Source organism: Ylistrum balloti, unplaced genomic scaffold, assembly GCF_031769215.1.
Source record: "Ylistrum balloti isolate Yb309-2 unplaced genomic scaffold, AGI_CSIRO_Ybal_v1 Utg371828, whole genome shotgun sequence".
In the NCBI taxonomy this organism is placed as follows: Eukaryota; Metazoa; Mollusca; class Bivalvia; order Pectinida; family Pectinidae; genus Ylistrum; species Ylistrum balloti.
The window spans coordinates 20,001-84,920 of record NW_026782908.1 but is presented as its reverse complement, the minus strand read 5'-3'; the positions used below and the strand labels follow the sequence as shown (position 1 = coordinate 84,920).

The window sequence follows — 64,920 nt, the reverse complement described above, 5'->3', positions numbered from 1 at the left end:
GTGTAATACTATACCTTTGTGAGGTAACGTAGATTACGTTTTTTTTGGCGACATTATCAAAACGTGCATATCTTCGTCATATTAACAGATATCTTCTTGAAATTTCTTCCGTCGGCATTTGAAGTACTGGTTTATATTATACACGTGTAATAGACACTCCGACAATATGGAAACTTATTTTATTAATGTGCTAATATGCCGTTGTAGTCAAGCGACAAGCATAATTTGTCAAATAAACAATTTTTGGGTGCCTGCTGTCAGCACAATTTTCTGAAAACCAATTATTATACCCAATGATTTGATCAATTATGGTTTATATTTAAGAAGAAAAAGTACGGAATGTATACATTTGTTCAGATGCTGTAGGTACAACACAAAGACACACAAATATGTCATATGGACACTTTAATGGAGAATAGGTGTTATATCTGCATCTTAAGTAAAATGTTTTAAAAACTGTTTTTTTATTTCTTACACTCACTCCCTATGCTTAAATGCACTGTGTTAAGACAGACTAGTGGTTGGTAATGCCTAACCAATAGCTGATATATAATAATTAGTACATAAGAAGGTATAAACCAATTTCTTACTTTTGAAAGCCCAGTGAAAAGATTGAAATGAAACATTTACATCTCAGACAAGGATTGAATAGATTGAATAAGAAACAATAGGAAAACACAAACATATCAAAATAATCGTTAGCCAAACTCAAATTCAATATACTAAACCGAAATATAAATAAAAAAAGATATAGACACCAAAATTTTCTGAAGAGAATAAGACCATGTGTTCCGGAACAAAAAGCGTCTTCTGCTTCATCGACGACTACACCCGACAAGCTAGTGTTTAGTCAATCCAAGCAAGTAATGTCACGTTCAAACAAATGAGAACGAGGTATAATTACAACGGAACAAACAGGCAAACTAACGTGCATTAAACACGTCCAGCTTCATATAGCTCAAGAAATAGAATATTTCTTAATGACATTACTATGACGACTGTAAAACCTCACTAAAATCTTCACCAGTCTGCATTCCTTGAAACGAAGTGTTGTCAGTTGCCGACATCTTGCACTAAAATCGAGTAATCGGGAACAAACCCTTTGATATCGAATCAAGTGCGACATGTAAACACCAAAAGTAGAGAAGACTATCGAGTCCCTGTATTTCGAATCAGGTGGGAATATACAGAGGACATAGTCAGTAAATCTCCTGTTATTCAAAGACAAGATGTTATCAATATATCTGAAAGTACAATATAAGATATCTGACATTATCTATATGATGTATTTGTTTTGTGAGAGTATCTTATAAAAGATGTATGGCTGTAAGGGATGACTGCTAACTAGTAACTTTGACCAGAGATTCGCGGTTAAGATCATTATTAATGAGAAAGCTCATAAACATAAAGACAATGTCTACGGTATCTTACTTCTTATGCGTAAATATAGGATTGCCATCGCTTCGTGAATAAATGTCATCTTTAGGTTGGCGCATCTGTGAATTACGGAAGTGTATTCCGGCCACGTTGTGTTTTATTTTAACTCTATATTTCGAGATAGTAACTCGAAATTTCGAATTAGTAATATGAGATTTTGAGTTAGTAATCCGAAATTTTGAGATATTAACCCGAAATTTCGAGATAGCAACTCGAAATTTCGAGTTAGTAATCCGAAATTTTGAGTTAGTAAGTTGCTATCTCGAAATTTCAAGATAAAATAAAACACAACGTGACCAGAATACGCTTCCGTAGTGTATCACGTAGTATTAGTGTATTTTGCTCACACACACACACACACCCTCACACACACACACACACACATACACACTCACACACACACACACACACACACACACACACATATATATATCAATTATGAGTTAACAACTAACAATGCACAAAAATGCATTATATTCTAAATGCATATGATCCTTTAATTATTTATAGCAAAATAAAAGGTCTAACATCAAATCGATAAGTTCTTATTTGGTAGACAGATGACATGTCACGTGATACTGAGTGCTCCAACAACACTTCAGTAATTGTTGCGGAGGCTGTGACGTAAGTGCGTGTATACTGTATATGTCTAAATATCAGAGGATTAATACGACATTCACCTACTACTTATTTTATATTCTAGTTGCCTATAATTGTGTTTGGCTGTGATTTGCTAACATCATTGTTTATCGGACGGACTAAGTCCTGGCCGGTGTCACAATCATGGACCTTATAACCATCAATGTTCGGGGCACCATTTTTATGACCTACACATCTAATATAAGGAATATTCTCCTTACTTCTCCACTTCTTAATCTCAATGAACACTCAAAGTATTATAACAAAGAACGTAAGGAGTACTTTTTCGACAGGAACGCGTCTGTTTTTGAATCGGTTCTGGATTACTTTGTTACTGACAAACTTCATGTTCCAGCGAACATTTGCTCTGAACGTGTTCAAGAGGAGTTAGAGTTCTGGGGAATTCCTCCCAGACACGTAGAAAAATGTTGCTGGAAGACGTTTTTCCAGTCAACAGAGGATATGAACACACTACAACAGTTACTTAAATACATCCCCTGTGTCCAGAGGCGTGACCGATGCTGCAGCTGGACAACCGTGCCAATGCTGTCACAAATATCTGATGTTAAAGCCCGGATGTGGTCGTTTCTTCACGACTACACTTCATCAACATCAGCAAAGGTATCTTGTTCCGGTTCGAGTTTACACTGGCGTGGGAGGCTTGTATTATTGTTAAATAATAGTTGAGTTGTGTTTACTCGCTATCTTATAGAAATATTTATTATTTTACTGTATAATTAAGGTACAGTTGAACCTCATTATCTCGAACTCTTATAACTCAAAAACACGGTATAACTAGAAGTATTTTGTCGATTCTGGCCACACTAAGCATTAGAATTTTGCTTAAATCGAATTCTCGAATAACTGGGATCAGTTTTCCAATGGTCCCGCCGACTTTATTTGGAAAAAAATCTGACATGTAAATTAATTGTCACATAATTGGAATTTTATATATGATGATAGTTGTTAAATGTAATCAATGATAAAGTTTAAGATTCTCCTGTATCACAACTGTATTTTATTTGTGAATACTACAATAGATTGTATCGTATTGTAGCTTTGATGCACCAGCTGGTATATTAGTATTGCTCTCTGTACAGGTAAACTCGACACCATTGGAGCGTTGTTTACGCGGTAAAACATATCTGTTACATAATTGATGTTCATATTGCATATACTGAGTTTTATATGATGAAAACAGTTTATTCTATTGGATATGCTCTATTGTAAGCACGGAATTTGCTATCATTTGATTAAATCATGAATTAATAAGTCTTGTTTAACTTTATCAGTCTGGCAATGTAGATCGAATTCATCAATATTCAATTTACTGGGAAAAACCTGCCTGGGAAAATATGAGTTTCTGAGTTTCATATCCGCGAAAATATTATGACGTAAAAATTCTAGTAAGGATATAAAAAACCACAGTAGTTGATTTTGTTGAATCTCTTGTGGTGAAAATCCTTCATTTTTAAAGAAAAAATATTCTAAATAAATATATTGCAATAATCCATATTTGAATAATATTTTAAACATATTCGAATATCAAGAAAATGTGATATTTAACTTAAAATAGAGGTAACTATAAAATAACCTCAAAAGTCACCCGCTTTAATTAAGTATTTAGTATGATGTATGAAGAGGATAACAGGCGATCCAGGTGTGCAAATCACAAAATGACAACATAACATTTATCTTATGGCACTGTGACAGAAATATCGTCAGGATAATTGAAATCACTCTAATCATAATTTTAATCCTTTTAATTTCAAGTACTTGAACAAAACCGTAATGTATCATTGTAATGTAAGTTCATCTTGAAATATCTTTGAGTAACGATAACAAAGGTCGATGATTTAAGTTGTCAAATTTCTTTGCCCTTTAGGTTTACCACTCGCTGTTGTGCCTGACAATCGTGCTGTCCACCATTCTGTTGCTGGTTCAGACGGTCGGTGATTTGCGTGTCGAACATTCGGCTGTTTCCGCATTTAATAACGGTAGTTCCGAGGCGCTCCGTAAGTACTGGAACACTACTCCACATGTAGCTGTTGTCTTCCTGGAAGTGATCACAAATGCATTCCTGAGCATTGATTGGATTCTCAAATTCATCGCGTGCCCCAACCGGAAGTTCTTTATGAAACACTTTCTAAATGTTACAGATTTAATTGCATGGTTGGGTGCTTGGGCTACCCTGTCTTTTGACATCAGACCGGATGCTTTCTTCTTTTCTTCTAATCACGTAACGGCAGTCGTACTGCCAGTGTGTGTACTCAAGGCCATTCGAGGGTTTCGTGTATTTCGATTGATATCGGACAATTGTGGCGTAAAGATTCTGATGCTGTCTGTTCGTTCAAGCGGACGCGAGCTTTGCATCCTCCTCATGACCTTCTCTTGCGCTGCCGTTGTGTTCGCTATTCTGCTATACAGCGTGCAATTACAGAGCAATTCTCCGATGTCACCTCGCAATGCATTAGTCGCCATCTGGTGGGCGGTCATCACCATGACGACGGTCGGATACGGAGACTACTACCCAACAGAACCACTGGGACGTATCGTAGGAGTGATGTGTTCGATCACGGGAATCGTTCTCATTGCACTTCCTGTTGCCGTGACGTCATCGACATTTAATGACCACTATAACTTTAGTAAATACAGAGCGTGTTATCAGGAATTATTGGACAAGGACAAAAAGACTGTTCACAAGAAACATAAAAACGATAACGAAGTTACTCTATTTTAGACCATATACAAATGTATCAAAAATAATTGAGTCATGTGTAATGTCATTGGTTAATCCTGAATCACTCACAATTTTTTGGTTAAGATAATTAAGCATATGATAGAAAAAAACTTGTTTATACTGATGAAAAATAAGAAAAAAATATGTGTTTTTAAGTAAATATATCAAGATCGTTAAAACTTTAACATGATACGTTTCGATGATCAGAGCATTCATTAGAGTTTCAAGCCTAGGCAATGCATACACTGAGAACAGTCACACGCTCTTGCTTTTATAGGTAATGTTCTATGTACTGTATCAGAAAATCACAGTGTTTCATGCTAGAGTCTGGAATATCTCAAAATAGGATGAAACAGTTTGGGTACAATTAGTACAATTAATTCTTGTAGAGGCGCTTTCAGCTGGCGAACAAAGTACGGAATCACTCATATACTGGACGACCACGTGTGACGTCACGACAGCAAGATACTTATAAACGGACATCGCATTTGCGTAATCAATTTCAGTCCTCTTCACTGACAGCTAGAATCATTCCAAAATCTAGATGAATCAGTTCTAGTACCGTACGACGACCTCATACTGCGCGTGCTGTTGGGCATATCATCCGCAGCAATGCAGCATCATGCTACCTTGGCTTGGCATCTCAAGCCAAGCATGTTTGGAATAGAGCGACGTCTGTGATTTGTTATACATAACGACTAGTTCATACCTTAAACAATTTGTTTACATTTTGAGCTATTTGGTTAAGTAAAATGATTGAACTATAACATGCCACAACTGTCCTTTCTTGATGTGTGAGATCAAAAGATTAACTCGTATAACTTGTTTTACTTGAGGCGGATGATTTATTTCAAATTAACAGGATAGTTTGACTTGCTTTGATTACTTATTTGATGTTGCTTGGAGAGCTTGGATAATTCATTAGATATGACATGGCTAGCTTGGATAACATGTTTGCTGTTACCTGGCTAGCTTGGATAACATGTTTGCTGTTACCTGGCTAGCTTGGATAACTTGTTTGATATGACATGGCTAGCTTGGATAACATGTTTGCTGTTACCTGGCTAGCTTGGATAACTTGTTTGATATGACATGTCTAGCTTGGATAATTCATTAGATATGACATGGCTAGCTTGGATAACATGTTTGCTGTTACCTGGCTAGCTTGGATAACTTGTTTGATATGACATGCCTAACTTTGATAACTTGTTTGATGTTACCTGGAGAGCTTTGATAACTTGTTTGATGTTACCTGGAGAGCTTTGATAACTTGTTTGATGTTACTTGGAGAGCTTTGATAACTTGTTTGATGTTACCTGGCTAGTTTGGATACTGTATATATTCTATATCATTATTTATTATTCGCAAACAGGTTACTAGTAGTCTTAACAATCTTTGGATAGTCGTGAGTCCTGAAAAAACTAACCTGAATGTAATGATCACTCTCTATAATATATCCTCAAATAACCCTTTCGCTGTATTAACTTAATCATATTAATTACATTAATCTCATTACTTATTATAGAGATCAGCTTATTTTCAAGGTGTTTAGAACTTCAGACTAAATGTGGCACATTATTTCTCTATGCTGTATGCATTAACACTCTTTTTCTGTACAGATGTGTTCTAATTTTAAAAAGAATAAGGATTCCATTTCACAAATGATACAAAATATTAAGACAATTTCTATAATTATCAGATGTAATTTTATCTTGAATGAATTTTAATTGTGACTTGTTAATAAAGATGAAACTGCAGTATGATGAAGTTTCGTTCATTATTTGAATCTCTCTGTTGTATCTTATTCTAAATCTTCAGTAAATGGCATTGAGGAGTTATCCATGGCTTATTTTCGAGACCGACTTAATTTTAAGGATTTTAGAGTAATGTATTTGATAGAAACAATCAGTGTAAATCAAAACTATTGTTAGGTTATTAATATATATAAATGTATACTACTGTGTACTATAGAATTGATAAAAACACTACATAGTTAATGTATACACAGTTACAACCTGCAGACCTAGCTTAATACGTACAATACGACATATCAACAAAATAATTGACTGATTCTCATATTTACTCCAATGAGAGATACAACAGTTACTCGATCCTACACTCTGTTAATGAATAATGCTTTGATATTTACACAAAAACTGTCAACGCCTGTCAAACGACGAAACAAAGTAACATGCCATCAAATATTTATAAACTGGTCGTTTGAAGAACATCTTGCTTGTTCTCATAGATTGTAGGCAGTTACAATGATACTAAAGTGACATCAGGCACTTAAAGGCCCATGGTCAGTAAATGATACAACACAACGCGAAACTTTAAGAAAACATTTACATTGTGGGGGAAAATCTTCCAAGAAGGAACGTGTGTACACGCATGAAATCATGGCAGTTCTTTTCTATGGATTCAATTTTGTTTTATATCAGAAATGGGACAGCATCAAGTGTTCTCTTTCACCAAACCTTTCATGAACAGCAACAAAGATAAAGTGTAAATGCATTGATAAAAAATTGAACAACAATATATGGATCATAGCTTTTTAAGCCATTCATAGGTGGATATGAATGTTATTATTTCTAGTAAATAGGATTGCCGATTATATGAGATGTTAGTTTTTGGGCCTTTGAACATAATCATAATACAAACTCAAATTTAATAAAACTAGAATATGAACAAAGGAAATATTTACTCAGTGAGTTATGAAAAATGAATAAGACCAGGCGTTCCGGAAATCTACGCTTCATCTGATTCGCCGACAAAAGGCATGTAGATCTTGCTTAAACCAAGGGGCACAGTAAGTTCCCATAGGTATGCCAATAGTCTTTTGAAAGATGTTACCATCAAACTCGTTGAAGATGTTCTAGACCAGAAACTCGATTATTTTTATGATTTCGACCTCCATATAGTTCTTCTTTAAGATGTAATTTTCACGAAATTTGTTCAGTTTAGTTCACATCCATATATTTGCTCCGTCTTTCATCTTTTTTGGAACAAAGGCGTTCCTTTACTTTAGAAATGTTTATGATTGTGTTCAGAGTAAAATAAAGATAATTTCTTTCAAAGAAAAAAACTTTTTTATATGAGGATGTTGAGCATTGGCCAAAAACTCTGCGAGCTTCTTTAAAATCCAAACGCCATTAATTCCACTTCTTTAGTATCACAATTAGACTAATCCATATTTGATTGTATAGAATGGACAGAGTTTGTGCAAAGTTTTGTTCGAACAGCTAGATGAGCCAGCAATAAACCTCTGTGAAAGTAGGGAATCCCATTTAAACTGGAGAGGTCTGCATCCTTATCATGAATACTCTCAATGATTGTAATACTGAATTGTAGTTATTCAGTATTTCATCAAAGGTTGCATAATGTATACATGGAGTTTCCTTCGTTATCAAGCAAACCTAGTTCTTTTTGTACGCAGCAATTGTAAAAATGTTTGAAGACAAGGATCTTGTAACTGGACGCTCTTTCTGCACGCACAATAACATAATTGTCATGTCAGTCTTGAAGTGTGGATTTAATATCAGAATTAAGGCACAATGACTTTTTCATTTTATATTTCAACTCTTTTGAGAATGAAGGACCGAACAGATTAAACCAATCAGAAAGAGAATCCATCGCAGCAGTGTCTCGTTCCTACCAATTCGTGGGCATAGTTTTCATCTTTCTATTCACATTCCATTTCATGTGCGGAGTTTTCACGATATTTACGACTGGTGGAAAGCTTTCGAAGCTTAACATTTTGGATAATGTTGAAATTGAAATCACCAGTTACTAGGTGCTCCTTTGGATAATAATTAAAATGTATAAAAAGCTGTCGAAAAAATCTCGGATGCAATTGGAGTATATGTAGAAAATTTGCATTGGAAGTGAATCAACCGAATTTATCATCTGGATGGTATAAAATAGTTTATTCTCATTTAATGTACCATATTTGATAGAAAAATGCATTCATGTCACAAGTACCTGTTGGCACATTACATGTTGCGCACAATGACTCATAACCGCCCACACCATTTTGTTCTTCATTCTAATCTATGGTCCATTACTCTATTGGTTACGATATCCTGTTAAATGATATATTTGTGACAGTGATATGTAACCTGCTTAATAATTTAGACCCGTTCGTGACATCAGTATTGAAGCGTCAACCACGCATGTCCTCGTGAACAGCGAACCTTGGCACATGATTTAGCCGTATCGGTGTCATTGTGTGACGATAATACAGTGGTATTGGACACTATAACGTATACATGTATACACTAGACGTATTCTGGAATATTGCCAAGAGTAGCTTGGTCTTTGCTTTGTTGTTTGTAAATCTAAATTTGTTTTAAAAGGTACTATTTACTTGTGTTTGGTGGAGTGCATTCCATCTTGATTTTGACTTTACTGTCAGCCATTTTTTATTTTCCTCATTCACCTCGACTAGGCTTAACACTTTAGGCTCTTATCATTACTGACGAATCCTTAAAGGACGAAACAGCTGCATGATGCAGCTTAACTCATTGTTCATTCCTTCGTATGAAAAGGTGTTATGAATGCTGGAATGCTACTAGCCTCATTATATGGTTGTCAAAATAACATTCGAGTTAAAACAAGTGAAAGGTTGGATATATAATTGAATATTCTCACTAGAAATTGTTAATTACTAAATGGCATCTTCTATCGGGTCCGGTCGAAGTAGTACCGTGCGACACCAACATACTTGCGGAATCCCACCAAAATTCGCTTTTAATATGTACACCGAACACCGTATCTCTCACAAAGTTTACCGAGACTTCAGACCTGGCGATGTAAGAGTCTACAGATGGTATATGTTACAAAATTACATACAATATGTAGGGAAAATGAAAATTAATTAGTCCTTCTTGTGTTGAAAATTCTTTCCTTTCTTTCTAAATCAATGCTTTTTTTCCTTAATTTTTGAATACCCGAATTTCAATATATCCTTTTTCAATTGCTATTCGATTTTCTGAATATTTTTCTAGCAATTTCCTTTGGTATATTAAGTCCATCCTTTGTCAATTTTTTAAAACCTCTTTTCTAATTTCCTCAAAATGGCATTTCTGACCCTGAATCTTCTTGGCAATAATATACTGGAGCCCTGAATTATGTTGTAGCCATATGTATTCCTCCTTTAAATTTTCATTTGCTTTCTAAAGATTGATAGACACTCCTTTAAAATTCAGATTTAGTTTGACAACCTTTAAACTTCCTTCTGAGAGAGAAATTTCATTTCAAATGTTTTTTTTTCGATAATTGACTTTGACGTTTTGCTTTATAATTCTTCAGATTACAAGATAGATCAAGGTTGGTTGGTTGACAGGACTTACATCCGCAGTTTTAGTTTAGCGAGAGTTCTATAACAAACTACGAGGATCTTAAGTATTGTAACCGTTAAAGATTACAAGCTTAAAGGGACGCACAGATCAAGCAGGTTGTCTATTGAGGATTTACAGATTCAGAAGCACTTCGTAGTTTAATGTTTTTAGTCACTTGCCTTTATATTTCATCATTTGTCGGTGTAATCTGGACCTGTTCTCGAATTGAAGACACCTGCTAATAGTAAGTCTTTTTTCAAAGCAGGGATCGCAAATTAGGTTCCAAGTTGTAAATTCGTTATCACATTGATTCGAAGACAAAGAGGGAATGTACTGTATATATTAGAAGTGATTGGTATATTAAACAAAGTTGATATATTTCGTGGCCAGCTTTCATTTAAAAAAGGATAGTAATATGTTTTTAGATCTATTGACTGATATAACAAATGCTTATGGACATTTTTAGCAAACGTTTTTAGTCTATCTGTCACAAATGATGTTACAAATATATCAGTCCTCAATGCAATCTGTAATTCTGGGATCGTTCACCCTTTATGCGGAGCGTGAGATTAATTACAGTTTACGGCAATGGTTAACGTTGTTTTTTGTATATTATGTTACCCAATCTGATGTTTGGATTTTCGGTCTATAGAAAACTAACCCTTCTATCCCAATAGAATTGTGTTACATATGAAATGGAATCATTGCTTTAAAACATGAAATGAAGTACATCTTGTACAAATATATACCGAAACCATTTATATACATACAGCTGTTAATTGCTTAAAACATTTTTTACATGTACTTAAATACAATTAAAAAAAAAATCCGATTGAAATATGATATGAGTGACAGACATGAGTCAACGTTTCGTATAAAACTGTCTGCGAGAGGAAAGTAACGTGATATCAGGGGCAATGCAATGAAAAGATCTCCTGAAATTAATATGACACCAGGAACGTTGCAATGAAAGATCTCCTGCAAATGAAGTGTCATTAGCAACGTTATAATGCGAAGGTCTCTTGAAAGTAACGTGATGTCAGCAACGATATGATGCGAACATTTCCTGAAAGTAACGTGACATTAGAAACAATACAATGCGAAGGTCTCCTGAAAGTAACGTGGCATCAGGAACGATGCATTGCGAAGGTTTCCTTGGTTTACGAGGGCCAGTTGATAGGTTGTGAGCCTTGTATTGAAGACGTATAGCAGGTATGTCCTTTTTCACCTCTACTATCCCCTGACAATTAATGCCGTGTACCCGAAAACTGGTGTCATCTGGTCAGTTTATGTCGAAGAGGTAACACTCTAAAGTAAGCAAGGGAAGTGATTTTTGCAAAACGGATAAAATTATTGAAAGAGTGGTTATATATTGCATAAGAAAGGCCTAGAACCTAGGGATAACTATACTGATATGGTAGAAAAAATACATAGCCAGTACAGTTGAGATTTCAAAGGAAAGAGTACAATTTATTTTTACGGAAGATCTTGCAATGATCTCAGCCCGTATTGTACAAAAACTTCTGGCAGTTGATCAGAAGCACACCTGGCGGACTTTGTCGTGTGTTAATCTAAACCTTTTAGTAGCAGAATGGCTATCTTTCTGTAGAGGTTGGTGTCCATGGATGAAAAATGTGTCCATCATTTCACTCCCAAAACAGCGCTCTAAACAATGTAAGCGGTTCCATCAGTTGGAAAGATTATTACTTCGGTTGTTTGGGATGCTGATGGTATTCTGATGGTAGATTATTTGCAAAGTGGACAAACAATCAATGACACATATTATGCATCACTTCTTCGACAGATGAAATATTAAACTTAATGTGTGTTGTTCCGCCAGGACAATGCCCCGGTTCTGCCATTGTCATGACTGCCATTAACGGCTTTGAATTGATTGAGCATCAGCCTTATTGGCCTGATATCGCTCCATCAGACTAATCTATTTCCAGAAGTGAAAAAGGTCATTTTTGGTACCCACTTTAGGTCAGATGATGACGTCATACATGCAATGGAGGACTTCCTAAACGGTCAAGGAAAGGACTTCTTTGAACGTGGCATTGGGGCCCTTAAACATCGCTGGCAAAAATGAATAAATATCAGAGGGGTTATGTTGAAAACTATTGCAATATGCCCGCCAAAAGTCAAATCCTTAAATATGGGCTCACTAAACTTATCAATCAGCTCTCGTACTTAATTATTTTCTCAGGCATTAGGCTCTGAAATCGTCATATGTCTTTCCTTCACAAACCTTTTTCGGTATGACGATATGCATTTTAATGTATATGATAAACATGCATTTTAAACCTCAGTTTGTTTTTTTATTTTGTGCATTACGTTATGCTCTTTCTTTTGCCCACGAACGTTAATTCATCCTGGATTCCCAAACTCCAGTAACATCTTTGCATTTGCCAAGGGCAATTTATCAGTTGTTTTAACGATTTCAACAATACCGTATATAGTTAGTGACTCCAGTTTTACGAGTCTTTGGAGACAACTTAGTCACCAAATAATTACTATAATTGATCAGTACAATATCACACTTGTGTGTTTTGTGTGTGGATCTATAATAACGGAAGTTGAACTAATAAAAAGTAATCCCCAAAGGATTATTACTGATAGATTAGGACAGGTCAATAGTATAACATGCTATGGTACGGTGTGGTATGATATACTCAAGTGCAGAAACATGTATACTTCGAAGTTAAAGATCACACATTTCCAGCATAGATATATATGGTCCCATTTGATTAATCATTGCCAAAGCAAATAACGGTCAATGCAGTGACAATACTTACATAACAAAAGACGAGGATTCAAGAAGCAACACGAAAATTCGAACATAATCCAAACTCAATTTCTATAAAAAATAACCCCAGAAAACAAGAAAATACCAACATAATCCAAGTTCAATTCTGGTGCGTTTCTTCCCCCCCCCTTTTTTTTTTACAGGGTGCCTTCACTGTGACAATGACAGTGCTTCAACATAATTACAATTACAGTCTATCTATATTTAGTACCTCTCGCTCAGTTTGCAGATCACAACATTTACCCTAATAAACTCCTTAAACTTCTAACTGTCAGACCATATCCGTTTTCAGCCCGCCGATATGCGATACATTTATACTCGCATCAATTTGATAAGGTCTTTTGGATGATAAATAATAACAACATATTCTTTCACATTGTATTATGAGAATTTTTAACACTAAAATGAATTCTAGATATTCTTATACATGATTAGTCTTTGGGATTTAAAATTGCTTATAATTACTGTGTGACGATTTGAAAAGATCGATTTATGCAAACACCAGAACAGGCAGTAGATGAAAGATATACGTCTCTCCCCTACAGGGAAAAGTTATCCGCGAATATATCTACGAAATGGAGAACCATATAGAATGAATATGTATTAAATGGCTCCCTGTTTTAGTGGCACAATAGACAAACAGGGTTTTGTGTCTACTGATGGATAAAACAACATCATACAGTCATTCTTTTATTTCTCTTTTGTTATTGTAGTGACCAATAGTGTTCAACTTCAGGAGTGTTGTTGGGTACATCAAAATCGGCAGAAAAGATTACCTTTAATTCATTAAATTGGTAAACATTTAAATAAAAACACCATAATGAGAAATAAGACATGGAAAACTTCGGGAGTCGTAGCAATCTGGAACAGAATGTCGTGATAAATACATACGTATGTAGGTATCAGTTCGTGATGAAAAATACCCATACCCCACTCCTTTACATACGCGTACAAATGGTCCAATTCCACAGGTCGAACAAAATACAGTATCTGGTTTGGTGTGATCAAATGATTATGCCATTTTATCCGCGCAGCTGTCATTCGCTGTGCAACAATGATGTGACATACCACTCCCATTAATTATTAATGAATTTCAACGGTAAAATTAATAAAATACGAAAATAAATATTGCAAACTAAAACGAAATCATTTTCAATACACCTGAGGGACATTTCACTGCCATTCCCACAGAAAAGTCAATTCAATGTGATCATGTGAGTAACCCTACAAATGACTGACCTATTAATATAGGTTTAATTGCTTTTCAGACACTGACAGTTTCCTTGTAAATATCAAGTTCTGCCACATATGATTATATAATTTAAAACCATGACCGGGTATATATCCAACAAGGTTTGCACAGATAATATAAACTAGTCCCTACGACTACTTATCAGCGATTTTATACTTTGACTTGGTCACGATCGATTGTCAGAAAACCTCCCTTGATGACAACACGAAAACGATGCTTATAAATAATATATCAATGTGAAGATAAAACATTTCTCTACTGTTGTACAAGCTTGTCATATCAATTGACGGTTGTTAAAAAATTATATTAACTCATTTCCCCCGACAACCACACATGCAAGCACATTTCAGATATGACCTTAATTACAAAACCCTGCGAGACTTGTCTTTATAAACATACTAAATATTAAGCTCTTATTAGGTTGACGGCCATTTAAACGAGTTTATGTATTTAGTTAACAAAACTCAATCGACACTGTGAAATTAGTAGACAATCGGTATTTTACAGGCATCACACTTGTAAACCATATTGTTCGGATGCAAAACCATGCACAAGTCGGTTATATTTAATGTTTTTGCATAAGAAGATTTTTTGACCGCGAGCAAGGCAAAACCTAAAATCGCAGATAGATAATTACATTTCTGACGATGTAAACAAATTTGTCGGGAAGTTGTAAAACAATACAACAATACAAGATACAATAATCGCATATCATCATCATCATCATCATCATCATCATCATCATCATCATCATCATCATAATTCATCCACACATTACTACACATTCATCATCATCATCATCATCATCATCATCATCATCATCATCATCATCATAATTCATACACACATTACTACACATTCATCATCATCATCATCATCATCATCATCATCATCATCATCATCATCATCATCATCATAATTCATAATTCATCCACACATTACTACACATTCATCATCATCATCATCATCATCATCATCATACCACCCAGCCATAAACCCACACAAGCACAAGAACTATTAAAATCTAGTAAGTATTATCGACGCTATGGTCCAATATTGGTATTGGACTCTAACAAACAACCGATACATGATATATGTCATAACAACGGTACGGAAAGTACGGTTGTCAATATTTCGAGGCATTCTGCCACTTCATCAAGACACAAACATTACAAAAATTTCATCACATGCATAGACCATTAAACAAATACAGTGTAGTATTTTGTACACTGTGTCTACTGAGCGTATATGTGATCGCATCGTTTACATATGAAACCCATCACCCCCTTTTACACCTGTGTCAGTCTGCTCACGAATATTGTAATACGTTTACATTGTGCATTTTTACTATGCTAAATACCTATAAATTTCCTTTGAAGGAAACAAAACATAGAACAAAAATATGGATGACATGTGACATATATTCTAAAGATGGTTTCTTTCCAACATGGCTGACCAATAAGCTAGTACCGTTAAAGATTCAATATCATGTTTAGTCTAATTTCCCTTTTCGATAAAAAATGATATATAACCCCCACCACCGACACCACCACGATCTATGGAACTTTGGACTCGAGAGTTGAGAGCTTACCACTGTGCTACCGTTACATTAAACATGTTGAAGTGAAATCTTATTACATACGTAGTTCTCTGCAAATATCGAACACACATTCTGTTATTTTGATTACACAAGTTTGATGTTTTATTGAGGAAACAAAGAATTCATTCGTCAGTGTTTTTTCTGTCAATGTACCTTAAATGTCATAGGACAGATAACCTGTATTACATTGTAATATAAGATGACGCCTTCTGTATGTGTTTTTACATTGTCTATGAATTATGTATAATCGTTACAAGAGCTCCTCCTGGGAATTAACAATGGTGATGGTAATTTTTATGATACGTAGTTCCTGGTGAAGCGTACACCGGAAATATCAAGTACGAGTTGTCTATTTCAATGACTCATTGAAATATGTTGCCATAATTGGAATAGTGAGTTAACACAGCCCCCTCTAAAGGCACGCCCACCGTCATGCATGCATGAGGCTGTTTCCCATATAATTCAATGAGATCAACTTATCTATAGGTATTCATGTTTAAAATAATCAACTACGTAGCAATATTGCCTCGGAAAGACTGATATATGGTAAGATTTTTCGGGGGCTCTATGATTAGGTCTAGAGCTGTTCTTAGATTTTTCTGAAAAACCTTCAGGTTACTTTTTTAAGATGGAAAATGAAAACGGTAAGAAGAAATTCATTGAGGAAACTGATTTACCAGATTCTTCCTCTATTACTGATTCCAGTGACATTTAAAGCTTTTTATTTTTATATCAAACTATTTACTGAAGAAGCTATCGATTTTGAGTTGTATGGTTCCGTCTGTGAAAACTTCCCAAACTTTGCGAATTTGATGGGATAATGTGTGAAGGCCCAATGGAGAAGAGGCAGTGATGGTCTCACTAAAGAATTTTATTTATTAGATGACCATCACTGCATACAACGATTTTATTTCAGAAGGAAGGGTTATATGCCACTCAGAAAATGCTGTATATTTCTTTATTGTGTAAATATCCAAGTAATTCTACCAATAAGAAAAAAAAACTGGAGGCCTCTATCGCCCCTTAATATTGATTACAAAATTTTATCTAAGGTTATTACCAGTCGATTAAGTAAAGTTATTGACAGACTTGTTGGCATTGACCAAACTTGTGCTATAAAGGAAAGGTCAATTTTTGGGAATTGTCACTGGTTGCGTAACAATGTTGTTTGTGTTAATCAAAATAAGTAAAGGTGCCTTTATATCTCTGGACCAAGGGAAGGCTTTTGATAGAGTGAACAATACTTTCTTATTTAAGGTACTTCATGCTTATAATTCCGGTCCTTATTTCATTGAGTGGGTGAGTGGTTTATACAAAAGTGTCTGTTCGTCAGTTATTGTAAATGGGTTCCTTTCTACTTTTTACTTCCACTCGTGGTGTAAGGCAAGGTTGTAGTTTATCTCCCCTTTTGAATCTTTTGGTCTTGACACCTTTTGCTAAAAAAAGTTCATTATGATCCCGAAATAACTACGGGAAGGGTAAAAACAGGTGTTCTGGAAGAGTAAGCGTCATTTGCTTCATCGAGGACATCCACCCTATAAATCGTGGTCAATCCAAGTAATTAATGTCACATTCTAGAATGAGATCAAGGTATACGATAACGGAACCAACAAGAAAACTAATAAGAATTAAACACATCAAGCTTCATATCGCACACAGAAGTAGAATAATTCTCAATGAGATCGCTATGACGACCGTAAAACTTTCCCGTAATATGAGTACTTCTTGATAATTGGAACAGGTCATTGGCTATCTAATCAACTGCGACATGTAAACACCATAGGTTGGGAATGCAGGGTTGTTACTGACCAGAAATGGAAAGCTCTCATTAGGGAAATTGAAATCATCACGCTTATCATACAGTTCGGTGAAAAGTTCTCAATGTTGGTCTCGTTGTAGGAATAGATCGAGGTGAGTGGCTGATGTCTGTCGTGTCTTTGATTTTCAATTCTAGTATGCATGATGGGCGATGTCAATGAAGTTCTTGTTATTTAAAGACAAGACGTCATCAATATATCTGAGAATTGTAGCGGTCATTTTATGGGTTTTGCGCTGTGTTACAACCCTATACTAGACACAAAATGTAAAGGATACAAAACATATGCTTGGCATTCTTACCACTGCTTATCACCAATGTATGTACAATAACTTTTATGGAAACTTTTTGCCCGTGTAACCTACAGTAAATGTGCCGCAGGAAATCTCGTAACACAGGGGTTAAAATCAAACTGTTAATTGTGGTTTTATTGAAAGTTTGGATTTAACGTCAGATCAATTGAAAAAAAAAATGTGTTTCTTCTTAATTCCCCGTCATTTTGCATCCAGTTTTTAACATTTCTTGGCACGAGACGTCATATGACAGCTGCAGAGACTGGCCGAGCAGTCAGGGTGCTGCAAGCACGACAATTAGAATGAACTATGTGACTGCACACTTCAATGTGTCACAGAGTGTCATTCCTCGATTATGGAATGGACTCCAGATTGCCTGAAACTTCACCGAGAGACATCGGGTAGACCCGGTGTATGACAGCCCATCAGGAACGGTGTTTCAGTACTTTTACTGGGCGAAATCACAAGTTCCACTATGTTGAATAACGACTTCCATTGAGTAACTGGAAGGAGAATTTCTATACAGTGAGGAATTAATTTCACAGCTCCGGGTTACGCCCTCACAGACTGGTTATACCCCTCGACTAGCACATCGTCACCGTATAGCTCTACAGTATTGGGGTAGCTGACCATGTGAACTGGCGACTGCGTCAGTGATGACCTATTTTTTTCATGGGCGAGGTCAGGTTTTGTGTGGACTTTCCTGCTGGCAGGAGGCATCTTTGGTGTGGGATGGGTGAAAGGTATGCTGCGTCACTGAGCATGACCGGTAATGGTTTGGGCAGGGATCAGTTTTGATTGTCTTGGTGATTGAAAGTGACAGCCTCACGGATTTACGACACTGAGATGAATTCATCCATCCAATTCTGAGGCCTTGTGCGAGTGTTGTAGGCCCCGAGTTTGTACTGATGGATGACAATGCTCGACCGCACAGTGTTCCTTACGTTCTTGGTTATAATACTTCAACTGCTCATTGAGATAAGAAGTGGAGAAGTAGATGCATATGTCATAAAAATGGTGCCCCGAACATTGATGGTTATAAGGTTCATGTTTCTAAAATTGGCAAGGACCTATTCCGTCAGATACACAATGATCGACATGGGAATTAACAACTACAATTATAGGTCTGCACACCATGAAATATTTAGCAGATTAATATCGTAAAGCGCCATGATCTTTGTAGTAACCCTTCGACAAATAGACCTACATTGTGCAGTTTTAGTCAATATCCTTGCAGCATTCTAATAATGACGGTAGTGTTGTTATAGCAATCAGAACCGCATACCGTGCAATAGGACTCCGAAAAAAAAGACGTAATGTTTTCATTTCTAAACATTTTATTCGACTCCAGATAATTGAAATACCGTAAATTTAGATACTAATTTCCTGAATTTTAAAATGTTCAAGTGTTGACGATGAAAGTCATATTCAGTTTGACTTATTAATAGCATAAAGAAAAGGTAGAACTAAGATGGCGGCCTTCCTTATTAACGCATCCCGGCATCTACGTTAATTCACCAGTAATGGAATGGGAGTCTTCTCAGCCTTTGGTATTTATGTCTACATTGTTTCCCAGTTCCAATGTCACATTTACCATGCAAGATGTCATCGGATGGCTGGTATATGTAGATATTTTCATAGAATTTGAGTTTGAATTAAGATTGTTTGGACATGTTTTTATTTCCGTAAATATGATGAAAGGGATTTGGTTACTTTTAATTGTATAATTTTAAAGCAACCTAAAGCGATGGTTCACAAAACCGGATTTACACCGGAAGTATATCAAGTGTTAAATAATATATAATTAAATAGAACATTGAAATAAAAAGTTGTTTCATTTATTTGAGCGTTTCCTGCACTAAGGGAGGTAACTCTAGCGGGACTCGATGACTTGATCAGTCATCTACGCACGCTTTACGCATTTGACTTTTACATACTATGGTTCATTAGCAAAATTCTGTTAAAGTAGTTGTAATGGGAATTTGTTTCACATTATTCCATCACACAACACAGCGAGAATATAGATTACTCTATCATGCAGATATTTATCTTTTCAATGAATATCAAATTACGCAAAAGATCTAGAAAGAAATGCTGTTATAACCTCATGGAAAAAAATATCTATATTTTCATCACAGAAATCCTCTTTCATTTCCTCCCAAATACGAGCAACGCTAAAGCGCTGATACAATAATGTTAACTGTGTCCATTAGAAAGTAGATAACCATGAAGAAGTAGACACAGAAATCTAATAAACACCATGTAGTTTGAGTGAAATTGCCGCCCCCTATCCTCCCCATATTTTTTTCAGTGGTGATATACAATTAAGCCTTGATAGGAATATGCGCACTACGAGCATTAATTTAGTTTGCAAGTAGATAATTCGTTCATACCAGCATGAAACCAAAACATTACAATTATGGTTTCAAATAGAATTAAAAAAAATAAATAAAAAACAACACAGAAATATAAATTTGATAATGTAATGACGGATTATTGTATAACAAATCACCACACAGAATAGCTGGCATGACATGACGTGATGTCAGTGACAGCTAATTCGCGCCATTTCAGTAATTGAAAATCATCATGAGTTGGTCAGTTACAAATGTGTAAAAAGTATAAAATGACATATTTTCACCCAGATAAATCCATTTTTCATTCGTTGTTTATTGTTTGTGTGCATTGTAAGATACTTGGATATTTTATGATGTTGTAGTCCATTTGAGGCAACTCTTAATGTAATAACGGCGCTAATGTAATAATTGTTACATTAAGCGCCTTTATTACATTAAGAGTTGCATCACCGTTTGTATGTACACAAATATTCCATTAATACAAAAAAAGTTCAAACAGGTCCGCCGACAGGTGGCGTGTTGCCATTGTCTCCTCCACTCATTATCATTCTGGCGGAGCGACATATTTTTCCACCGAAAAAAAACCCCAACAAAAACGGACGAATTAGAGAGCTTCAGTTTGCGTGCAAACAAAGGGAAAATAATTATTTTAAAATAACATTTATTTTTGGAATCCCAGACATAAAAGATGTTTCAATCGATTGTTGTAACTAAGATTATCACAGAGAAGAACATGTTTTACTACCATAAAGATGATTCCCTTCAATGTGCAGTAAAAGAGTATGGGCTCAGTGTCTCGTACTTCAAGATAGTTAAACTGTCAGTCAATATGACTAACTCGATGACGGGAAACTTCCGGTACCACTAGGTAATGCTTCTTCACGTTTTCTTTTTATTCAAAGCATTAACATGGTGTTCACGTGAATGTTCAACAAACGATGATTTTTTAAGGATTATGATTTTGCTTTATTATTAGATCAGGAAGACCGCTAGACATTACAAAGAGGATATTTCTTATTCCTAATGATAGCCTTCGGTATTGGTAAGCTTGACGAGAGCTGTGAATACTTTTTTTCGTATGTATAAAGTAACGCATGCGTTTTAAGTGGTGACGATTTTTTAGTGATGTTTTGCCATTAAAGTTCAATCGTTGTGGTGCTTGTCCGCTAGGATGTTGTTTTGATTTTGAATTCTGTGTTGTGTCGTGGGGTGATTGTGGAAGTAAATGTTTAGTGCGTATCCTTAGATAATAGATAATGTCTATGGTATAGGTCTTATCCGTATCATAGTCTTTGGTCTGTAGGGACAATGACCTCTGTGTTGATGACTACTTAACATTGAATGACGATATTCGTGAACCTGTCCTCTTTCCACTCTTTTACAGTATTAAGGTTTTGTTTATAACTTTGCTATTTCTAAATTTTGTTTTGCCGTGTAAAGTTGCTTAGGCAAAAGATTGCACTCCACAAGTTGTGGAAAAAATAACACCGTTCGTTCGTTTTCTTGTCCGACCTTCCATCCCAACAACTTTTACCATCATTATTTCCAGAGAAGAAGTAGAAAGATCATTTCCGAATTTCTAATGCAGGTTTCTCTTTGTCCTTAGTTATTCATGGTCTATTTTGTACTGATAAAAAAAAGACGGACAGGTGGACTTCATAGTTGTTATTGTCACGGTTATTATCACTTTTCCTGGAGAATTTTTGTATACAGCTCTCAACTTTTATAGTTATGGTTCCCTTAGGTGCTACATTTGTATTGTTCATTTTAGGATCGGAAGACAAAATAGTTGACGTGCAGCAATTTTGGCTTTGGATTAAGAAAATTTGTTATCTTTTCATCTTGGTAAATACTGGATGAATTATGAATAATTTCATATGTAGGTTTCCTTTCGTCTTGCGCAGTTCCCTTTAGATTTTGAAATTTTTTAGGAAAAGCTGACAGGTTACCATCATAAATTTTGACGACAAAAGATTGATATCGCTGTATCTTGGGTGAAACCATTTCAATTTATGTCAAATTTTTTCTGTTGAATTACCTTGTGCTGTGTTGATTTTGGAACTCATGAGAAAAATGTTAGTTTGATTTTAGATTTAATCACAAAAACGAAACGGTTGATAAATGTCTAGTGCGGATGTTCAAATTGAAATTCTATCACTATGCCCAACAGGCGACAATCTTGGACTTGACAGTTAAAAATAATTTTTTATCGCTTTTTCTTGAAAGAAATTTCAAACTTCGTTACTGTTATAGAAAAACAAGAACGAAGAGATAAAATTGGGAAAATATTGAAAAAATAATTATCGAACAATAGTCCCCTTTTGGATCTCTTATATGGGATGTACATGAAGGTTTTGCGAATATGTATTTGTTATTTTTGTTATTGGAGAGTAAGCGGCTGTACGTTAAACTTGACTATTGGGTTCGTCTGATAAGCATAACGTAGGGTTCTGTTCTGAAACAATCTGATTTCTGTAAGTGATGACGAGTAGAAATGTTGGCATTCTGCACTGGAAGCATTCCTAGGAGAGATGTGTTGAATAATATCTCAAGAAGGATACGCTAAAGGTTTGACAAGGTGCGTGGTATCATATGTTGATGTAGCACAACATTTGTTTGCCAAGTGACAGATTTGTTATATGATCTACATAGATATATGGGTGTTTGATGATAATGGTATAATTAGGATGAATCAGTTACCTGGTTTTTTTTATCTGCGATAATATTTCGGACATAGTGTGTATAGTGTTCTCTACTGCAGTTGTGGGTGTTGTTTTTGTGTCCGATGTGGTCGCGCTTCTTGTTTTCTTTATCTGTGGAGCGAATTGAAATTTAATAGAAAAATTCACGGTGAAATACAGTTTCTTTATTAATCTAGATGTAGACTGATAGCGAGTGGTGAAATATTAGTTTGATAACTTGATCAGATGACTTCGGCTGGAAAGTTACCGAATTATTTGAGAAAAAAAACCTCGACAGATATTTAAGTGACATTGCTGGTAGTGGTGCATGTGTACAATGTCGATTTGTGAAACGAGTCCGAGGCTTTTTCATTTGATTAGTCAGTTTATTGTTTTGTCACTAGTTCTGGAGGAACAGTAGCGTTCGGCTTCCTTGGTATGCATTACTACAGAAGAATATGTTTTAAATGTAAAAGCCTGGATGTAATTTTCGCCAATGCTTTAAGACTACTGGGTTTAAATAAAGAAATCACAGAGAGGTTTCGTGCTGGTTTTGATTGTCAAGATTAATTAACACATTAATTAATATATTTAACACGTTTGAGTATGGTTATTGTACCACGACTAAAGATAAATGTATTACAGCCATGTCTATGTCTGTCTAGGTTCTATCAACAATTGGCGATATGTATATATGTTGGTGTGTATTTGGACCAGATTGACTATCAGATATATTAATTTAATTTTATTTAATGTAAGTGGAAATTTTAATTAATAAATGTATTGTTGTAGAGGAGCTTAGTGACATAAAAAGAGTTTTTTGAAAATGATTCTCTTCCGAAGAGCTGTACCAGGATAGCAGCAATATTGAAATAAGATTTTTTGAGTTTAAAGTGTATTGTATTTAATCAATGTTATACAGTAAAACCTCACCAGGATTAACCTATACAAGCCCTCTCCTGAGAAACATATTTCAAACAAAAGCGGATCGCAAGCATTAGAGTATTAGTCGGTTACTCGGAAAGTTGCCGTTTGAAATTGAATCGCAATATTTCATTGGAAATACACAGCTATACGAGTCGATATATACATAGAGAATGTTTTCAGTTGTCAAATTAATATAAGGATGATATTGTGTTGGTTCTAACACCAAAAAAGCTACCACCAGTAACTGATATACAACTGTATTGTATTTACTCTGAAGTTACTTTTTAACTAATCCCTCATCATCACACTAAACGCTAATTAAAATTAAGCTTGTAATTCCGCTCCTCAGCGTACCATAGAAGAGCGGAATTAAAGTATAATATTATCTCTCATTAGTACACTGGCTCCTCTGAAAACAGACACAGAGAGTTCAGCGATTCGAGTGTCAGGTCACATATGAGAGTGTCTTTGAATCTATGTCTAGATCAGTAGGAAGGTTGGGGTTTACATATTTATTACATAGAGAATGGACATAACAAAATGTTGAAAAGAATAATCCTTTATTACATACATGTGTATGCCGTCCAAACAATACTGTATGGTATGAGAGGCAATGTGTTTGTAACTTAAGTCTATATATATGTACTAAAACAAAGATATTGTATAAAGGAATATGAAATAGTGAACCAGAGGAAGGAAAATGCTAATAACAATGTATTGGCAGTGTCAGGCTCTTTGACAATTAAATTTAAAAAAAAACTAGGCTTAAAATGCTGAAAAGCTAATACAAAGGGACCACGAAAGCTATTAAATACTATTAAAAACTGTGAGATAAATGGCATTTAAAGGACTGAGTACAACCAATAAGACATACTAGAATTTGTCAAGCACAGGAGCAAAGTACCGCTACACTTAATGGAAACATACATATTGAGATCAAAGAACATAAAGGAGACCAACTAACATATATGCCACTCAGGAACGGTGAGCAAGACATGTTAGGAAGTTTCTCGATCATAACAGGCATTTGAGGGCTTTAGGTAAGGCCGTACTTTTTGTCGAGGTAATGGTTTGGAAAAATTATGTATACAGCTGATAGGAGTGATTTGACATACTTCATGATATCAGAATGTTAACATTCTTCACAATTTAAAAGATTAATATACTGGAAACAAGAAAAAAAAAAAATAAATAAATAAACACACCAAGCGTACCTTCAGATAATGTACCATTAACTGGCACATAACACGAAGAAAACTTCCTGATAACACAAATTGGTGGATAAATAGAAATTTAACAAAAAGTATTTAAGACCGTGGTAAACGCGGCTTTCGCACATCTTTCATACCTTCATGGTTAATGCTGCATATAAAAATAACGAAAAACAACCCTTTCCAAAAAAGAAGAATATATATATATATATATATAAAAGGCCAACAAGGCAAATAAACTATATATATATATGTCAGGCATAGCCATTCGAAAACCCAAATTGGCTTCCATCGTTTTAAGTGTATAACAACGAAACTACTAGGTAAACATACAAGCATCGAACAAACCTAACGTCATATCGCATTTAGAAATAATAATTTCCTGGTGAGATCGCAGTGGGGACATAAATCTTTCCCACAACTTCCATTAACATGTAACTCTTTAAAACTGTATGCACTAATAACAGAAATCGTGATGATGGAAACAAGCACTTAAATACTGTCATATGTAGTCAACGTGAGCAGGATTGTTACAATCTAGAAATGGAAAAAACTCATTAGAAATCTAGAATCATCATGCTTATCATACAGCTCGGTGGAAAGCTGTCTTCGCTGGGTCCATTTCTGAAAAAATCGAGGTATATTTTAAGAGAATTTGCCAAAGGAAAATTCCATTCTCTTGTATAAATTAGATTACTTTATCTGTGCCAACATCACTCGTACGTTAATTGATACAGTAACTCTGGTATAATTGTGTGGTAATAGTGTTATGTATTATATCTAAGGGTTTAATTCTCAGTAATCAGTTTTGTTTTCGTCTGTTTAGTCTCTGTCTCTTTTGATCGCCAATTACCATTATATCGTAGTGACATCCTACTAGCCTCAAGTAGATATGTCAATGTAATTGCTTCAAGTCAATTTATAACCATACTGCTCCCGATTGTATAGGCTATATAAAATGAAACATGACGACTAGATAGCAGAAGTGTCTGGGAATGATAGGCCTGCTGGATTTACCCATGATTGGAATTTCATTGTTTTTTTCTCCAATTTAAGCACACACACCCTACACGTTGAAATGATTTGCGTTTCTATCCTTGGTTTGATCATTAGAATCTAATAATAATTGTTGTTTTTGCGATTTGAAGCCGACATGTAAACATTATTTCAAACGATAATTTTAAATGTGAGGACGTTAAGCCATAGATTTAATCTATGTCAATGTTTTTTATTATATATCACCCACCACTACCATATATGATATAAAAAGAACCTATTGTTATGATAATGTGTCTGTGAGTTGTGGCAGTTTTATTATCGACGTCATGATCAATAACACGACGATTCTTCTTTGAAGTCGCCGTTTTGCTAATCTTGGCATCATAATTTACGAAGCTTTTACCAGAAATGAAACACATAATCAGCTTTCACATAAGTTAAGAGTCGATTTATGATCAAATAGAATCACTTTACGTGTCTTTCTGTTGCAAAATAAAAGATGATTTTACTCTCTTCATATTAACTTAAACTATGGATAATCAATAAGTCTAATATGTGTATCATGTGACCATTTCTGTTACTATATATACATCGTCGTTTGACTATGTTTATAAAGTTTCGCTTCGGCAGTAATTTTTGGTAATGAACATTTTACTGGAATCTATGTATGTTTCCACTTGTCTTAAGGATCCATGGTACTTGAGTGTTATATTTTCTCTTTTTTTTTTCAGAAGAGTTCCACCAACAAATATCTATTATATCTTAATGTTTTTCCAATTCCAATATGAATAACGCCTTAAAGTAAGCTCCATTACATCAAAAAAGCTTTTAAAAAGGACATATTTACACGTATCCGTTGTTTATCACGATCTATTCCAACCCACATGGCCACATGAGTTTCCAATTTTTGATTCATATGTTTGAATTATATAAATTTAAGCTTATTTGAAGATCAATATATTGTTTTAAACCAATAACTAGATTAAAAGTTCCCAGTCCGTACTGGGTTAGGTTTCAGTGCTCCAGCTGCCTTAGCTTGGTCATATATGTATTTTTGCTTGTATTGGGTTGTAGTTATTTAGTTTCCATGACGCTTCTTTATAATCATGAGCTATTTTCATTGTAGGACATAACCTGTTAAAGCGGAACTGACTGAAAACCACTTTTACCCCCCTCTGTTGTGTCTTATGAACCCGTACCAAGGAAACGTCATTACTGAAACAATAATTCACGTAAATGGTACATCTATTTCTGGTCCTTAATCTAAATTCAACGGAAGGTTTGGAGATATTGTATTTGATCGGGAACTGTTATTCAAACGCTGGTAGGAGATAATTAGTGGTTTGTGAAAATGTTTGAAGAGTTTAGCAGATACAATTAGAACATTCTGTATGATTCCAGGACAGATCGGATTGATATATTTCAAAAGTTAATTTTGCCTTTATCGCTTTTGGCTTTTTTCGGCAGCAACCGAGGCCAAAAGACGTTAATCCTTGCTTTTATAGAGCGTTGAATATTTCATTCTCGTTTATGTTTAGCCCTGATAATGGTATTTTAACACAGAGCGGGTTCTGATATCGGCCTAGCTATTTCTCTCTTTGATATATATGACTTAAATTGATATCAATTACTAAGAATATATATATATTACCATGGCATTTTTGTCTGTTCGATGCTCCCGAAGTCATTCCTCATGAATCCTGAACAGGTAGATATGTGCCACATGTGGTGCTGGAAACGTCTTACCTTCTGGACCACCACACTTTTTCATTGTCGTTTGTCTAATTTTGTAATTAGAAATAATGGTTTCATAGCAGGGCTACATCCCACAGCAAAGGTGCTATATTTTAGACCTGATGAAAATGAAAATAGGGTGTATATAAAATGGTTGATAACGTAAGTCTTATCTACTAAATGTGAAAGTCTAAGTATACATATTGTGACAATATCTGATGTAACGAGTTTCTGTTTACAGCTTATACAGTTAGATCTCCGTTCCACTGATAAAGTTTAGAGAAGATGATTAGGTTGGGATTTGATGCTTGACATGATAAGTCATCTATTATTAAGCTGCATATAAATGCACTGGGAAGTTGAGTGCATATCATGTTTTGTTATGATACAAAATTATATTGTAGACCTATTCAGTAGTAAAAAGGAAATCTTTCTCTTGTGATGCGAATTCTTAACAGTCTGTCAGCACTGTGATGATATCATTTGTGCCTGTTTTATGTTGTTCTTTTCCAGTTCATCGTGTATTAAATGATTTGCAAGTTTTCATTTCTAATGTCCTTCCTATGTTTTGTGATTGGATGCCAAAACTTTTCTATTGTGTATTTTGGCACGTGCACTCCTTATCATATAAGTAAGAGATATCGATCCCGATTCATACTAATACGACCAATATATATATATAAAACAAATGAAAGTATCTTAGAAAAAAAAAGAGAAAAAGAAACATTAAGCAATGTAATTTCAAATAGGCAATAACGCACGAAGACCTCTTATCTGTATCAACATCCTGTATCAACATCGTATAAGAGTGTACCAGCTATGCACTCAACATACATCATTAACAAATTTATTCTGTAAGGGATAACTCGACTCTTCAATAATCACTCAGTATTGTACAGCAATATTCTGTACGAAAGTTGTTATACCTGTGCAGCTGCATTCTGTAAGGAAGATGGTATACTTGTCTAAATAATCACTCAGTACATGTACAGCAATATTCTGTTAAGAGATTGGTACAAACGTCTCAAAATTCACACAACACATGTACAGCAATATTCTGTAAACAGATAATCAACTCTTCAATTATCACACAGCATATGTACAGCAATATTATGTTTGGAGATTGGAATAACGTCTCATCAATAATTACACAACATATGTACATCTGTATTTTGTGAGATTGGTAGAAGCAACACCTTCAGTTTAATCGTTAATATGATTCTAACACAATGTTTTCATGACTGACATGTCCTGTGTATATCTACACACCTGTGGTGGGTATATCCATTACCGTCTTGTTGTGATCAGGTAGTTCTCTCCCTTCCCTTGTTAGCGCTTCTTGATACTTCGCCCTATATTTATTAAAATTGTAAAAATCACTAAAGTTCGATGACGTCACCGCGACCGGAAGTGCAATGAGCAAAATACCGGTGATTGAGCATAAGGCGCCAATACAATAGCCTTGAGGTGTTGTAGGGTAAAAGTCTCCATACCCTACAGTTGTCATGGTAACTATTGCCCACCAGATTGCCGTTAGGGCATTTGGGAACTTAACATGGGAGGTGCTATTGAATTCTGACATGTATAACAGAAACGCGAATATGACGGAGACACACGCGAATGTTATAGCAAGTATACATAACTCACGTGCACTCGATTTTAAAGAAAGTAGCAAAATCTTTACTCCACAATTATGCTGCATCAGTCTAAACACTCTGAAGATTCTAGTAGCATATAGCGTCCCAATCATGAACAAGACGGAAAATGCACCTTTGAAGTGGAATATGTCCCTGTAAAACTCAATCCACAGGATGTTCCAGATTGCAACCCACGCCACAAGATCTAATATGTTGAGGAGACCCTTCATAAAGTCCTCCTTACATGGGCAGGCATAGAGTCTAAGGAACCAATCAACCATGAAGATAAAGTTCAGGATGCCATCGCTGGTCATAAGTATGGGATGTGGCATTGTGTACCAGTACATCAGGAGTGGCTTCGACGTAATGTTGTATGGAAAAGGCAAAGTATTGGGGGCATCTACACGGAACATCGGAATGGACTGTAGGAGAAAGATGGCGGTCGATACAATGATCGAAAAGCATAGTATGACGTACCATATCTGGAATATAAAAAAGGGAAATAATTTAGATGTAGCTTACTATCGTATAACCACACACAACATTTTATACAAATCATATCGATAAACATTACATATTTATTCTATACAACAACGACGACGACAACAAAATTACCTACAACAACAACCACCCACAACAACATAACACTGTCAAATCAATAATCAACATCGTGCACCTACCACGACCTGGCAGTTAATTTACTGAATATATTTTTGCGAGCTAGTATTTTGCGGTTGTCTTGGTTTGAACAAGTCCAAGGGAGTGATATACCTTGCTTGTCTGTAAGTTGGTTTCTATGTACACAGGTATATAACATACATGTTCTCATGTTTTGCTTCCATGTAAAATGTTTTCAACGTATTCAATTTTACGCTTGTTTTATTGCCCGTGAAATTAAATCCTCAGTGAATATATTACAAAACATGCAGTACACACAATATATTTCTCCGACTTCCAACCTTGGTGTTGTCGTCTACCGACAGTCTGTCAAACACTCAGTATTGAGAGAATATTAGCAACGGATTATTTTGATAAACTAAACATAACCATCTGTTGTCATATTTATTTGTGAACAGCTATAAGAATATAAACATGTAAATTAAAATGTATTTCTGAGATAAAATCAGTAAGGTTAAGCTTCTCTTCATAGACAGCCTCCAAATTGTGTTTTTGTATTAGATGCTTTAAGACCATCTCACTATTAAGACTACCTCACTATTAAGACAACCTCATTATTAAGACCACCTCACTATCAAGACCACCTCGCTATTAAGACAACCTCATTATTAAGACAACCTCGCAATTAAGACAACCTCATTATTAAGACCACCTCACTATCAAGACTACCTCGTTATTAAGACAACCTCATTATTAAGACTACCTCACTATTAAGACCACCTCGCTATTAAGACAACCTCATTATTAAGACTACCTCACTATTAAGACAACCTCATTATTAAGACTACCTCACTATTAAGACAACCTCATTATTAAGACTACCTCACTATTAAGACAACCTCATTATTAAGACTACCTCACTATTAAGACAACCTCATTATTAAGACTACCTCATTATTAAGACATGTGACCAGTCAAACAAATAACAAAACTACTCTGTGTATATTCCACGTTATATATCTATTATACGTCACACCAGGCAGCTGACTATATTTAGATGTGAAAATGACTACTAAAATATCATAACTGTGTGTTCAATGTTATTAAACGAACAGATTAATTTAAGGAAAGTGAAAATATGGAGAAAAGTGGCAAAAAGGAAAATGTAAACTGCTTTTACTGTGTGTTAAGCCAGCTTCCTGTACACAATGAAAATAAGGACAAACCCGTAGAGAATCATAAGGGAAGTTTGTCAAGTCTCCAAGTTGAGGTTGTCTTATTAGTGGGACATTGGTAAATATGACACAATAAAACCAAACATAACTTTAATCATTTACATTTCTGCTGATGCGCCTTTGTATTTTTTCCTGTACACTTGTCAATTGTGTGAAGACTTCACGTCCGTCATGATAATGGGAATCTGGTGTAGCTCTCAATCATCAACATCAGGATAAGGTTAACAGACCACGTGGGAATTCTACTACACTGTAAGTCTCCGTGGATGTCCATTGATTTTGTAGGCACTGAAGCCATGTAGCACAGTTAAAGGTGTATATTACATGTATAACCTACATTTAGATAATTCTTACTGTTGTTCTAAAGTATAAATATGCTGTAAATCTTAGCCAAATATAAATTCTACGTTCCCTTGCTGTATTAGTCGGATAACGTAAAACGAGGATGAAAAAATGTCTAGTTTTAAAGCTTTTTAGTTACGAGTAACATTTTTACTGAATCCCATATCACATGTAGTTCAACTCCACTGTTAAAATTTATAATATTTTAACCCTAAATTCACGTTTGTCAAATTGTGACTTGGCCCATATGATATAAAACGGTATCTGTCCGATATCATTTTACGAATAAAGTCAGACTATTGATATGATTTGAGTACGAATCGTTAGAAATATGAAGATATCTCGTTAGATAAGTGTAATATAGCAAGTAGTAGATAATTTCCTTGTAATATGAATAACATGGATATAGATTTATGGTACACAATGTAAAATAAAATCTATTTTAAAGTTTTTTGTCTTACACAAATATTTTCAATACCTGTCTCAAAACTATATGACCTTTACAATATTTTCCCACTTATATCAAAATTGGGTTGCTAGACATACTCAGTTTTTGAAAATTACAAACAAGTTCTAACATGATTACCTTTTGATTTTTTTACTGCTAAAAAACAGTGTAATCTGATTATAGATAAGTTCAACCTATTTCCCCCTTTTCTGCTTAATCAACCAGTCATCCATCGACATGAACGTGATACGAATGATTGTCTCATTAATAAATTGGAAGTAGTAAATAGATATAACCTGTTATATGTATATTTGATATTCCCAGTGATGATATCCGACGACTCCATAGTTGAGATAAACCCTATTACATATACATTAACAATAACTATTGTGACACAGAGAAGGCATTCATTGTCAAAGCTGTCATCCAGAAATGAGATGTTTAGATAATAGGATACCATACACATCACAGATATGAAATATTGTTGTCTCATTCCGTTTAAAATTGTGTTCATGTAAACGCCAAACCACTTTACGCATGGGGGAATAGACGTTAACATAACTTAGAAACATTGTAAAGAGCTCGTAACCAGACAAACTGTTTATTAGAATGTAGCAATCACTGTGGACTTTCCTCGGTCGTCTCTTGGGCTTCAAACTTTAGGCCCTTAGCATCACTGACGAGTCCTAGAGGGACGAAATAGCTGTATCAAACTCTGAATTGATAAAAGGTGTTATTCACTAGTGTGTCATTGTACAATATCTGAGATACATTGATGGCACCACGTCTCATAATGAATTGTAACAGTGGATTTATTGATGAATTCATAGTATATAACAACCAGAATTAGAAATCAAAGACATGGCAGACTCATTTTCATACAACGAAACCATCATGGTGCACCTGTATTTCGATTCTCTGTTGTGAATTTTCCATCTCTGGATAGCAATATTTCTATATTCTCAATCTATGGTGTTTAAATATCGAAGTTGATTCGATAATCAAGGACCTGTTCGCTAACTGAAGGACAAACTCGTAACACGGGGTTTCAAAAGATGCAGATTGATGAATATTATGGTAAAGTTTTACTATCGTCATTATGTCTCATTGAGAAATATTCTATGTCTTTTTGCGATAAGGTGCTTGAAATGGTGGTTCCGTTGGTGTATACAAGATTTGCATGGCAAGTGTCGTCTATGAAGCAGAAGATGCTTACTCCTTTCAAAACACTAGGTATTATCCTTCTTTTACTCCGGTTTTATTCTTCTTTTACTCCGTCAGTAGTCTCCGTGCAAATCTTTCTTTTGTCCATATTTTGCCCGAGTTATGTTGAATATGAATTTGTATTTTGATAATGTTGAGATGCTGGTATTGCTGTTTTATTATTTTGTCACCATGGTAACACAAACATCTACAAATTATGTTGGTTCAACACCCGTGAATATTTGTGTTCCTAAGATGACCTATAAAGATACATTCTGTATCAATAATGTTAAATGAAAACATTGATTTCACACGATATACGATATATGATATACGTGTGATATACACAGGAATCTAACATATCCACAGTGGACGTCTGATAAACACAGGAATCTAACATATCCACACTAGATGTGTGATAAACACAGGAATCTATCATATCCCCACTTGACGTCTGATAAACACAGGAATCTAACATATCCACACTAGATGTGTGATAAACACAGGAATCTAACATATCCCCACTTGACGTCTGATAAACACAGGAATCTAACATATCCCCACTTGACGTCTGATAAACACAGGAATCTAACATATCCACACTAGATGTGTGATAAACACAGGAATCTAACATATCCACAGTGGACGTCTGATAAACACAGGAATCTATCATATCCACACTAGACGTCTGATAAACACAGGAATCTAACATATCCACACTAGATGTGTGATAAACACAGGAATCTAACATATCCACAGTGGACGTCTGATAAACACAGGAATCTAACATATCCACACTAGATGTGTGATAAACACAGGAATCTAACATATCCACACTAGATGTGTGATAAACACAGGAATCTAACATATTCACACTAGATGTGTGATAAACACAGGAATCTAACATATCCACACTAGATGTGTGATAAACACAGGAATCTAACATATCCACAGTGGACGTCTGATAAACACAGGAATCTAACATATCCACACTAGATGTGTGATAAACACAGGAATCTAACATATCCACACTAGATGTGTGATAAACACAGGAATCTAACATATTCACACTAGATGTGTGATAAACACAGGAATCTAACATATCCACACTAGATGTGTGATAAACACAGGAATCTAACATATCCACACTAGATGTGTGATAAACACAGGAATCTAACATATTCACACTAGACATCTGATAAACACAGGAATATAACACATCCACACTAGACGTCTAGTTGAAATGAAATATAATTTCTGTCGTGGTGTTTACTTCACACTCTGACATTAGATAAAGAGAACTTAATGAAACTTAACAATCTTGTTTTTATTGAATGTCAAATGTAATCATACGCATTTCCATGGAAACAGAAAAACCACCAGTAATCCCCATATATAAGCCCGTATATAATGTCGCACCAGCTTCGTATACTCTAATAATGAATCTGCTGATTTACTTTGAATAAATAGTATAATTACACAATTGTTATGACGTATTAGTCATAGCGATTCACTTCAGAATAAGGTTGGAGTTATTTTTTGTTGAGTTTATCGTCTCATGATCAGCCATAGTTATCTTGAGGCGGAAACTCCTTCAGGAAAACGATGACTACCTATAAATATCATAGGGGAGGACCGTCGCCTATTTTTGCCAAAGGGAATCGAACCAAACACTTCGGATCTTCACCCGTGGTTGCACTAGTTAGATGCGGTATCGACTGAGTTATCAAGGTGTTTTTTATGAAATGATATGCACACATTACATCTACAGTATCAATTCTTACAGGGACAGGTTAAACAAAGGCATGTTTAACGACCGGCAACTGAAAGTTAAACATCTGGTTGACTTTCCTTAGTCTTGTTTTTCACAGATAAAATAACAAAATATATCTATTTGTTGTTGTAGGCTGTACATTCCGTATAACCTCTGTCTATGTCAACATATACAGTGAATACCACTACGTCATGCATTAAAGTTTAATAAGGTCCAATGTTCAGTCTTTTTCGAACGATCTTAGATCCTAAAATATCTGACATTATGCTATGCCATAAAAACTGATTTTTTCACATGTTATGCCATATACAAATAATATTCTTTATTCAATATAAATTAACTGGTTTGATTTTTGTCACTTATTTGACAAAATCTTAAAATCACATTTAAACTTTTGTTTTTGTATCTTTTTCATAATTGTGTATACAATGTCTAATGGTTTCAATGATTGATGCAGTATTGTGCTGGACCTATCGACTATACTTTTTGTCTAAATGGTTTGTCTGAGAAGTTGGTTTGTTTTCACACACTAATTGATCTTCACGTTATAAATTGGTCGATATGTCTATCTTTCCTTCCGCCCTTTTCTCCGTCCATACTCATCTTCAATTAACACAATTATATGATCTAATTAAGGATGATCAAGATATCTCCAATTTAAACGTTACGTTACAAGCAAGTAAACTAAAATAAAAAGATTTCCAATAACAAACGAACTGCTAATTATCTCAACAAACACAGAGGATCCCAGAATTTAAGGAAGAAATATTCTTTAGAAGGTTACACTTTTTGCATTTCGGTTATATAATCATCCATTTGAATCTATCTTCTACATTCTTATTCCTAATATTAGTATTATCTGTTATCTCTAATTTTGATTGATGTGTCTGTATACTTGTTTATGCACTGTAAGGAGAGGGCTTTCATAGGCTCTGCCTGTTGCCCAATTCCTACTGTCAATACCACCATGACAATGAAATATTCTGAAAGAAAGAAGGTTACACCCTCTACAAATAAATTCCAGTCGTACGAAATGATATTATCTTTGATATTATCTTCATCCAATAAGAGGAAATGTTTTTGTCTTATCGTAACACTGTGGTGATGATTACACTACGTGTATAAAGTAGTTCTAAGTGTAAATGTACCTAAAGTGATACAGATTATCGTAGATCAATATCACTGAGTACTAAAACGTTCAGTCACAACTATTAGACATTTAAAGCATTTGTGTGTAAAAAAATACAGCATCCCTGAAATAACCGAGTTACTGGGATAATGTTAAAAAGTATGAATACGAAATCAATATTACTGGTGGGTTTTACTTACATAATATATACTTTACAATGTAGATTTAAAAAAAATCTCGTGGGTGAGCAAAATTATATCAATTGTCTACAAGGCAGACAATATCGAGCAATTTCTCCACGTTTTGATATCATAAACAATTCATACAGTAAGTACTGAGGAGAATGTGATACGTTTTCTGTTGGTGTTTTCCCCTTACCTAACATATATATGGCTGACGACTTTAGGTGGTACAGTGTCTGATGTATATCACCAACATCATTGTTTAGGATAAAAAAACAAAAAATAATATACGATGTACAACACCGTGATCTCTTTCATATGTAGAAAATGGACTGTACAGACAGGAACTAGCCTTTATGTTGAAATTGTTCAGAGAGTATCGACTGTGGACAATTTGCCTCTTAACCTATCATAGAATACATTATCTGGTCATGTCGTGCCTTACCTAAACATTGTTGGCTGCTATGATACTTTGTCATGCCTTACCTAAACATTGTTGGGTGTCCATTATGGTACTTTGTCGTGCCTTACCTAAACATTGTTGGCTGCTATGATACTTTATCATACCTTACCTACACATTGTTGTGTGTCCATTATGATACTTTATCATACCTTACCTACACATTGTTGGGTGTTATGATACTTTGTCGTGCCTTACCTAAACATTGTTGGATGTCCATTATGATACTTTGTCGTGCCTTACCTAAACATTGTTGGATGTCCATTATGATACTTTGTCGTGCCTTACCTAAACATTGTTGGATGTCCATTATGATACTTTGTCGTGCCTTACCTAAACATTGTTGGATGTCCATTATGATACTTTGTCGTGCTTTACCTAAACATTGTTGGATGTCCATTATGATACTTTGTCGTGCCTTACCTAAACATTGTTGGATGTTATGGTACTTTGTCATGCCTTACCTACACATTGTTGGATGTTATGGTATTTTGTCGTGCCTTACCTACACATTGTTGGATGTTATGGTACTTTGTCGTGCCTTACCTACACATTGTTGGGTGTTATGATACTTTGTCGTGCCTTACCTAAACATTGTTGGATGTCCATTATGATACTTTGTCGTGCCTTACCTAAACATTGTTGGATGTCCATTATGATACTTTGTCGTGCCTTACCTACACATTGTTGGGTGTTATGGTACTTTGTCATGCCTTACCTACACATTGTTGGATGTCCATTATGATACTTTGTCGTGCCTTACCTAAACATTGTTGGGTGTCCATTATGATACTTTGTCGTGCCTTACCTAAACATTGTTGGATGTCCATTATGATACTTTGTCGTGCCTTACCTAAACATTGTTGGATGTCCATTATGATACTTTGTCGTGCCTTACCTAAACATTGTTGGATGTCCATTATGATACTTTGTCGTGCCTTACCTAAACATTGTTGGATGTCCATTATGATACTTTGTCGTGCCTTACCTAAACATTGTTGGGTGTTATGGTACTTTGTCGTGCCTTACCTAAACATTGTTGGATGTCCATTATGATACTTTGTCGTGCCTTACCTAAACATTGTTGGGTGTCCATTATGATACTTTGTCGTGCCTTACCTAAACATTGTTGGATGTCCATTATGATACTTTGTCGTGCCTTACCTAAACATTGTTGGATGTCCATTATGATACTTTGTCGTGCCTTACCTAAACATTGTTGGATGTTATGGTACTTTGTCATGCCTTACCTACATATTGTTGGATGTTATGGTATTTTGTCGTGCCTTACCTACACATTGTTGGATGTTATGGTACTTTGTCGTGCCTTACCTACACATTGTTGGGTGTTATGATACTTTGTCGTGCCTTACCTACACATTGTTGGGTGTTATGGTACTTTGTCATGCCTTACCTACACATTGTTGGGTGTCAATTATGATAAACTTTTTATTCCCTGGGGAATCTGGTTATATCTTGACTACGCCAAGTATTATAGAGCACCAGAACACTTCAACATCATGACCATGACCTTCATTACCTATCAATAGCACGGCGACATCAAAACAATATCTTCAGGTATTATAGTATTTTATAAAGCTTACCTTCGCCAGAATATCATTCGGCATAACAGTATTTATATAAAGCTTTTCTTAGCCAGAATATCATTAGGTGTAACAGTATTTTTATAAAGCTTACCTTCGCCAGAATATCATTAGATATAACAGTGTTTTACAAAACTTACCTTAGCAAGAATTCCTTTTTTGCGGTTATTTAAACACGCCCACGTGCGACTCCTAAAGTTCTGTTCGGTTTCTGGCGGTTTTATGATGTTGGGAGAGTCACAACAGTCAGCGGAACTTGTAGTAATTCTGTTCTCCACACACGGTACGTGATGTAGCAATTTAGTAAGCACATCCATATCTTCATCTTTCTGGTAATAGTTCTTCCAACAACACCTGGAAAGGTGACTTTCTGGAACTTTCCAATAGGAAAGCTCTTCTCTTACCCGCTCGGCACACACGGAAGTCGGTATATGAAGCCTTCCCGTGGTGAAATAGTCGAGGATTGTATCAAACACTTCAGCACTCCGGTCAAAGAAGAACTCTCCACTCTCAGAATCAAAATATTCCGACGTCTTGTTCAAATTGGCGAGAGGTGAATCCTGTGGTACCTTTTCTAGGTTTTTCGCCTTAGTCTTAAACACCGTCCCTCTTACATTGATAATGAGGAAATTCATGACGTCTTTGTTTTCTCTTTTAGTTAGCGCATGACTTAATCAATTTTCTCAAATGATGAATTTGTTCAGCAGTCCGTGGCAACGATTTTCTGAAAACTTACATATATTTAATCAATATAGTATAGAAGAATCTGTTAATTGTTAATAAAGATTTATTAAATATTCTGTCTGAAAACTAAATTGATCCTGAGGTATGACAACACGGTTGGCTTGATTCAAAGTGAGTTGATATGACACAATTATCACCACGTCAGTCATGATGTGTTTTCATTCTGGAATAGGCACTGTAACAGGCTTCAGACGAGAACTGATTCATCTTAACACTGGTCCACAGATGTACGAAATATACCAGGCATGTTCAAAACTTTCAATCACAGTTTTGAGAGAAATGGAAACAACCTCTTACAAACCTGGCTTTAATACCAGGCAAATCAACGTGTAACATCATGGTCATTACAAATGTAGGCAGCAGTACCCTAAAGCCTTGACAGTGTATTGTCAGTATTAGCACGAACAGCCAACATAACACCCCCGAAGCACTCCCCAGCTACATACCGCTACAACACACAGCGGGCTAGCAACAGCATATAACCTACTGCCTACCACAGTTAATGCACTTTTCTGAAGTGTACTCTGGCTCATAATTGGACACGAGACAATGCCCATTTTCCGAGGTCTCTTAAAAACCAACGTTATTTAATATTTAATATATCGTTTGCGCTCGATAGATCCGCTTGTGTATGTCTTGTATAATGTTTGTTTGAATTTCTTATTCGAGTGTCCACAATGATTTTAGTCATTTGAATAATGAACAAGTTTCTTTATGATAATACCTTGTCATCCGATTAGAGTTGGACTGTGACAGAAAAGCACAGCGCAATGCAAGCAACAGCTGTAGATGGCAGCATGATCGTGATTAGTACGTGATTTTTCCGTCCTGTTTTCGCATGGCTGCAGTTCATTTTGTTCTGAAATGAAGCAGTCATGTCGAATTGTGTTAGAGTAACTTAGCAACGTAATGGAGCAATATGAGTGGTAGCTTGTTAACAATTACAGGATTTTTTCTTTCCCCTTCAGAACATATATATGATCAATATATGGTTAATTTATCGCATTTTTTATGTTTGTTTCATTGATAATTTTCACATGTGAATTCGTCAACGTGAACATTGAAGTCGTCACAGTTAACTCGTCACAGTTAACAGTAAATTCGTCACCGTGAACATTGAATTTGTCACAGTGAACAGTGAAGTCGTCACAGTGAACTCGTCACAGTGAACAGTGAAGTCGTCACAGTTAACAGTAAATTCGTCACAGTTAACAGTGAATTCGTCACAGTGAACAGTGAAGTCGTCACAGTTAACTCGTCACAGTGAACAGTAAATTCGTCACAGTGAACAGTGAAGTCGTCAGAGTGAACAGTAAATTCGTCACAGTGAACAGTGGAGTCGTTACAAAGAACAATGAACTCGTTACAGATAACAGTGAATTCGGCACATTGAACAGTAAATTCGGCACAGTGAACAGTGAAGTCGTCACAGTGAACAGTGAATTCGTCTTGGTGAACAGTGAATTCGTCGTCGTGAATAGTGAAATCGTCACAGTGAACAGTGAAGTCGTTACAAAGAACAATAAACTCGTCATTGATATTCCAGTCGACTGTGTTGTGAGTTATTAACAGTCTGCTGTGAATCAGTCATACTATCCTATAGTTGTTGTCCCTGCCATATCGCCTATGATACACAATCCGCGGTGGGAACGACCTGGTCGTGTCCTGATTACTGTGACATACACCAAGGGAGATACCACAACGGCTTATCCAGTCAATAAATGCTAGTCCGAAATATAACGGCTGATGTTTTATAGACAACACGTGTCTTTATAGTCTACAACCGAAGGTATGTTGTAACTGTTGGTTGAAACTACTGGGTAAAACTGCTACATTACAGCGTTTAAGACGTGACGAAGAAAAAAATATTTCCTGAATTTATCGCTCCGAAATTTTTTTTTAATAAATTTATGATAGAACCTCCTTTTAGTAGCTGATAGCTACATCATTGGACAACACACGGGAGGTGGTTTGCATGGCTATTCAGGGCAATTGTGGGGTAAAGTGTCTTGACAAAGGACACAACCACGTCAGCGAGAACCGAACCGTTTAAGCTTCCCGAGAAACACAAACCGCCACAGGTATAGCAGGAAGAGTCGAACCACGATCCTCGGGTCTTCACCTGGTGTTGCGTAGGTTCAAGTTGTAAGACTAAGATATCATGGCCTATATATATATCTGTGTATTATTTACTTGGTCTGAATAGCTAGAAGTGATACAGCGAAAAGTTGCTGAACAAAAACAAACCTTAACAAAAGAAGCCATGTGACGACCTTGATCAATATCATAACAATGGATGCTTGAAGATACTACAACGAGTATCGATTTTCAGCTTGTCTCTTTGATTCGGGATGATCTTTTGATTAGTTACGAAAGCGTCACCACCAAACATTGACGATTGTCGCAAACAGGCCTGATTCACACTTTACAATATCTCTCGTCTCTAACTACATTACAATCCACTACAATGGATAGTTATATACTTAATGTAAAAATCATGATAGTTAACGGTGTAAGTATATATATGTTGTCTCCTATCAAAGATGTAAATATGAGAATAAATCTCCTACTCATATACATGTTTAAATGAACACCCTTATTTGTTGACAAGTGATACTTAATTAATTAAATAATATCCCTGTTTTTATAAAATATTGCATCACACAGTTAAGGGTGATAATTCGGGTAAATCAAAAATGTTGTTAATTCTTTATACTGTAAACGTACTTATTTGCCCCAGTCAACCATTACCGCTATATCAACTTGTTACAAATATGTGTAATGATGAAATATCAGTAACTACTGCATTGATGACAAACGGTAACTGCAAGTGGCGAAATAATATTTTAGCGTAATATATCTAGCACGAAAGGCGCTAAAATAAAATGACCACTAAAGTAGTCTAAGGTTATGAGACCCATTTAATGTAGACTTCTTGTTATCAAATATCGACAACAGATTTAGCAACAATTTCGTGATAAAGTACATTAATTCAATATTTCTGATAAATTCTACTGATTAATGTAAACTATCACAGAATGCGTGACATTATGAATTATCGACATTGAAATCCGTCAACCGGAACCCTCATTTTGGCGGTGAAGCGTCACCATTTTTGTCAACAATACTGATGTCATAAAGGTCAGGCGCTGAATGACATAAATTGTAGCTAGGTTAGCACTTGTTTACTGGTATGACCGTTTGCATATGAATATCGAAGTATGATGATTTATATATGGCAATCACAAACGATGCATTCATTTTGTATAATAACTAACATTCATCAGACATTCGTGGAACTGTGCATTGAAAAAGTACATGTTTACAAAACTTCACTGAAAATATTGAAACGTTTCCATTTTAGCTGTTAATTATGTATTCACTGTTTCTTGCAACAGATGATGTCTATATCATTGTAAGCACCATGTGCCTTCTATCCCTTGTGAAATCACTTAACAGTATTGTGAAGTCATAACTTGCACGTGTTTTGAAAGTCAGATACTGAATATTTGATATACCGCTAGCCAGTGAACGAAGTTATGGGATAAACGATAGCACTTCGACGATACAAAATCTACGGGAACCACACAGGGGAAAGGTAACTTCAAACAGACTAATGGATAAATATAGCAAGCAGACTATCAATGGGTGATACATCAGACAGACTCTAATGGGTAATATATCAGACAGACTCTAATGGGTGATATATCAGACAGACTCTAATGGTTGGATATATTAGACAGACTCTAATGGTTTGATATATCAGACAAACTTTAATGGTTGGATATATTAGACAGACTCTAATGGGTGGATATATCAGACAGACTCTAATGGTTGGATATATCAGACAGACTCTAATGGTTGGATATATCAGACAGGCTCTAATGGGTGATATATCAGACAGACTCTAATGGTTGGATATATCAGACAGACTCTAATGGTTGGATATATCAGACAAACTTTAATGGTTGGATATATTAGACAGACTCTAATGGGTGGATATATCAGACAGACTCTAATGGTTGGATATATCAGACAGACTCTAATGGTTGGATATATCAGACAGGCTCTAATGGGTGATATATCAGACAGACTCTAATGGTTGGATATATCAGACAGACTCTAATGGTTGGATATATCAGACAGGCTCTAATGGGTGATATATCAGACAGACTCTAATGGGTGATATATCAGACAGACTCTAATGGGTAATATATCAGACAGACTGTAATGGGTGATATATCAGACAGACTCTAATGGTTGGATATATCAGACAGGCTCTAATGGTTTGATATATCAGACAAACTCTAATGGTTGGATATATTAGACAGACTCTAATGGGTGGATATATCAGACAGACTCTAATGGTTGGATATATCAGACAGACTCTAATGGTTGGATATATCAGACAGACTCTAATGGGTGATATATCAGACAAACTCTAATGGGTGATATATCAGACAGACTCTAATGGGTGATATATCAGACAGACTCTAATGGGTGATATATCAGACAGACTCTAATGGGTGATATATCAGACAGACTCTAATGGTTGGATATATCAGACAGACTCTAATGGGTGATATATCAGACAGACTCTAATGGTTGGATATATCAGACAGACTCTAATGGTTGGATATATCAGACAGACTCTAATGGTTGGATATATCAGACAGACTCTAATGGGTGATATATCAGACAGACTCTAATGGTTGGATATATCAGACAGACTCTAATGGGTGATATATCAGACAGACTCTAATGGGTGATATATCAGACAGACTCTAATGGTTGGATATATCAGACAGACTCTAATGGGTGATATATCAGACAGACTCTAATGGTTGGATATATCAGACAGACTCTAATGGGTGATATATCAGACAAACTCTAATGGGTGATATATCAGACAGACTCTAATGGTTGGGTATATCAGACAAACTCTAATGGTTGGATATATCAGACATACTCTAATGGTTTGATATATCAGACAGACTCTAATGGGTGATATATCAGACAAACTCTAATGGTTGGATACATCAAACAGACTCTAATGGTTTGATATATCAGACAGACTCTAATGGTTGGATATATCAGACAGACTCTAATGGTTGGATATATCAGACAGACTCTAATTGTTAATATATCAGACAGACTCTAATGGTTGGATATATCAGACAGACTCTAATGGTTGAGTATAAATGAAAAAGACGAAGGCAATGTGGAAGTTAAAGTATTATAGCCTCACGGTCCTGGCAGGATAATTTGTAATTTTTTTCAAAGTCATGTAAATACTGTAACATTTGACCTTGTTTGTCGTCATTTCTCTCTATGTATATTAAAATTTAAAGAATTCATTCCCCGCCAGACATATGAAGATTATTGACCTGTATTCGAATCCCCTTTCCTATCCCAATGTCGTACATAAATAAATAAATAAATAAATAAATAGAAAAGAAGATATGCATTTCATGAGAATCATTTTGGCGTTTGCATTGTAGACTTTGAACTAATTACAGCATATTTTGTTGACTAATATGTTCAGTGAGGCATTGTGTCTCTACCACGACAGTCCAATGGAGACGTTCCGTGCTGTGTGAATTATTAAGGTATATCTCACGGGTATTACGAAGACGTAAAATTTTCTATGTTAAAACAATGACACTGTCATTACAACTACAATAAATGTTTGTACCTTGCAAATTCATCTTTTGGGAATAGATCTATGAATACAACAGAATAATACATTAACTTAAAGGAGTATGTACCACATGGTCGAACACACCTTGTTTTACTGTCGATACATAACTAGAATGTATATTTCGTTTCTTTTCTCCAGCTGTAGAATGCACAAGTATGTAAAAGGTGCTTTACACATTAAGCACAATGTACAGGCAATGTATACAACCCACAACGACAAACAGGTAGGTTACACCCATACACTGGCGCCATACAACCCACTACGACAAACAGGTAGGATACACTCATACATTGGCGCCATACAACCCACAACGACAAAAAGGTAGGTTACATACATACATTGGCGCCGTACAACCCACAGCGACAAAAAGGTAGGTTACATCCATACATTGGCGATATACAACCCACAACGACAAAAAGGTAGGTTACACCCTTACAATGGTGCCATACAACCCACAACGACAAAAAGGTAGGTTACATCCATACATTGGCGCCGTACAACTCACAACGACAAAAAGGTAGGTTACATCCATACATTGGCGCCATACAACCCACAACGACAAAAAGGTAGGATACATACATACATTGGCGCTATACAACCCACAACGACAAAAATGTAGGTTACATACATACACTGGCGCCAACGTAGGGTTCGGGTATAATACTTAGCATTACTTTCACAGGAATTACTGTAACCCCTAAAACTGGAGGACGAGTTATTTCCTGGAGGAGGAGTAAGTTACACTGGCAAATAACTGACACACTATACTGTTCGCATGGAGAAAACTTGGGCACGTAATTGAAAATCTTCTTTGTAGAAAATTACATTAACGCGACCCTAGCTAACACCCAGTACCTAGGAGCTTATGATTAATTATATAAGGGTATATTAACAGCACGTGGACTAAGAATAACTAACTACATTCGCTTAATGTCGCTGCACTTCTACAACAGGGATAACTGTAAGAATTCTCAGTAGAAAATTGCATTAATAAGATCTTGGCTTAGAAACATGTGACTGGAGTAAGGATTAAGTATACAACAGTATGTTACTACTATCTCTTAACGCCTTTGTAGCTTGGAAACTACAACAGGGTGTAACTGTAAGAATTCATATTTAGCTAAGTATCCTTTACAAAACATGAAGCTATCCTTTGGCAAGAGAATAACTTCACTTTTTTAAAAACAAAAACTCCACTTCTTAGCTAAACTTTTTAATAATTTCTACCTTATTGTCGAATTCATGACAGGAACTCTAGAATTTACGAAACAATACAAAACCTACCACATCATTTGCTCTGATATAAGGATGATCCTGTAGGTAACTTGACCATGAAGCTGACGTATGTAATAACCATCTGGCAAACGATTTTAAATTTTGTGCAGTGTTATTGATTTTGCAAACAATGCAAAACATACCAAACCATTTGCTCCGATATAAGAATACGCCTTTGGGTAATTTAACGTCAGGACGGGCAAACGTTTTTGCAAAGCAATGCAAAATATACCACACCATTTATTCTGAGAATAATCATTTAGGTAAATCATGGAGCTGACGTATCGAATTATCGTCTGGACAAACAAACGATTTTTAATGTTTGTAAAAATGTGATGTATAATGGGTTGTCACGTCCGTGGAGTAAGTAATACGATTGTGTCCTTAGTCCTTTATGTTATATATATATAGAATTCCCAATGAGCTCTCCATAAGGCAGGGTTTCGTTGCATTGCGGGGGCTGTAGAAGGGAAATTAGTTAATTAATTATAATGTCACATCAAGTGAGGATGAACAGTTATATTTAGAACACGATTTCTATCGTCCAACACACAGCGGTTGTGTTGCTGACAACGTTTTGAAAAATAATTTTGCTAACTGGCCAAGGTCAAGTCACAATTCTAACATTTGGAATAACTGGTTGAAGCACTGGCTTCGAGAATGGAACTATGGACAACGGATGGCTATTGGGAGACAGTAGGTATAGACTAAAAACTTGGTAACTGACCCCTAAACCTAACTTAGAGATCACGGGAGATAGACGATCTAACATCTGTCTTAGAGGAATATATGTAACATGGAATCAGGAAAATGCGGTTTGCTTGCCAACCTAGAGGACTGAAACTTTCTCAAAAGCGCTCTTACATCGCGGTTACCGCCACATCAGTTCTTAAATACGCATGAGATGGGTGTCATTATCTGCTGGCGATGGCAAGCTAGAACAGAAGATTTTGACAATAACGGTTATGCTGGTGATAAGAACGGCTAATATGAAGTACAACCTGTCAATTTATACATTTTATCTTCTCAGCTTGTCGTCTCTAATAAATGTCACGTGATCAAACATGGTTTAATTACGTAATAGATTTTTTTTTCAAGTTTATCTGTTTATTTCGTTATGGAATTACACAGCTTTTCTGTCTCAAAATCGACCATGCACAAGTTTTAGAAATAGCGATAACAATGATGGTTTAAGAATAGTAGCATGACAGACAAAGGACAAAGAGTTATTTAAGTTTAGACGTACTAAAATTCTGTTAAAAATGCAAAAATGTAAACAATTATTTAAATAGTTTAGTCTGGCAACCATTTGCCCAAATCATTCTTAGATGGCCATTTATATTATCACTGGTCAAAAACTAGCATGGCAAGCATCAAATCGCTATATCGTTGACAGATTGGCGGCAAGGCGTTTACATAAGATCTCAAAAGTCATGTCTTTAAAACATTATAATCTTTTTGTAAGTGATGAGTGGAAGACAATGAACATAACTTTTCTGGAAAATTCACCGCGCTAACCAACTTTTGTAGCAGTGACAAGCCCACCATCCACCCTTTTGTATATTTTTTATGTATGTTCCATAAAGTCGCTTGTGTGGGTATACACTCATTTGCATACTTAAAATTCAATACAAGTAATAAAACCTAATAAAACCAACCTGTCGAGAGGTATTCATGTTTAGAATAACAAATTATGTAGCAATATTTTCATTGAAAAGCTGAAATATGGTGATATTTTTAAGCTATTTGGTTCATTTGCAACTATATTTATTTCTACGGGATACTATGGGTTACGTCCCCTTAGCGCTAGTCGAGTCGTGGGCACGTGAGCGCACAGGTAGAATGGGGTCAGTCTTGGATGACCGATTCTATCAAACTTGGACTCGGAGACCCGTGCAGCCATGGTTATATAGGTATCTGTTGTAGCCTTCATATGTGTTACACGTCTGCTAGTCCGTAATAATACGGTACATATCAGGCTGATTTTGAATTTAAATCCCCGATAGCATAAATTCAGGCCAACAATATCTGTTCAATAAAAAGCATCACATTTTATTATATGAGTTCATATAGTCAGTTACTTAAAAGGACGCGCCAGTAAAACCCCTGTAGTTTACCTTGACAGGTGTGAACTATAGTCATCTCTTTAGTGGGCTAATTTCTCGTCGTACGATTCTTAATCCTATATGATTTTACACATTACTACAATCAATATACGAAGAAATCATCTGACACCCCTGACTTTGGTTAAAACAAATAAAACTGCTAGAAGATCTAGAATTTGGAAATACATTTGAACAGAACAATCGAACATTATTGTAGCAATAAAAATTTGCAGATTAACAACTGAAAATTCTTGATCAAGGAATCGGATCGGAAGGGATCTACAACATCTGCAGTTAACTTCATCTTAAAGTAACCCATTACACTAACGAAAAGAAGAACAATGATTAGAAACTGATTAACCACATCACTTTTAAAAGAACATTTTTTCTCTTCTGTGGCAATGCTTCTATCCAATATAAATACATAGTACAGAGCAAATATTTAATTCATTGAATTCGTACATTTTATTTCTCACTAAGATTTATGACTAACATTCATAAATAGCAGTCAATAAGTTAATAGTTTTGTTTACAAAATGATAGAACAATGAGAGTAATACAGCAGAAATAAAAATAAAATTTCCTTTCTGACTGTATGAATGATGGTTCATTGCGGGACAAACTGTTTACATGAATAATAAATATGATCACGTGCGGCACTGTGGAAATAAAACACTTTAAATTAAGGGTGTACCAATCTATTCAGTCTTTATAGAATCCCACTGGGTAAAGGCTACAAATGACATACACGTATAGGTCAAACTATTCCGGACCTTCATCGTTTTCAACGAGCGATAGTTACATATGAAACCAATCATCCACTATGGGGAGAAACCAGACAATTTACACCTGTGTAAATCTGCTCACGGATATTCATAATCATAAGGGCAAATGCCTGCAAGTTTCCTTCATAGCAAAGAAAATCCCAAAGAAACTAACAGCTAACCTAACAATTAACTTATCTTGTTCGTATTGATTATTTTTATGATCCTGATCAAGCGTGAATCGGAAATACCAGGTAAAATCCAAGTTACTTATTTGTATAACCCATTCAAACATATTGTCAAATTTAGAAACAATAACATTTAAAAGCCTCCTCCAACGACATGCTCAGCATCCTCCCTTTGGTGTATTTCTTATATTGGTGTCATGAGGTCGGCAATGTGGGTGTAGAGTCATTTGCATACATGTTGCTGTTTTCCATTTAATTCAATGTAACGAATAAAATAAGAAAATAAAATCAACTTATCGAGATGTCTTCATGTTTAAAATAATCGACTACGTAGCAATATTGCTGCGGAAAGGCCGAAATATGGAGACATTTTGAAGCTATAGGATTCTGGCGTAGCGGATCTGTTTTACATACGTTCAATATGCGTTACCTATCCCGTGATACGTAATGATTTAATGTCAAAATAATTAAATACAATAAGTTAAACGGAGGTGAATACCGAAATTTATAACCACAATTTACAAAATGTAATACCTGACATAGGTGTACTGTCTGATTTCGTTGGTATTCTTAAATAAGTGTATTTTTAAATGAATATATTTTAAACACCGCGTTTAAGACGCTTCCTGTTGTATATATAGAATACCAAAGCGTGACCATGTTGGCAAGTCTGAATTGTCACAGGAACAAAGGTCACGCTAAGCTTCTAATCCATTACGGTTTATGGTTTTAGGGGTTCCTTGTGAACTCATGTCAGTCGTTTATATTCTAACATTTATTAACGAATTTCCGTTATTGTCTGTGAATTAAGTTAACTTATATGAAATGTGTGATTCTAAAAGGGTCTGTCTTTTAGTCTGTTTATTTAATTTTTCATTAACCGCTGTGTTTTGCATCCTGTCGATATAATGTATCGTTATGTCATTCACATTAGTTTATATAGACATATTTAATATAACCTCGGTTTTCGGCTAACACACATATTCTCCGACTGTGGAAGAAAGTCAGTATAGATCTAGTTTCGAACAAAACGTTACAACGGTTTTAAATCATTCGTTGATTTAAACATATTTTTCTGCAAATGAATGCTTAAAAATGATCAATAACTGGGCACGTGTTTTCACAATTTATCACAAACAGTAATTGATTGTTATCTTAACCATCGACATAATATTTACACCACGAAAACTATCCTGACTTTTAACACCAATATAGCTATTTTAACTATCTATAAAATATTTACACCGTGAGAGCTATCCTCACTCACTTCTACGATTTACACCGGGATAGCTATTCTTTCTCTCTACATTCTCTGTAAACAGGTATATTATACTATCTGCACATAAAATATGAAGTAGAAAAAAAAGACATACACATATGAGAAAAGTGCTATTGTTTGCATTACTGACTTTGAATAATTGACACCAATGCTGTAATGGAACTCATTTTAGCATGCTTTGCTGAGTAATGTGTCCCAAGAGGTTTCTATACCAAGGCAATACGGTAGAGACGTCCCGTGCTTTATAAACCTTTGGAATGTAACACGTGAGAATCACAAACACGTTCTGTGTAAAGACACTGACACTGTCATCACCATTACGATGAATACACATTTGTAAAGTCACTTTTTAGGTGTAAACAAATGACAAAACCATTACTGCACACAGTGTAAATATAGCTTTAGTGTTTTTATGCCTTAAGTATCACTGACGAGTTCTAGAGGGACGTAACAACTGTTTATGTATGATGCAGTCTAGTTCATAGTTTGGCTCTACTGTATCTAATTCTAAATTTTCTTTGATTGACTAAGGTTTACATGGCGGGTGTCGTCGGTGAAGCAGAAGACGCACACTTTTCCGGACCATCTGGTCTTTTCTTCATTTGGTTCATGTTTTCCTTCGTTTTATTGAATTTGAATTTATAATTATGTTGAGATGTAGGAATTTTTATCACATTTTTATTACAAGGCGTTATTCACTTGTTTATCTTTTTAAAATAATCTTCTGGAATTTTTTGCTAGGACTATTGGGTGTTTCATATTCCTTCATCTATCATTCTGTGTGTCTAGTGATAATACTGAAATATTCTGGCTGACCAAAAAAATCCCTAATAACAACCGGAATTTGATAATTCTGACTGATTCAGCAAATATATTTAAATATTTATACCAATACCGTAAGATGAAAAGAATTAATAAAACATAAAAAGTAAATAGATGAAATAGACTAAATGATAACAAAATATCAACTGGTACATACGTGTATTATCAATATCATCAGGTTCGTGGTATTATCAATATCTGCGGACGAATCATATGTTTTAAATCCCTTGTCAAATCAGTCATTAAGAATGTTTACGGCACAATGGGATGAATTTTGTTAAAAATCTAAAAATCAATATCGAAACAATGTTTTGTTTAGGGTGCTGAATATTTCATACCCCTATAGTCGTGAAACATCCTGATAAGATCTTAATAACCTTGCCCATTTCGGAAACACAACGGACAAAAAACGAGATCGATTTTCTACGCGTATCGCGACAGAGACTTAAGGTTGACGCTAAAGACTATAGATAAAGTAAAGGTGATGCTTGTGTAGTGTTACAATCCTGTGGAAGATTTCTTACTGAAAGTTTACTTTATCATATTTTAACGTGGACGTTGTAATCATTTGTTATACGAATATTCTATATATATATATATTTGTGTTGCATACGAATAAAACAAAAACACATACATAAGATATATATCGTAATTTTTAAAAACCGTTACGGTGTTGACATATTGGATTTTGAATAATTTACAAGCAATCGTAGTACCAGCGCTAATTTCTGTGTTTTTTCAACTGCTGTGTTCAAATATCTCTCGGGTATCAAACACAATTAAACAACACCGTGACACTGACCTTGCATGATAACATATAAGAAATCCATCATCTATCGGCACATAGACCCCGAAATGATAAATGAAACTCGACGTTTTGTGTTATAAAAAGTATAGGTTTTTTTACTCGTGCATATGTGCTACAAAGCAAGTCAGATTTCTATATATAGAATCAACTGATGACTGCAGTTTGAACAATTATCAAAACAGAATATATGTATTTTAACGAACAATCGGAACTTTGATTTTCGCTATCAATTTATTCTTAATATATCTATCCTTCCTCACTTTGTTCTTTCGACCAATCGAACAACTTTACAGTAATTAAGCAACACACATGTAATAAGTGGTTGGGATGATCTCTGACACTGTCATCTGGCGAACCAGAACTTCAAGCAGGAACGCTGCAAGCTTGGAATGTCGGGGTATAACGTATCTCTTCATTTAGCAAACAAAGCAGTGTAACATGCGATAATGCTGTCTGACTGACTGAAAAGTGTAACTCATTATGGCACGAAATTGATACCTTTTGATTGCTTTACCAAAGGTTGTAAGTACAGACATGTCGAACAGAGATATCATTGGACCGATGATTATGTCGGTGGCACCACGGTAACTTACATTCCTTTTCTAATTGTCTCTTCACACATTTTCCATACTGTATTTACATTTTCTGAAAATACTCTCGTTTAACAGTCATTTGATACCCCTTATTATCTGAATGTGTACTTTTCTGTATTTGGACATTTTGAGTGACGATCAGAAGAACAGACCTCCAAACGTTATCAGTATCACAATAATTAAAGCGAACCCTATGACTTGAAACCATTTTTGTATGTACGCAGTCCTAGGTCTTGTGCGATCACTTTCACTCTAAATTGTATGATATAATCTATCAATAAGTCCAGTTTTTGTCTGAACGCCGCAAGTCAGAGTTGTTACATTTATCCATCGGTCAGATATAGTACGAATAACAGAGATTATATTGAACAATTTAGAGTAAAAGGTAATTAAGTATATGCCATTTAAGATTGTGTCCATCCATACTAATTCAACTGGATAAACGCCGTATGAGTTGGAACAACATAATTTGCAGCACAACTACTCTGTTATCGGTGAAATAACACCCATCTATTTCTTATTATTTCATTTTTATGATCGTACACGTTACATGACCTACCGGAGCTGTGGTTTACTGAATATTTATATTATTTCAATTCTGGCGTCATATCTAAGGTCATATCCTTTGTGACGTCACCAAATATGAAATGGGAACATCGCCAATTTAATTTTGGACCAGTCCAATAAAATGTCTTTGTAAAAGTTTTTAAGTTAGGTATGTGTTATTGAAATGTTATTAATTCGTTTCCTTGTCATGTAATATTATTTCAACTTGTCCTTAACTTTTCATTTGACCTCACCACATGCTTGTATCATCAATCTTGTGTAAATTGGATCTCGTGTAAGTTTCTCTATCTCCAAAGCCCGGAAATAAAACCCTCATATGATACATTGCTAAAAATATTTTTCATCAGTTAGTAAACAGATTGTGATATCGATACGTCCATCTGTCAGTAATGCTCAATCATCAGTGCATGTCTAACTAATATTTAGATATTGCATATAAATACTGACAGGCGTGAGTTTCCATGTCGACATACAAAGATAAATAAATAAACAAACAAACAAAATCTTTCGAATCAGTCAACTTTCCAGATATAATCATACCTCTCTCACCCACGTTTACAGACACCTTCCTGCTAAGTCTGATCGCTGATTCAGAGAATGACTGGAATAGGTTATGTAAGATCTGTTTCCGACTAATGACTCTCTGCCAAAACGTGTTTTGAAGGAAATTCATACTTTGCAAAGTACAATAGATATACCGTAGGCCAAGTCGTTCTCTATCATTGCTCTAGTAGCGGTGCTGGACTCTCTTGAATCCGCTAATTAATTTTGAACACATGCGCGGCATGATTCTGGAAGTAATACTGATCATTATTATACAAATAATATAACAGATAACATATGGAAGGACGGCTCCTTACATACCTGCCATGCATAAAATGTAATGTTATTAACAATGAGGAAAACAGGAAGCAGGGAAAACATGCACATTTCTATAATTCCGGATGAATTACAACAAACCTTTAATCACCAGACAAATACTCGTTCTCCAGCAAACATATAGACGTACATGCAATGTACCTTTGTTTTTCTTCATATACGAAGGCTTGTAAAAGAGTCAACATATATTGTTTTATTGGTATCAAATATAGAAATAAATTATATAAGTTTATGGCGAGTAATTTTCATGAATATCGTCTTTATTGCCTTCATAATAATTGTAACTTTAATGAACAAAACCACGTTTTATATGAACTTATGAGGAAGCTAAATATTAAGGTGTAGATGCTTAGTCGGCCAGATCAGACTTGAGTCATTCAGAAACGTTTGTACTTATGCCTGCGATGATAGGTATCCAGGCTTGTTTTCTTACGGTGTAGGTCTTTGTTTCTATTTACCTCTCTTACCCAGCAATTACACGTCCATAATACACATGATGGCTTGTAACTGTTTCTGTAATCACGTGATTTTACAAGGATGCCAACAGTTTGTAGCGAAGGTGTGGTGTAAAGTATGAATGATTTCCTTGTTCAGATCGTAATTGTTGCTCTGCTCATTGATTTAAACAGCTGCATATTTCCTCATTGATTTCATTTCTATGACATGATTCTATTAAAAGAAAAAAAAATCTATTTGTGAAAAGTCAGGGTAACACGAGGAAAATTGAGTAAAACTAGCAAAAAACATACTCAAAAGACACATAGTGGCGGTTTCGCCATTCATGATTTACCGGTGGCACCACGAGATTTACCTTGTGTTTCAAACATGACGTCATCCCGCGATATACATTGGGTATATGACAAGTTACCAATCCGATATATATCTTATGTATCAGACACAGTCCATTCTGAGATACATCCTGAGTATCAGACACGGCGTCATCCCGATATATATCTTGAGTATCAGACATGGTGCCATTCCGAGGTATAATTTGTGAACCAGGCGTGGAACCATTCCGAAATCTACCTTGCTTATTAGCCGCGGTGCCATTCTTGGATATCATATATTGTGTCATTCTGAGATTTGCTAATGAACATACATCACGTGCGAAGCCTTCGTGCTATTTCGTGTTCCGTCAGATGAATATTTTCCTTTCTCGTGATCAATTTCAAATCATACTGGGGAGAGAAAAGAATTCTGAAAGGGGGAAATATGAATAGTACGGTAGATTAATAAGCAAAATTGATCGAAATTTCTAAAAGTTTCAAAGCATTTTTCTGAAATTGTATGGTTTGGTTGTGTTTATATATCTATAGATTTATATATATAAGTAAGTATGTTTGCTTAACCACGACTTTTTTTATCCTTAGACATTCAACGATCGATGCTATTGTTCTGGAATGCATGGAAAATTTTAATTCACGGTCTCAATTATTTATTTAAGTCTGACTTAGACACTAATTCTATTGAAGAATAAGAAAGCTGACAGTTCCTGAACAACGAAAATTTGTCAGAAGTAGCAGCAAAGGAGCAGTACATGGCATTGGTTATAGTATGCCAAGAACGAGACCAGCTGGCAATATGGACCCGATTTTAGCGTGGTAGTTTATCTGTCGTGTTTAGCTTGGGTTAAGGCAGGTGTCAGAGTAAATCATGAACTTAATGCTTGTCTAATTCTGCATTACATGTAGGATGTTACATTTGTATAGAGGTGACTGCGTCTAAGGCAACCACTTACTATGCGATGTATGTATGTTAGTTAATACATTTTTAGCAAAGTGTTTTAGCGAGATTATTTCGCTCTCTTCGCGTGATCTAATTTGGTCAAAATAAAAAACTTGTTCATCGTATAACTTTACTGCCAGAAATGTAATTAATACAGGACAGTAAATGAGTTTTCATTTTATATTAGATGATACGAACCCCAGAGGGTTTTATTTTTGCGAGCCTTGGCGGGAATAAAACATCAATATGAGTTCAAATGTATTCAATAACGGAACAAACAGGCAAATTAATTAGTATCAATCACGTCAAGCTTCATATCCAATAATCCAAAAAACCTTCCGAATGAATGATTTGGTTTATAACAAATAAAAATAAATATTATATAGTATAATGCTATGTAGCATTGACTTTCATATTTACGTACATTTGACAATAGGATGTAGTTATGCGAGCCTTTAATACATCAATCGCTCAAGGTAAAAACTGACATAATGTCAATCACATGGATATCATATTGTTTATCTGCACTGTACAATCCATACCATGAAGTTTGCCGTAACCTACATGTCACGTTTTAATTAATTCGAATGGTGGCACGTTTCAGAATGCAATACATTAACTTGGAATTGTTCTAAAGTTATCTGTTATATAAATATGAAAAATACATTTAGGATATTCCTCAGCTGCCTCATTGTCTTCAAATGTTAGGCCCTTGGCATCACTGATGAGTCTTAGGAGGACGAGACAGCTGTATGATACAGTATCACTGACGAGTCCTAGAAGGACGAAACAGCTGTATGATAGAGCATCACTGATGAGTCCTAGAAGGACGAAACAGCTGTATGATGGAGCATCACTGATGAGTCCTAGAAGGACGAAACAGCTGTATGATGTAGTTTAAATCATTTTGGTTCTAGTGTATCACGCGCTATAAATTATGAAAATGTGCTATTCACTTGCGTATCTTTTGTACAATATCTCAAAGATACTGTAGGTGGAATCGGGTTGGGCACAAACACTGTGTACTCTCTTCCCCTCATCGCATGTGACTAATGAAGAATAAAATCTCACAATAACACAAATTGTCAGTTATGCTTATGTTAACGGTGAACACGACGTGTGATTCTCCTCAGAAAACATGTTAATAAGAACACATAAATTCTAGCCTGTAATTTACTACTTCTCGTACCTCAATGTCTTTAAAACCGATTTAAAAGATATGCCGCTCTTCAAATATCTGCTATTCACCTTGCCAGCATCAATTACCATCACAAGAACATCGTCCCATTTTCTCTTACTAATTACAAAACGCAATAGTTGCTTTGTGACCAAAATTTACAATTTGGCAAGTCTCGAGTTCTCTGCTACTTCCAAATAGCATTGCTTTGTAGTTTTAATGTCATTGTGTTAAGTTTATAAGTCAAGATAATTTGGAAAATATAACTATCTTCCCCAGTTGGCGTTTGTCCTATTTCCGATTGCAATAAACCACAATAACGACTGGTTGTCCTGTCAGAGGTTAACATGACCATGTAAGATTCCTCGTGTCGAGATGTTCTGTAAAAGTTTGTCGGGACACTAGAGCAGATAATTGTTTTATCATGTAATTTTATTCAGGTTTAAAAAAAAACATAGTTTGCTTTCTTATAAATAGACAAAAATGTGCCCTTCATATTAATCAGGTAAACGGTTACCCAATGGAATGAAAGTTTGTCTGACTTCAATATATCTGGCAAACATTATTCGGAAAAAGTAACAAGTTGTAATAAAACAATTCAACATTGCTATTCCGTATTCCCAAGTCAATGATAACAGTCTTTTCGTCTTTTCCAGAGTTCATAATAACGTATTCCACGTGTAATCATGATAAATAGAATTATTACCGTAGTTCGGTTTTTTATCTGGTAAATTGGTACTGACAGGGCCTAGACTTTGTTTTCGTTACTTATTTGTTTAAACTTATTAACTGGATTACTGTCTAAAGCTGTAAAGCATTTAGATTCATACATAGTATGTTTAATGTTATATCATATAGAAACATCTGTTCTGAATGCGACTGTCAAGTCTGACCGCCAACATAAATATCTAAACAGAAAAAAAATCAAGATTACAGAGATGAAAGAAGTCCTTAACGGTGGCATGTCTACAACAGTACAGACATTCGAAAAGTTTGCATACTTTTAGTGTTTTTTGTTTGTCTGTTGGTGATAAAAACGGAGAAGTTACATGGCTGGATTCCTGCTTGAAGCCAATTTCACCCTGATTGCTTTCTGATCCTGTTGTTGGTACAGCGCCTGTTGGTGACGTCTATATCACAACATATTGTCGGCCTCAGTTCAGGTCTTACTACACAGACTCTAATGATAACATGGAACAAAATCCCATTCTACAGATAATGTTCAGCTACAGATTTATGATTGTTTAATTAATTCTTTATACCGTTCGACATACCGACAGGTAAAACGTTCAATACGTATACACAAAAGCCAATTAATGTTAATACAGGTATGTATGTATCTTGGTGGTCTCAGTGTGGAAATAGCAGGGAATGGATCATGAATTGGATTCCAATCGAGGTTTACACGTAAATTAATATCGTAAAGGAAAATAGTTTTACATTAGTTATTGAACATAAAAACACCTAGTGGCTCATTATACATACAATTACTTCACACAAACATGTGGCTTTGTTTATATTGTGAAATTAATGTCCTTTAAGTCGTGAAGTGTATTGCTGTGTTGTTAAGTGGCGCCACGCTCCACATACGTACAGTAATCGACACTCACATCCTCGACTTCTAAACTATAGGATCAAGTGCTTTCTACAAAAAATGATTCATTATCCTTACATCTAGGTAATTTACGCAAAGTGGTACTTTGTTAAGTCCCTATAAACTGGGCTGTAAAACTTCTCCTCCCTCCTTAGTCCTATTTAAGATCATCATCACGTGACAGTACGTGCAGTCATTAACTACTATTAAACATCATCAGCGGTCGGTGTCTTAATACCTCCGTTCAATATAAAACGCTCCAAACATTTTCCCAGTATTTATGACAATGATGATTGGAAGATACTGTACAATTCCTGATCTATTAACCACAATAAAGTATATAATCTTAAAAATGACGGTTGTCTGTATGTTGCTGACCATGATTCATTCCCCAGAACCTAGATCCCATGTGAGGTTTTGTCGATGAAGCAAAATACGTTACCGATTTACTTCTCTTTATGTTGTACATTGTATGTCAAGCTTCACAACATTCATCAACTAAATTTCGTCTGTCGTGCTGCACAACATTAAAATTCTTGATGTTGGATGTTGTATGTTAAGCTGTGCAACTTCAAATTTAAATGTGGAATGTTCTAGTGTGCAACATTAAAATACTGAATTTCATATGTCGTATGTCGTCTGTTGGGGTGCACAACATTCAATAACTAAATGTCAGATGTCGTATGTCGTCTGCTGTGTTGCACAACATAAAAATTCTGGATGTCGGAAGTTGTATTCCATCGCGTAACATCCACTACATAAATTACGAAGTACTGTAAGAAGGGACAATAACACTTGCCTAATATTAGCTACAGAGTTTACAACTTACATATACCACATACTATACAGTACGACAGGCCTTACCCAAGCTATATAATGTACAACATACAGATCCACAAAATTATACAGTTCTGCACAATGTACGAACGAAGGGAAACTGGACGGAATTTGCAATCGCACATCTGTGTGCATGATATGCGGTTCTATCGGGAAGATGCGTGATTCTATGTGATATGGTTTATCTAATTTCAAAATATACAATGCACAAAATTGGACAATACAAAACCAAGGGCCAATCCCAACATCAGATAAATCACATAGATACACGGGACGCTGACGCGTAGTCAAGGTAGACTCTACAAAATAATACATTGATCACATGACACGTGCACAGAACAGAACAACAGAGGTCAGGTGACACAGGCAAACTTAATACGGACACAACATATAAACACATACTAGCAAATATTTGATATATAAATGTTCCTCTAGCATTGTTAATTTACAATAAAAACATAAACACATATTAAAAACTATCCTCGCTACAGTAGCACACCGATATGATTCGATGTTTCGGTATGAGCATGTCTGATCCGTTATCATAGAATTGTATCGTTTTGAGAATGAGAATCTGGTCCTGTCCTCATCAAAACGATGGAATATAATTATCTCTCTGGACCTGGCCATGTCCTAATCAAAACGATGGAATATTATAAGCTCTCTGGACCTGGTCATGTCCTCATCAAAACGATGGAATATTATAAGCTCTCTGGACCTGGTCATGTCCTTATCAAAACATTGGAATATTTTTAGCTCTCTGGACCTGGTCATGTCCTTATCAAAACATTGGAATATTATAAGCTCTCTGGACCTGGTCATGTCCTCATCAAAACATTGGAATATTATTAGCTCTTTGGACCTGGTCATGTCTTCATCAAAACGATGGAATATTATAAGCTCTCTGGACCTGGTCATGTCCTCATCAAAACGATGGAATATAATTATCTCTCTGGACCTGGTCATGTCCTCATCAAAACATTGGAATATTATTAGCTCTTTGGACCTGGTCATGTCTTCATCAAAACGATGGAATATTATAAGCTCTCTGGACCTGGTCATGTCCTCATCAAAACGATGGAATATAATTATCTCTCTGGACCTGGTCATGTCCTCATCAAAACATTGGAATATTATTAGCTCTTTGGACCTGGTCATGTCTTCATCAAAACATTGGAATATTATTAGCTCTCTGGACCTGGTCATGTCCTCATCAAAACGAAGGAATACTATTAGCTCTCTGGACCTGGTCCTGTCCTTATCAAAACGATGGAATACTATAAGCTCTCTGGACCTGGTCATGTCCTCATCAAAACGATGGAATATTATTAGCTCTCTGGACCTGGTCCTGCCCTTTTCAAAACGATGGAATATTATTAGCTCTCTAGACCAGGTCATGCCCTTGTCAAAACGATGGGATATTATAAGCTCTCTAGACCTGTTTATGTCCTCATCAAAACATTGGAATATTATAAGTTCTCTGGACCTGGTCATGCCCTCATGTTTTTTATTTAGAATTTCCGCGTATTCTTTATTTAATTAATCTATTACATTACGATGTTTTTAATCAAACACCATGTGTGTTTATCATAAAACAACTCAAGGTGGATTCTCACCGATAATCTGAAATATTCCTAAATAAAGAAGTTAAACAATGTTAGATGTAGACATAAAATTGTGGAAATGGAAATCACGATTACGGCGCTACTAAATGGACGTTTGGAGCTGTTTACAGACCATCGTGTATATGTAAAACGGTACCCACTGTTTCTGTATATGGGCTTGTACCTTAGACAAGGTGAGAGGTAGTTCTACATTTGTAATTCAACAAAACTGCACAGATGTGTAAACAAACCATTTCTTATATTTTCGAAGATGGAATGTTACCAGTAAATTTCTTCTTTAGAAATAGAGAAAAAAATACGTTTCAATTTTTCACTGCTAAATTTTGTTTGAATTTCCAAATCGGAAAAAAAACCAACCAAAAACGCAAAAAAAACTTGCACTATTAAGGCGATAATATCACTACCATTAGCATTTTTGTCATGTATAATATACATTTATTTAGTTTAGTTATATGTACATAGTATTATTGTTGTAATTTACAATTGCTTTAATAAGCCCCCAGATAAACTCAATCTTGATCACCTATTTGTGAGTGAAGAATGAATTCCGGAACAACGTTTACAATTAATTATATTAAGTACACGTTATTTGTTGTATTTACATAGTACTACATGACATTAATGACACAGAAAATGAAAAATCATATCATATGAACTTTCTGAAATATTAAAGATAAATAACATTTAGTGAATTATTTTGGGTTTTATATGATACTTTGGTATACAATTATTAACTTATAAAGATAGCACAAGTTACAGACTTAATTCCATGTCGGATCCGGTAATTGATATTTCATAAGGACGTTTTTTTCCCTGTCGAGTTTTTGTTATAAAGAAAGACGATGTGTCAGCCTTGTCCTAGCTGTGTTGGCGGCGATTGGATGTGTGGTAAGTAAAATATACGTACGTATTTGGGGAATTTTATTTGTTCCTGCTGGTTTTGCCTTCCTTATTTTATCAATATTGTCATACAAATGTTGTTTCATGTTTAAATTAAATCTGGGTAGGGGAGGGGACACTTGGTCTAAATTATTGCTATGTTTTAACTTTGTTATACAATCTTTCTTTTGTATCCAAATTAAATTGGTTGATCACTTCGAAAATTTGACAGGAGAAAGGGTGTTTACTTGACATTACTTCTCCAGATCGATATTTTGTACATTTAGCACCTTTTGTCTATTACTTAAGTAATCCAGCGTATTTTGATTAGGCCAAATGCTAATTTTAGGGTATGACGCCGAAATTTAAGTCAGAAAGGTAGCGCGTTTTTAATGACAGTTTTTTAAATGTATATATAAACACAACACAATTAATCTTATGAACATAACAACAGCTCTCATTACTGTTAACTTTGATCGAATAGAATGTGACAGATGTTCATGAGATCTGAAGGCATGATATACATTATCTGTGTGCAGTGATAGATATGGAGAGATTGACTGTCTGTGACAGATGTCTCGTGATTAGCATATACACGTTAACGTAATGATTTGTACGGAAGCCGGTTGGTATCATTTCGTTTCCACATTTTGGTGTAGTTTGTTCGTTCATTGTTAATTATTTATTTTTGTCTCTGTTAGCGATTATTTGTTAATTAAGATTTTTTTTTTCATCTATTTACTGGGTTTTTTTAAAAGTTATTATTTCCTGTCGTTCATGTGTTAAAAGGCAGCGTTACACATTATTTTTATCATTTAAAACGATATAACATACACTATACGCAGTATTTTAATGACAAAAGTACTGTATGTTTACATTACGTTACTGTATAATGCTTTATTAAGTTATCGTTGTAATTTTTTTGTAACCTTTTCTTTTGTAATTCTCATCATTTGACATGTACATGGATAATGTTTGATTCTTTCTTGCGATATTGTGATATGAGTTCATGAATGAATACAGTCCAGTCTAGTGTTATCGTATCACACAATGAGCTTGAAGTTTTAAAATGCCTCTGCGAAATGATGTCCGCTTGAAATATTGTCTTTTGTTCAGTTTTTGTGTTAAAATGATGTATTTAGCAAATTATATACATGAAGATCGATTTCTTGCGGTGTTATTGAACTGACTTAGACAATAAGATGTTCCTAAATAGTGATTTGTAGGTCGACAAACTGAATGTGTTCGTGAATTGCCAGATATTTAATTAATTCGTGTTCAGTTGCTTAACATAAACAAGATAGAAAGCTGACCCTTTATTATCGCTGTATTTTCACTATATCATGATAATTATATTATGCTGCTATATATAAACTTATTAAGATATTACTGAAATATTGAACTGTCTTGTTATAATACTTATGGCAGTTTTAATAGAGAGAACTCTACGGGCGGATACAATGTTTTCCTGCAAGTTCTGTCATTTATATCGACCATAAATACCATAACAAAACAGTTCAATGCATGCATGTAAATTCTTTTCAACTATCACCAATATCTCGATTTACTTAACATATACTTACAATATAGTCCGTCCATATGGCAATAGTATAGACGTTGTAATGGCCACGTCAATTATGGTACTACAGTCGACCCTTGCTATCTCGCAAAACTTCAAAATAACCGAGTATTCGATTAAAGTGAGATCGAATATTTTGTGTAAAGTTGAGGACTGACGAAATACTTCGAATTAAACGTTGTCATCGAGTGATACGACTTCGAGATAACAGGGTTCGATAGAATCTGCATTTTTTATGGTAAGGTTATTTAGTGAAATTGTCGCACTATTTTATACATTTACTCAATATTTTCTTTTTCGACTGATTTTAGTATCTGTGTACTCTTAAAAGGACTTCAGTATGCGATCCTAAAATTCTTATCCTCAACATTAGTATTTCCATTTTAACATTTTAACGGTATTTGGTATATCTTCATTGTTAATATTGTGTTTAAAGACGAAACACGATTCTTTAATGTGATTGTTAAATAGCCTCTGTGTATTTAACCTTAGTTATCATGCAAAACAATAATTAACGACAAATCAAATCTCATTAGAATAACCTTTATTTTTGTTGTGCAATTACTTGTAACATTATCGAATTTAACATCAAGTTTAACCTTTTCACCAGTCCAATACTGATTAATGTGTTTGTGGAGTAGTGCACGCGCGACAGGTGTCCCCGAGATGAGTAACATTATAAATACGACCTCTCTGATATATGCATCATTTGTTTGTGACACTAGCTTCGAACATAATGGTAAGGTTGACATTGAACAAAACAGTTAATATGTAGATAGGATTTGTATACCAGAATGTAGGTAGGGGTTAAAATTACGTAGTCAGGGTTGTTTACCAGAATGTAGGTAGGAGTTAAAACTACATAGTCAGGGTTGTTTACCAGAATGTAGGTAAGGGTTAAAACTACGTAGTCAGGGTTGTTTACCAGAATGTAGGTAAGGGTTAAAACTACGTAGTCAGGGTTGTTTACCAGAATGTAGGTAAGGGTTAAAACTACGTAGTCAGTGTTGTTTACCAGAATGTAGGTAGGGGTTAAAACTCTATAGTCAGGGTTGTTTACCAGAATGTTGGTAGGGGTTAAAACTACGTAGTCAGGGTTGTCTACCATAATGTTGGTAGGAGTTAAAACTACATAGTCAGGGTTGTCTACCAGAATGTAGGTAAGGGTTAAAATTACATAGTCAGGGTTGTCTACCAGAATGTAGGTAGGGGTTAAAACTACGTAGTCAGGGTTGTTTACCAGAATGTTGGTAGGAGTTAAAACTACATAGTCAGGGTTGTCTACCAGAATGTAGGTAAGGGTTAAAATTACAAAA

The 64,920-nt window shown here is 35.2% G+C and overlaps 2 protein-coding genes across 2 annotated transcripts; one reads left to right on the top strand and one right to left on the bottom strand.

The window, feature by feature from the left end:
* Positions 1 to 2,220: 2,220 nt before the first annotated feature.
* On the top strand, positions 2,221 to 4,816 carry LOC132563702 (potassium voltage-gated channel protein Shaw-like). The gene is made up of 2 exons (XM_060228453.1): positions 2,221 to 2,697; positions 3,962 to 4,816. Exons 1-2 carry the CDS (start codon positions 2,221 to 2,223, stop codon positions 4,814 to 4,816), a joined length of 1,332 nt encoding a protein of 443 aa, XP_060084436.1.
* A 23,781-nt stretch (positions 4,817 to 28,597) lies between these two features.
* On the bottom strand, positions 28,598 to 39,636 carry LOC132563703 (potassium voltage-gated channel subfamily C member 3-like). The gene is made up of 2 exons (XM_060228454.1): positions 38,604 to 39,636; positions 28,598 to 29,950 (listed from the first exon to the last, which is right to left on the bottom strand). The coding sequence occupies exons 1-2, from the start codon at positions 39,096 to 39,098 to the stop codon at positions 29,093 to 29,095; spliced, it is 1,353 nt and encodes a 450-aa protein (XP_060084437.1). The 5' UTR covers positions 39,099 to 39,636; the 3' UTR covers positions 28,598 to 29,092.
* Positions 39,637 to 64,920: the final 25,284 nt, after the last annotated feature.

Coding starts and splice junctions, on each gene's coding strand:
- LOC132563702 (XM_060228453.1), top strand. CDS start 2,221: ATGGACCTTATAACCATCAATGTTCGGGGCACCATTTTTATGACCTAC. Junction 2,698..3,961: donor CTTCATCAACATCAGCAAAG/GTATCTTGTTCC, acceptor TTTGCCCTTTAG/GTTTACCACTCGCTGTTGTG.
- LOC132563703 (XM_060228454.1), bottom strand. CDS start 39,098: ATGAATTTCCTCATTATCAATGTAAGAGGGACGGTGTTTAAGACTAAG. Junction 29,951..38,603: donor AAAAAGGAATTCTTGCTAAG/GTAAGTTTTGTA, acceptor TTTATATTCCAG/ATATGGTACGTCATACTATG.